The 72,089-nt window shown below is 42.0% G+C and overlaps 1 protein-coding gene and 1 long non-coding RNA gene across 5 annotated transcripts; one reads left to right on the top strand and one right to left on the bottom strand.

Annotated features, from left to right (window-relative positions):
* Positions 1–45,307: 45,307 nt before the first annotated feature.
* LOC139063497 (uncharacterized) lies at positions 45,308–47,821 on the bottom strand. Of its 2 annotated transcripts, XR_011516867.1 has the most exons (3): positions 47,635–47,821; positions 47,339–47,413; positions 45,308–46,475 (listed from the first exon to the last, which is right to left on the bottom strand). It is a non-coding gene; the product is annotated as an uncharacterized lncRNA (long non-coding RNA). The 2 variants fall into 2 exon arrangements; XR_011516866.1 differs by lacking the exon at positions 47,635–47,821 and having other exon boundaries at positions 47,339–47,628.
* Positions 47,822–47,942: 121 nt separating this feature from the next.
* Positions 47,943–50,985, top strand: barhl2 (BarH-like homeobox 2). Of its 3 annotated transcripts, none has more exons than XM_015962336.3 (3): positions 47,943–48,825; positions 49,325–49,541; positions 50,393–50,985. In XM_015962336.3, the coding sequence occupies exons 1-3, from the start codon at positions 48,258–48,260 to the stop codon at positions 50,691–50,693; spliced, it is 1,086 nt and encodes a 361-aa protein (XP_015817822.3). In that variant the 5' UTR covers positions 47,943–48,257; the 3' UTR covers positions 50,694–50,985. The 3 variants fall into 3 exon arrangements, with proteins under 3 accessions (XP_015817822.3, XP_015817821.3, XP_015817823.3); XM_015962335.3 differs by having other exon boundaries at positions 47,944–48,825; positions 49,316–49,541; XM_015962337.3 differs by having other exon boundaries at positions 47,945–48,825; positions 49,328–49,541.
* Positions 50,986–72,089: the final 21,104 nt, after the last annotated feature.

Consider the following 72,089-nt stretch of genomic DNA (forward strand, 5'->3'; position numbering starts at 1 on the left):
AAGTATTGTATCGGGGTCAGAATCCAGGCATTTTCCATTGTTCGGCACTTAATCTCAGTTGTTGGTCTGCTGTCAGCAGCTGGTGACGTTACCTGACACCAAGTCTTTTTCTGGGTTTGAAGAAAGAACCATTTTCATCAGTTTAGTGGGGCTTTAGCTGGGCCCCAGTGGCAAAGGACTGCTTCGTGTCACACTGTGAGGACTCCAGAGGGGTGGAACACGGTATGGTCCAAGATCTCAGTGAGCCAAACTGCACAAATTAACAACACAAGTACAGTCGCTGAAAAGAACTCATCACTGCAAACAGATACCTAAGACATCAGCCACTAAAAGAGAAAAAACCTCCACCGGTAACACTTTTTTAATTTAGACTCCAAACTGAACTTCAAAGAGGTTCATATTTTTTTGCAAGTAGTCTCCCATGTTGCTGATATTGTCAATGGTACTCTCACATTGTCACAAGTTTATCGTGTCACTCTATGGGTGTATTTTCATTGGTCGATTGCACACCGGAGTCATGGGTTTTCTGACACTGATGGATGTTTTTGTCATGTTCATGTTCAAGACGAGAGATTAAAAAAACAACAGTGTGGCCTTCAAAGAGGTCAGCAGCCGAGAAAACAGCACCTGTCCATTAAAATCCTTGTGCTAGTATCAGCTTTACTCTGCTGAGTTCAGTATATAAAGTTTAAAAATGAATTGGAAGCCAAATTAGTAGAAATCTGAGAAGCTCCCCTCTTCCTGCTGTATTTCATTGGTCACCAGTCATGTGGGTAAAGGTGGTCTGAACACAGCTTAGGCCTAGTCCACACGTAGCCGGGTTTTTAAAAAAACGAATATCCTCCCCTCCAAAAACGTGCATCCACCCCACCTCGTTTTAAAAAAACCTCTGTCCACACGTACCCGGATAAATACGTTGTTAAGGACATGCCAGACCTGTAGGCGGCAGTACTTCCCCCGTTCTTAATCTCGTCCTTCGTCTGTGGTCTTCCGCAAGGAGCAGTAATTCCGCTTGCAAAAACAAACAAGCAGAAAGCGTTTGGACAATTGATAAAGCGAGAGCAGCTCTGAGGGCATCCATGCTGTCGGCTAGTGTAAACACAGGCCGCACACGTGATGTCAGCATTTTTTTGTCGCGGAAAGTGACGTTGAGGACCTTAAAACTCCGGTTTTGTCCGTCCACACGCAGACACCCAAAACGGAGAAAACGCAGATCTTCTCTTTGGCCGGAGTTTTTAAAAAGATCCGTTTTCGTGTGAAAAAACTCCGTTTTCGTGTGGACGACAGGCCAAAACGTAGAAAAATATCTACGTTTTGGCAGATCCCCGGCTACGTGTGGACAGGGCCTGAGAAGCTCCCCTCTTCCTGCTGTATTTCATTGGTCACCAGTCATGTGGGTAAAGGTGGTCTGAACACAGCTTAGAGGTGCTTGTTTTAACAAGTGAAGGACTTTTAATATTTTTTTTGCGTGGCATAGGTCCTCAGCATGTATGAATCTGGTTTGCAATAGTGTTTATTCATAACATTGCTTTAGGAAAAAAACCTACTGTTGCACAAAATAATTATAAAACAGATGGATGCTCTCAAGACACCTGTTCACATGAATAATAAGACAAATAGTGATTAGTGGAGACAAGTTTTCTGTGATCCTCAACATGCAATGATTTAAATTTAATTTATTCATTTAGTTTGCAAGTCTGAACGGAGGAGTAAATGGAAACTAATGCATCAGCATGAGAATCAGTACTGTTGTCAAATACTTCATCGTGATGTGAATTGGCAATAGAGATCAAAGAGTCATCAGTGTAACGATCCTAAATACATAATTTTACACAATTCTGCCTCATAGATGAGCAAAAAAGAAACCTAAATTATCTTTATTTACATTGTTTAGTTCAGATATCTTTACAAAATCACAACCAGATGTAAGAACTCTCAACATTTAGCCTGTAGCTAAGGCTTTAACTCAGATGGATGGAAACGGGAAGAAAATGTATGACCAAGCTGGATTTGAAGTGTTGATTTAGCAGCTTCCATTGTCTTCTGTGTGAGCACATTTACTTCAAACTAACCAACCTGACTGGTGATACATTCAGAGATTGTCATGGGACCACGTTCAATTATCGTGAAGATAAATTCCAGCTGTCTTTTGTCTGTAGAAAAATGTGTTTAAAAAATAAACTTCGGCTCATCTGTGCTGTTCCTTTTGTCATCAACGCATGGGGGTCCTATGGTGACCACGTTCCAGGCAGACAGACGGTTTGTCAGGAATTTTAATCTGTAACGGGAGATCTCCAGGGCGCAGCAGTACTGGAGGAGGAGGTATGTGTGTTGTCTCAAAATTTATGCACGCATGGTAATATGCATGAAAACTGCTGTTTGCTGATTGTGAACAATACAAGATTTCAGGAGTTTAGCACATCCCACGCACACAAAGGATATTACCCCCCCCCCCCCACACACACACACACACACACACACGGTATTTGCTGCCTGCTCAAAGACAGGAGCCGGCAGCAGTGACACACACGCTTGCATTATTATTATTTCTGATGCATTTAATATCCCGGGTTTAAGCTTTGAAGACAATCTTTGGGGAATATTGAATCTAACCGTTCTCTTTTGCCCTGGATTCCTCTCTGAGACAAAACTTCGTTAATTAGCCCCATACCTATAGGCAGAGTTTTCATTTTCTGACTTTCCCCTGATATTAATAAAGACGCCACTAAATCTTCCCACCCTGCGTCTTCCTCGGCGTCTTCTGTTGTCTTGTTATCTAAACTTGCCAATGGCATTTTCTTTCTTTTTTTTTAAAAATGTAAATTTGAGCCAAGCATTTTTCCAGCATCCTCCCATCCTATTAGCGGTTGTTGCCCAGGGTTGGCCCTCTGTGTTGACTGAACCAGACTCTTCAGCTGTTTCTGGTTGTCTCCTTAAGGCCCTCTTAGCCCGGTCCACATCACTGCCATGTTGTTAGGAGTTATCGTAGCAGCCTTGTTCTGGAGTAATTCAAAGTCTTCACAAATCCAGCTGTCAAACTGAAGTTAGGCATGAGACGTCCTGAGCTTCCTGAGCTTTCTCTTCTTTTTGTATAAGCAGGTCACCTCAATTTGTATTCAATGTCTTTTTGTACGTTTTACATGCGTGCAGAAAGTATTAGAACATATAATCAAATGAAGATCCTTCTGAATGCTACCTGAACCATCTTTGGTGTGTTCGTGCTGTGTTTGACTTCTAATTCCATTTTTGGTTCTTTTTTAAAACACAGAAAAGGTTTCTCTTTACCTTGCTGACAGTTTCGTTTGCGGCTTCAAACGTCCTCAGAGCTGACGCTGATGGTGGCGTCACTTCCTACTCCGTTTATCCGCGGGCAGCAGAGGACGTTGTCGCCCTCTGCTGCCCGCTCTCCCCTCTCTGATGATGCAGTCCCATGCGCGATCCAATGTGTAGACCCCATCGTCCCTGTTCATGGTCCCACATCCACGTCTCCATATCTTTATAGCTTCCTTTATCCATCTTTGGTATTTCTGTTGTTCGGTGTTTATGATCCTTGTGTTGTCCCAGTCCATTATGTGCTTTTCTCTTGTGCAGTGATCTGTTACGGCTGACTTCTTTATTGTGCTTTCTGCTTCTTCTTTTGCTGCTCTTGTGTGTCTTCGACTTGTTTCTTTCTCACACTCCTTTCTATGTTCTATTGTTCGTGTGTTGAGTTGGCGTCCGGTTTCTCCTACGTATGTTTTATTGCAGAGTTTGCATGAGATTTCGTAAACAACTCCACATTTATGTCCTGCTGGTATCTTGTCTTTCGGGTGCACTAGTCTGTTTCTAACTGTTGTGTATGGTTTTGTTGGTGTGTTTATGTTGTTGTTTTTTCATTGTTGCTTTTATTTTTTTCTGTTATGCCTTTGATGTATGGTGAGGTTGTCACTGGTTTTGGTTCTTGTCTTTCTGGGTTTCTGGTTCTTTGCTTTGGTTGTTCTTTTCTTTCTGTTGTTGTTTGTTGTTTTCCTTTGTTTATTGCCCATGTCAGGTATGTGCAGACCTTTAAAGCGTGTTGTATGTGTTTGTCCTCTTGTTTGCGGTCTCTTTCTCCAGTTATCGTGTTTGCTCGTTGTTATAATGTTCTGATTACTGACATTTTTTTGTATATTAGGGTGTTCTGATGTCCATAATAAGTATTGGTCTGTGTGTGTTGGTTTCCTATATGTGTTTATGTTTAGGGTCCCGTCGGTCTGCCTGGTTATTTTCGTGTCCATAAATGCTATACTGCCTTCTGTTTCTGACTCATAAGTGAACTTTATGTTGCCCGTGTCATCAATGTCATTCAAGTGTTGTGTTAGTGTTTCTGTTTGTCTTTTTGGTATGATTTCCAGCTCTCCCAACACGCTGGGGCACCCTAACTGTCATATTTTGACGCTTGGTCACACGCGTCATTATTTGACGTTTTGGGTGTGAGAATGTGTTGGCACAACCAGTAAGCTTTGGTTTGGTTATGCATTTTAGAGACTTACGGAGGAAATGAAATCTCTCCAACTGAAGAATCATTTACTACTTACAGTTGAGCACTCTTTTTCAAACTTCTCTGGCACCTGACATGGTTTCCCCTGAGCTGGATGAAGTGGGGAAAGTGCTTCATGGTGGACATTCATCTAATCTTATTTCAAAAGTCTATTCTCTATTGATAGGCAATGCTGCAAAACTAGTGTTGCAAAGTTCTTAAGATCCAAAAGTGACTGTAAGTTAAAAGCGTCCTTAATGTGCATGTGCTGTGAGTATAAGTACACAAACGTATGGCATGTATTTTGTCTTTTGATAATAATACTTGGTTCTTTGTTAATTAGCAAGTATTTTTATGGTTTAATCTGGTGAGTCGGAACATGGCTAATGGTTTTTGTAACTAACTAACTGTATTTTCTTACTTTTGATTATGTGAATTCTAAAACCCATGAACCAGCCAACAGGCCACGTGTCAGAAAAAAGAAAACGTTTCAATAAATGCAAGAGCTGTCCTGGTGAAAGAAGACCTTTGCACATCATTTTTTAAAATGTGCGTTTCTGCCTAAGCTGCAATCCCAGACTTTCACCACGAGTCAAACTGTTCAAAGCGTTGCTGCTGATGAATTTACAGCTACACAGACGAGCACCTACACTTACAAGATTGTTGACTGTATTCTGAATAATTGCGTTTTCAGATCTTTGATTTGCCTGAGACTATACGAATATGAAGTGATAACCCCCAGCAATGTGATTCACACTAAAGGACTGCTTTACATTGCCACGGGGGTAGTGCTGCATTCTCCCCATCACACAAACGGATGTTATTCACAACAATATGCAAAGTGCTATCACCTGGGACTCCCAAAAGGAAATAGACCTCAGCATTAAATCAATGAAAAGTCATTGTTCAAGGAAGTTCTGTATGTTTGTTTTCATGGCATATTAAAATGTGATTTATGTATATCGCATAGGTAATGTGGTATCACATGTATTTCTGGACTGGTTGTATTTCACTATGAAGCGTTTTATCACTCGTGAGTAGTGTTGTATGTTCTGTCTGCAAAGGGAATATTTTATGTCCTCGTCTGTTGTGTCTGTCTAATGAAGAATGAAAAGGTCAGTCTATGTTCCTTATTAATGTGGATCTTTTAAACCCAGGGGCACTTTGGAACCCTTTGCAAGAAGTTGGTCAACTATATCTCAAGGCAGAGTGTGCAGTATCAGACGGGTAACCCTTGGTTCAGTCGTATGCTGGGACAAGCTGAGGCTCATTGGAATGAGCCATCTCTTCTGGTGCCGCACCCAGACATGCTTTAACAGTGCTGTAAAGCATAATGACAGTCCCTGAGATCAGCACCATGATCACAGGCTGTAAAACTATGCAGATGGTGGCAGATGATCAACACCGTCTGAACAGAATACAAATGACTGCAGTCCATAAGAGTGAACTGTGGATCCTGATAGGACAATAGCATGCAGTAATGGCCGCCTCTGGGATAATACAATGCCGGCTGCTGTTGGTGCTTTTATGGCAACAAACTTTTCATTTGTGCAAAGTTACAGAAGTTATTTGCAGAAGTTATTTGCAGAAAGCTGCAAAACTGACAGTATGCTCAAGTTGCCTATTAAAGTGGGTATGAGTCTTGGCTCTGTATGTCCTGTGTCTGTTAGTACAGCTGGATATTTACTGAGGCAATTCAGGTTAAGTACCTTAGATACACAGTAGTGTCCCAGCTGGGATTCCAACCTCCTGGTCACAAGTCTGGTCTCTTAAACATCTGTGCTAATTGGGCTGTGGGTAGATTTAAGAAATTCTTAAAGAGACTAGCTTCCAGTGCCACATATAACCTTTGATTAAGCTGTTCAATTTGAAGCATACTCTGTTATAATTAGAGCAATTACAGTAAAATAATAAGAATCAAGCATTTTTTCATTCATTACATTAATTTGGTTTCATTTATTTAAAATATTCATTACTGTTACTCTGTTGTTCCGTGTGCAGTGGATAATATGTTTTACTGCATAAAGTTAGCATTGGTAATACTCAGGGTTTCTATTCATTCATCCTTTTTTCCCACCTATCCAGGATGAGGTACAGTGATCCCTCGTTTATCGCGGTAGATGCGTTCCAGACCTGGCCGCGATAGGTGAAAATCCGCGAAGTAGGGACACCATATTTACAGTATTTATTTAACAGGAGAGGGAGCGCAGCTGATCCTCATCAGCCTGATCAGCGGGACGGCTTTAAAAGGAGGATGGTTATCCAGATACGACGCCAGATGATTAACTACTGCCTGACTCGCTTCTCCTCCGGATTCGCTCCCGTCTTGGAGACTTCTGGATACTCACCGGTTCGCTGCCTGGATACCAACTCCGCTCTGCCGTTCCGCTCTCCCCCGTGCTCACGCTCCCTCTCCGTTACCTCGTCCTCCTCATCCGTCTACCCTGCCACCTGGAAATCTACAATTCGCCTCTGGATATCACCCCGGCTCAACTCCCCTCCACATTCACCCTGAACTTCCGCATTTTGCCGATATGGTTTACCCTCCGCTGGATCACCAGTGTGTCCTCAGTTCTCCTCATCATTAAAGAAATAAAATTATTGTTTATCTTTTACCTCGACTCGAGTCTGATTCTGTATGTCTTGGGTTAGACACTTACCCCAAAACATGACAGAAAAATACCGAAAATCGGTGAAAAATACCGCGAATCAGCGAATTTCCCTTGAATAAGGCTCCAAAGAAAAAATCTGCGAAGTCGTGAATCCGCGATAAACGAACCGCGAAGTAGCGAGGAATCACTGTAATGGCGGTAACTGGGTCCAGGAATGGAACTGAGACATTCCTTTCCCCAACAAAACTCCATCTCCTCATGTAAGATCCAAAGGTTTACCCAAGTCGGAGAGTATAAATAATTGTTCGAGTGAGTTCTGGGTGTACTCCAAATTTTCTGTCGAGTGGGACACACCCTGGCAACCAAGAGGAAGGTGGCCTGGCTGGATGCATCCCAATCAGATGCAAGAACCACTTCTCTAGTTCTATGGTCTCTACCAAACATGTTTATGAAGTTTTTTTACACAAACTCCCTCTCACATAAAGGAATCTCAGCAGTTTTATCAACTGAAAATTTCAGTACCTTCCAGAATGAGCCGTACTGAAAGAATAAAAGCAGAAACTGTCCACGCTTGCCATCCCCCACTCAAGCTGCTGAGAAGCCTCAATGGGAGGGAGGGACTCGGAGTAGAGCTGCTTTTCCTCCAGTGTCGACAGGTGAGAGGTAGTTCTATATACAAATTTCTCTGACTGTGACATCACAAATGGGGACTTTCTGAAATCACTTTTTTTACACTTATAATTCCTAAAACCAAACATGGCAGAACATTGATGGATGGGTTTTTTCCACATTTGGACTGTTTATAGAGGCAGTAGAGACCCACATGACTGCACAAAAGGATGCAAAACATGAGATCCAATTTATATATCACCTTTAAATATTTGTAAATAAAAATTGCATTGCCTATTATTTCTATATTATACCTTATGAAATAATGAATTCAGAGTTCCTCTGTCTGAGTATTATTTGCTGTGACATCACTATTGACCACTTTAGGTTATTTCAAAGATTTCTCTGTAAAAAAATAAACGAACTATGGGGACATTTTAAACTTTAAACAAAACAAACTGATCTGCGATGTATGTACCTTTTACCTCTATAGTGATTGTGTTTTAATTAGAATTGTGTTGGTGATAGGGAGGCACTTTGGTCAGCTCCCATGCTGTTTTTAAATGTGCCTTATAAACAAAGTGTTGTGCTGTTTGGACCAATTCCAAGAAAATTAACTGGGAAACTTCCTTTCAAGCACAAAGCATCGGATAGCTGCAGAACAAGTAAACAGTCCAAGGCACACAAGAGGCACATGGCTCACGACACTTTCTCAAGGTGGGTCTACATTGTTGTTTGGACATTTATAAAAGCACCTATAGAACGAAAGCAAAGACAGTTAAACAATTAAACATTTACAAAACTTTAAAACAGGAAAGAAATGCAAAGATAAAAAAATACAGGAAAACAAAATGAGATTTCTTTTGTTTGCCTTAGTTCAACTGGTAAATGGTAAAATGGTAAATGGCCTGTATTTGATATAGCGCCTTCTAGAGTCCTGGAACCCCCCAAGGCGCTTTACAACACAATCAGTCATTCACCCATTCACACACACATTCACACACTGGTGGGGATGAGCTACGGTGTAGCCACAGCTGCCCTGGGGCGCACTGACAGAGGCGAGGCTGCCGAGCACTGGCGCCACCGGTCCCTCCGACCACCACCAGCAGGCAACGTGGGTTAAGTGTCTTGCCTAAGGACACAACGACAGCGACAGACTGAGCGGGTCTCGAACCTGCAACCTTCCGATTACGGGGCGAGCACTTAACTCCTGTGTCACCGTCGCCCCAAGTTCAAAGACAATTTAGTAATTACTTGTAATGTTAGTTGTTCTAAATCCCTCCAATGTAGTTTATTTACCAAAGTCCTAAACCTGTCAGAAAGATTTATTTGTGTTTTTGACTTTTAATATCAACAGGAAATAATTTAAATGCCCGCACCAGTTAATGAAGCTGCTATGCAGTTTGTCACTGACAACTTCATAATAAAGGAAGTCAGTGCCATGATTGCATTTCACGTAGACGATGTTTTGTTTGGATGTGTATTAGTGTATTTGTGTTTACTGTGAATGAGACTATAACTAATCTGGATTGCAACAATCACAGTGCCGCTTAAAGAATTTGGAAAGCCTGTCTTCTGCCAGGAGCGTGCTGCTGGCAGCGCAGCTTTAGTGGTGTAATTTATGTAGCAAACAACTGCTGCTCTTCAGCATAAACACAACATGTCGTTGTGGTTTTGCGTGATGTGATTGCAAAGGTTTAGAGCTAATATTTGTCATGCTTGCCTTCTCAGAGCTGATCAACAAATTGAAGAGCTGAAAATGGAAATGGCCAGAACCATCAATGTGCTTATTTATGTAATGTAGGAACAGGACATGGAGGTTAAAGCAACAATTAAATGAGCTGCCCCCTAGTGGCTGGCTGCAGACTGGCTGCAGTTTTAAGTCCCACCCCCTCTAGGTTCACAGTGGGGAAACTTTATGTAAAATATTAAAATATAATTAGAACATTTTGTTTCCAGATTTTGACTTATTTTATTGCACACAAATCTTACCATAACCTTAAATAGTTATTAGTTATTATTTGACATGACTGCATGCAGGAGGGTAGACAGGACTTTCAGTCACACATCCAAAAATACAACATCGCAACACTTATAAACATGATATCAATGGTTAGTTTAGGTTTAGGATGTAAAAAAAATGACAAAACAAAACCGTTTTCAAGTCAATTCAGTTCAGTTCAATTCTTATGCTTATGTCACATTTTTGGTGAGCGCATTTTAGGCTAACTATAGGCTTATCTCTTTCTCATTAGCAAAACCCTCAGTAAATGTAGTTATGGCTTTTTTAGTTTTTGAATGTGGACAAGGGCATGGTGTGTTGCTTTTTGATATTTTTTACCTTCCTTTATGTAGTCAAACAGGTAATTTAATTTTACATAACTGTGGCTAGTGACACTGAACTCAGTTTTCTGAATGATGTAATTAATCACAGTTAAATCATTATTGGTTAAGGAGGTTATTACTTTTTAACAGAGGGGAGCTTGGTTTGGATAGTTGTTTTCTTGATAAATTAAATACAATCATAATGGCAAGTTTGAAAATAATGCATAAACTAATTTTAGCAATGTGTTTTTTGTATTTTTATAAACCGTTGACACTATGGTTGTATGACTGTATTTTATTCTGGGATTTGAGAGTTTAAAAATAATTTCTACCCTAGAGGACAGCAAAGCGCCTCATGATTTTCATCTTGAGAGGTGCTATATAAAAGGTTGTTTTCTTTCTAAGGTTGATTCCTCTCCTGATACTTTTCCACAGCACAATTTACACAACTCTGGCAGTTGTACGTCATGTGGTGAATTGTTTCATGTAGCAACAGACTACCCTTTAACCTCTGGATCTTGACTGAACTGTGCATAATCGGTTGGTCAGCTCTTTTCCTAATTAATGTAACATTAATGTGCACAGCCTTTAGCTAGCATGGTGCCAGAGCTGCTGGGGGAGCACGGGGCTGGCATGACTCTGTACAGCAGCCACCATTAACACTGGCCTCCAGGTCGCCTGCAGGGAGCTGAGAGCACTCTAGGCTCAGTCTTGCCCCATCTTGGGGTGGAGGTTTGGAGCTGCCTCCGATCCACATCTTCAACGAGACTCAGTGCAGTTATGGTAAAATGATTCCTCTGTGGTCCCCCACCCTCAGACTCATGACAGGCACGCACCCCACGCCACTCAGCAGGCTGCCGACAGGCGAGAGCAAAGCTGTGACTGATGTTGGCAAGAGAGGTGCTGCCAAGTAGCCCTAGCCTGTGTGTCCAAACATGGATGTTGATTTCAATTAGTCCAATCCATGTTTGAATGCTGACCTCTCTCTTTCAAGGGCTTTTTTTGTTGGTTAATTTTACCCAACATGCATGTTCTCTCAACTGAAAGTGGGGTCAAACATCGCTGTGTTTGTGTGGCCCCTGATAATGGTGGGTTCTTGGTCATGTTGGCCAAGACATTTCAGCTGCAGCCTGCCAAGCCCTGTTAGTCATCAGGAGGTGGGGTAAAGGGGCAGGGGAGTTGGGCTAATGATGTAAAAGCTACCCTGATAATCAGTCCTAACAGTTGTTGGTCCTGATCGGTGGTGGCTGCCTGGTGCTGCTTGATTGATGCTGGCCAGTGCCTCCATACAGAGCCCAGCCATGTGGATCCCACTGTGTAAATACTGTCACTGTGGTGAATCTCTTAATGCCTAGATCAGTTGCAAGCTCTGTAATCTGCACTGGTGACCAAATGGAGGGATGTAGGGGATCACAGGCTTGTAATCACTTACAAAACATGACAGGGTTTCTGGATTTTCATCAACTTTAAATGTAAATTTTGAGGGAAAATATCTATTTACATTTCAGATTTAGTTTTGAAATGTTTTGTTGTTGTCATTGAATATTTCTGTCTTTGGGGAAAAAAACATGTCCTTTCTAAGCTTTTTATCTCAATAATTTTATCATGCATTGACTCTCCCTTCTACCAGAAGTTACGGTGCAAAGCCCAATGGGGGAAGGCCATTTCTTTAAATACCCTCAATGTCACTGTGCCGGCCTCGCTGAGCACTGCTGCAGTTCAGTGGCATCACCAGGGGGGCGCTAGGGGGCACTATAGCTACCCCTGGATTAGTCATTGCACCCACAAGTAAATATTAGATTATTTTTTTACAATTTCATTTTAATTTAACGTGTGGATGTGATAATATTTAACATACAAAACAAAAATAATCAGTAAATTATCACATAGATAGTAAAAACTTAAACCAAAACAGGAAATTGATGTTAACCTTTGACCTCATTTCCCACCTGCGAACGAGTGAAAGGTAGAGCTAGTGGTAAAACGGTTTTTGTTGCCCAAATTTCCACGGGTTCAGTCAGAAACTAATGAATCTTTGGAAGTGATCTCAGACCCACAAAAACCTACAGATCTGGATGAAGGGAGTCAACCCTCAACCGCTGCAGCAGTCGAGGGTTTTGCCGCTGGAAATGCTAACGCTAACGTTAGCTAACCTTGCAACACTAGAAGGTTTTCTGTGTGGCTGTATGCGTTTATGATTTCATGGAAAAATCAGCGATTGTTCATATGTTTATGATGTGTATTAATGATTGTTTCAATGTTGTTGAGGTTTTGTGCACGCATGTGTATCTGCTAGTGTTGAAGGTGTTTTAGAGAGCAATAGGTAAGCATGACCACTTCTTTCATAGCACTCTCATTAAAAAGACTAGCTCCTTCATAGCACCTGCGGAAAAGCATTTCTGGAGCCGCCACTGCTTCAGTTGACAATAACTCAGCTATACGGGTAGCTAACTAGGGATGAGCCGGATACTCGTTTCAGATGAGTATCCGGTACGGATAAAGCATTTTTGACGAGTACGAGCATGGAACGAGTAAAACTGGTAAATATATGTAATCATGCTGAAGGAAAATCCTCATTGGGTAACTGACTGTCTTCACGCTCGGTGATTGGCCAGTAAAATAGAGAGCCCTCCCCTCCCTACACACAAAACTGCAGCCGGGAGCTCTGCTCAGTCCGTGTCCGGTTCATCCACGCACACACACAGACAGTAACGGATCTCTCTGTGCTTGCTTCACTGTTCATGTTTCTTCAGTACTCCCTATGTTTTCTTCAGTTTGCTTCTTTTTAAAGTTACTTTAAAGTTACTTTTTTCGTAACGTACGTGGTGCATTTGACAAGACAGAGCTGAAAACGGCTTGTGCTGCGTCGGCCACTGCCTCCGCTCCAGTCGGGGTTCTTTCCCCTCCTCTCTCTCTCCTCTTCCTGAGGAGGATCCACTCCCTCTTTCCTATTCACTCTCTCTCTTTCTTTACATTTTTAATCACAATTGTCTATTTTTTGCTCATTTTAAATATATTTTAATTATTTTCTAAATTCTTTTTTCTGTTTTACATGTTTTGTTTTTGTGAAGCGCCCCGTGATTTTTATCTTGAGAGGCGCTATTGAAATGATCTTTTCTTCTTCTCTCTCTCTTAATTCATGCACTTAAATATTAAAGTTCTGATTTTATTGAAAACTTGTTCTGTAACAGTTCCTTTACTATTGTGATCAAAAACATTTAATCTCAACTCTGAGGCTGCTCTGTAAATAGTTTTCAAATAAACAATACACATGGCAACTTCTGATCAGACTTAAAATAACGTATTGATGTAAACCACACCCACGTCCGGTTAAACCACACCCATTTCCGGGATAGGCCACGCCCACTCCGAGTACAGATACAGATAATTTAGATGGTTGAACAGATACAGATACAGATAGTGGTGTACTAGCTCATGCCTACTAAACACTCCCTCATTCGTCTGCAAGAAGCACTCCAAAGTTTCTTTAAGCAGGGTTTAATGAGGTACGTGTAAAACTGAAAAACATAAAATACAGAAACACATCACTTTACATGAAGTTAAAAGATTACAAATTCAACACAAAATATAGAATGCAGTCTTAAACTAACATAATTAAACAGAAGAAACGCATACTACTTACAGATTATGCCGTTTTAGGCTTAACTGAAAAGAAAGGCAGCGTAGCGTGGCTTTGACAGAGCACGTTTGACTAACTTCCTGGTTTGCCTTACAATACCTAGTGTCCCCACTAGATGACCTCGTTTCACTCTCTTTCTCAACCAAAATTAAACCGATAACACAGTCACTGCAAAGCAGCACATAGGTCGGCTCTGGGGCCTTCAGACCGGAGCAGTGCTCCCCTCTCTCATCCTGTTCTGAATGCTGAGTTCACAGTTGGAGATAAGTGCTTCTCCAGAGATAGCCCCTTGCTCTTAAATTGCCTTCCGCATAAGTGTAAGAATGTCCACAATGTGCATGTTTAACATGTGACCATTAATCACAGCAAGACAGTCAACTAAGACATGAGAGCCACAGGAGCTCAGTGCAGATACAGTCACCAACACCCCACCCCCTCACACACACGCACACACACACACAATTAACTTTTTCTGAAATCTTGCTGCTCGACGAGGAGGTTGATGTCCAGAGGACCAGTCTTGGTATGAACACTCACCAGAGACACATCAGTCATTACAGTCATAAAAAGTTTCATACCAAAAGTTATGTAATATTTTATTAACATGTGAGCTTTAAACTGAAACTCTCATACTTTGTGTCCAATTGGTAATTTCATTTCCGATTTGTAACAGTTTTAACCAACTGGTTGGTCACTTGGTAGTTTCTTTTAGTCCTGGTAAAACTTCAAAAATTGGATGCATTTTTAATTCTGAACCATCAATTAATATTAATATACAGTGGTGTGAAAAACTATTTGCTCCCCTTCCTGATTTCTTATTCTTTTGCATGTTAGTCACACAAAATGTTTCTGATCATCAAACACATTTAACCATTAGTCAAAGATAACAAGTAAACACAAAATGCAGTTTTGAAATGATGGTTTTTATTATTTAGGGAGAGAACAAAATCCAAACCTACATTACCCTGTGTGAAAAAGTAATTGCCCCCCCTTGTTAAAAATATTTATGCAGATGATTGCCAGATCTACCTGGCTTTGAAAAAACCAGACTCCATCTCTCTTCTGGACCAATGTTTGGCTGAAGTGAGGGTTTGGCTCGCCAATAATTTCCTTAAGCTAAATGATTCTAAGTCTGAGGCACTCCTGATGACCCCTAACCAAACAACACAAGTATCTCCTGATTTGGCCACTCTCCCTTTTGACCTCAAGCAGTGTGTTACCAACCTTGGGGTGAAATTTGATACACAGTTTTCCATGGGCCCTCAGATTAACGCGGTGGTCAGATCGTGTTTTTATCAGCTGCACAGACTAGTCCGCTTAAAACCGATCCTGAAACGAGCACACCTGGAATCCGTAATCCATGCTTTTATCATCTCTCGACTGGATTATGCAAATTCCATTTTAATTGGTTTACCTGCCTCCGCTCTTAACAGGCTTCAAGTCGTACAGAACGCGGCAGCCAGGTTTTTAACAAACACTCCTAGGAGAGAACATATCACACCTGTACTGGCGCAGCTCCACTGGCTACCCGTAAACTTTAGGGTCAAGTTTAAGATCCTGATTTTTGTTTTTAAGGCCCTGAACGGTCTGGCACCGGATTACCTGTCGGATCTTGTCACTAGATATGTGCCAAACCGGGCATTGAGGTCTGCTGATTGCCTGCTTCTTCGTGTTCCATTAATGAAATACAAAACGCGGGGGCAGCGTGCTTTTGTCTATACTGCTCCGACACTATGGAATGCACTTCCTCTTTCGGTGAGGCTGGCACCATCCCTCCTCAGGTTCAAATCGCTGCTGAAGGCTCACTTTTACGACCAGGCATTTTTAAATCCCTGACTTTTATTATGTTATGTGTCTTTTTATTGACTGTAATTATCTGCCTTGTTGTGCATTTTATTGTTGACTGCGTATTGTTTTATATTGTGTTTTTACTTTTTATTCTGTACAGCACTTTGGTCGGCTGCCATGCCATTTTTAAATGTGCTTTATAAATAAAGATGGTATGGTATGGTAAAAATAACCAAACTGTGGTGTTTCACACCTGAGTTCAATTTCTGTAGCCACCCTCAAGCCTGATTACTGCCACACCTGTTTCAATCAAGAAAGCACTTAAATATGAGCTGCCTGACACAGAGAAGTAGACACAAAGCACCTCAAAAGCTAGACATCATGCCAAGATCCAAATACATTCAAGAACAAATGAGAACAAATGTAATTGAGATCTATCAGTCTGGTAAAGGTTATAAAGCCATTTCTAAAGCCTTGGGACTCCAGCGAACCACAGTGAGCACGATTATCCACAAATGGCAACAACATGGAACAGTGGTGAACCTTCCCAGGAGTGGGTGGCCGACCAAAATTACCCCAAGAGCGCAGAGACAACTCATCCGAGAGGTCACAAAAGACCCCAGGACACATTCTAAAGAACTGCAGGCCTCGCTTGCCTCAATTAAGGTCAGTGTTCACGACTCCACCATAGGAAAGAGACTGGGCAAAAATGGCCTGCATGGCAGATTTTCAAGACTCAAACCACTGTTGAGCAAAAAGAACATTAGGGCTCGTCTCAGTTTTGCTAAGAAACATCTCAATGATTGTCAAGAATTTTGGGAAAATACCTCGTGGACTGATTAGACAAAAGTTGAACTTTTTGGAAGGCAAATGTCCCGTTACATCTGGCGTAGAAGTAACAGCATTTCAGACAAAGAGCATCATACCAACAGTAAAATATGGTGGTGGTAGTGTGATGGTCTGGGGTTGTTTTGCTGCTTCAGGAACTGGAAGGCTTGCTGTGATAAATGGAACCATGAATTCTACTGTCTACCAAAACATCCTGAAGGAGAATGTCCGGCCATCTGTTGGTCAACTAAAGCTGAAGCGATCTTGGGTGCTGCAGCAGGACAATGACCCAAAACACACCAGCAAATCCACCTCTGAATGGCTGAAGAACAACAAAATGAAGACTTTGGAGTGGCCTAGTCAAAGTCCTGACCTGAATCCTACTGAGATGCTATGGCATGACCTTAAATAGTTCATGCTAGAAAACCTCAAATAAAGCTGAATTACAACAATTCTGCAAAGATGAGTGGGCCCAAATTCCTCCAGAGCGCTGTAAAAGACTCGTAGCAAGTTATCGCAAATGCTTGATTGCAGTCATTGCTACTAAGGGAGGCCCAACCAGTTATTAGGTTCAGGGGGCAATTACTTTTTCACACAGGGCAATGTAGGTTTGGATTTTGTTCTCTCCCTAAATAATAAAAACCATCATTTCAAAACTGCATTTTGTGTTTACTTGTGTTATCTTTGACTAATGGTTAAATGTGTTTGATGATCAGAAACATTTTGTGTGACAAACATGCAAAAGAATAAGAAATCAAGAAGGGGGCAAATAGTTTTTCACACCACTGTAGATTGAATGATATTAATATTATGTTACAACCCTTTTACTAAATAAATTAAAATCAAAATATCTACAAAATTCTTAGCGATGGGAACTCCGACTCTTTTAAGAGAACCGGTTCTTACGACTCTCAAACAGCTCCTCACAGTTTTTCTCTCTCAACTGAATTTATCATCGGAAATTATTCAAAACTGTGTAAACTGAGTTACTAAACTAAAAATGTACATTATATCAAATGTTTATTATCTAAATAACCTATTTGGTCTTGATTCGGAAAAGGGTAGAATGTCTTCTGTCAGGGATGAGGTCCTGCCTCACGTGGACGAGTTTAAGTATCTCATGGTCTTGTTTACAAGTGAGGGAAAGATGGAACGTGAGATTGATTGGCGGCTTGGTACTGCGTCTGCCGTGATGCGGGCGTTGTACTGGTCTGTCGTGGTGAAGAGAGAGCAGAACCGGAAGGCAAAGCTCTTGATTTACTGGTCAATCTTTGTCCCTACCCTCACCTATGGTCATGAGCTTTGGGTAGTGACCGAAAGAACGAGATCGCGAATACAAGCGGCCAAAATGAGTTTTCTCCACAGAGTGTCTGGGCTCTCCCTTAGAGATAGGGTGAGAAGCTCAGTCATCTGGGAGGGGTTTGGAGTAGATTCGCTACTCCTCCACATTGAAAGGAACCAGTTGAGGTGGCTTGGGCATCTGGTCAGGAGGCCTCCTGGATGCCTCCTTGGTGAGGTTGTCCAACCAGGAGGAGGTCTAAAGGTAGACCCAGGACACGTAGGAGGGACTATGTCTCTCACCTGGCCATTTTTACAAAACAATGCAATCAATTTTACACAATGCCGTAGCGGCTTCAGGGAGCCTCAGGTTGTTTATAAGTGGTCAGACCGTGGTGGTAATGTGGAGCTGCCGCAGACTTCCGTTTGTCTTAGACATAACTTGCTTTTTATTGTGATGGAAACTGCGATTGTTACGTTTTTTTAACAAGCCGCTCCTTAAGGTGTCTGTCCTCCACAGCTTCCACACAATCTCTGGTGATCTGACCTCCAGCTCTAACAGAGAGATGCTCTTGGAGCGCTGCAGTTTGCTTCGGTTTGATTTTGTTCAAAAAGCAAAACTTACTGCCTGTGTTTACTTGCATTTTCAATGAAGTTGCCGGCCAAAGGTCGGCATTAACTCATGACACCTACCTCTGTTGCGCCAAGGTGTAATCACTGTTTATAAGACAGACAATTACCACAAAATTACTACCAAGCGAGACAGAACAAACAACAGCTATTGGCTAGACGCTCCCTGGCGGTAAGGCGTTTCCTGTTTCCTGTATTCAGTGTTGCACTACGTGTAGCTGTTTGGTGTTTGTGCTCATCTGTGTTTGAACCGTTTTGATCCAGTTGAGCTTTCAGAGTTATCAAAAATATTAGGTTAATCTAAACCTTCAGCTTGCATTTTCGATCCAATCCCAACCAAATTATTTAAAGATGCATTTCCTTTGGTTACTGCCCCATTCTAGATATAATCAATCTATCCTTAGTAAATGGGTATGTACCACAAGATTTTAAGGTTGCTGTAATCAAACCTTCACTTATGAAGCCTTCTCTGGATCCAGATGACCCAATGAATTATAGACCAATATCGAACCTTCCATTTTTATCCAAAGTCCTGGAGAAAATAGTGGCCATCCAAGTATGTGAGATTTGACGCTATATAAATAAACTTTATTATTTATATAGCGCCAAATCTCACATAATTGAATTGAATTGAACAAATGCCGCAAAAGACACACCGCTCAAGAGTTGTCTCAAGGCACTTTACAAAGTAATCATTCCAACTGAACCTACCTATCAGTGCACTGAGTTTAGTTCATTATTCCAATTTTAAACCTACAAGTTGTCTATAAAGAAACCCAGCAGACAGCATCGAGTCACTGACTTGTAGCATCAATGACCCGATGCAGCCATCCACATACTAAACAAGCATGTAGCGACAGTGGTCTAGAGACTTGCTGGCTGGTCAAAATGTAAGACTGGCTGGCTGACCAATATGTAGCGTTATGGTTTATGCTCTTTTATGAAAGAGGAACCATTCTACATCTTAATTTGTGATATTAATTTTATTAAATTAATAACCAAATTGTATAGTTTTAAGAAGACTCAAAGGTTGTTTTCATCGATAAACTGTCGATAATATCCGTGGGTCTGTGTTTCAGTTCAATGAAGAAACAAGTTTAAAGTTAAAAAATTTAATTCTTCAAATTAAACTAGTGATTTTGAAATGACAAGCATATGAAACAACAATCAACATTGGCAACTTTGTTGAACAATCTTTAACAGTTGATATTGTAAACTTGCTCAAATAGACCTTGTGGTGAATGTGTGAAGATTGAACATGAGGTGAAATGAAGGCATGTGTGTGTGCGTTTGATTTTGCTTCAGGAAGAAACAGGTGTCCGAGTGAAGTGATGGTTTGGATAAACTTAGGTCTTATCAGAAAAACTGCATCGACCGCTATCTGTCGTGGAATGCCTCACCGTATTCGGACCCTCTGTTGGACCCGGGACGTCACCTTAGGATGATGTTTCATCCAGGGCACCTTGGCTGGCAAAGAAGACAAAGATGCGCCACGAACCGGTCCAGAGTTGTCCTCGGTACACGTTGATGGTAAAGCGTTTGCAGATGCGCTTTCTTAAGTTTAGTTTACTCAGAAATCAAAAGACTCGAGGCGAGTCCGCGTTAGTTGTTGCAGTTCAGCTGTCCCGTCTGGCTGACAGGAATAACGAGGGGGGGGGGGGGGGGGGGGATGAGCCGATAGGCTCCGTCCCCCCTTTAGCGTTTATTCAGGTCTTCTCTCTTTCGTTGTTGAGCACGAACTGAATCATAAACTGAAAAACTTACCAAAACCTTTCTCTTCTCAAAGCAAACGTGTACGTCAGCAAATGTGTTTTGGAGTTTACTGTGAGAGCAGATGTGTGTGGGTGTGTTTGAGTGTGCGTGTGCTTGAGTGTGTGTGTGAAGGTCGTTAACAAACATCCTCAAACATTATTTAATTAAGTATGGATTCATTCTAGTTATGATTACCCAAAGCATAATAATCATTCATTTGATTAAAACACATTTATAATGAGCAAAATGAGAATGATTAATCTTTATCATTAAAATAAAGAAAAGGAAGTTTAAGACTTGTTATGACTACATTTCCTGGGAACACATCTTCTGGCAGACTGCAGGTGTTCAGATGTTATGGTTCCTCCCAGACTCGCCGGCGCTCAGGTCCTAATCTGTGGGTGAAAGTTCTCAGCGACCCAGCTCTTGACCCAGCTGAGTCAAACACAACCTTTGTGACAGAAAACCCATATTTCCTCACGTTACAGTGGCGAGTCCTGAATGATAAAAGCTGTTTTTCTGAACAGAGGCTGCTCAAGAATCCATCTACAACCACATTGGAATGCTGAAAACAATCAGAACATGTCTTAACTAAGGACAAAAGTAACTACATACATTTTTAATTTAAATTCTTACTCTGTAAAAAAAAGCCTAATGGTAACTCATGACTTTCAATTTATTTTCATTTTCTTTTTGCTCATTTGTTCGCTCGCATGTATTCAAAACTAGGACTGAAAGATTTAAGTCAAGGGCTGTGGCGCAGTGGTTAAAGCTGTTGCCTTCCAGCAAGAAGGTCCTGAGTTCGCTTTCCGGCCTGGGATCTTTCTGCATGGAGTTTACGTGTTCTCCCTGTGCATGCGTGGGTTCTTTCCGGGTACTCCGGCTTCCTCCCTTAATCCAAAAACTTGACTGTTAGGTTGATTGGTCTGTCTAAATTGTCCTTAAGTGTGAGTGTGTCTGTGTGTGCATGATTGTTTGTCCTGTGTGTCTCTGTGTTGCCCTGCGATGGACTGGCTCTCTGTCCAGGATGTACCCCGCCTGATTGCCCATTGACCGCTGGAGATAGGCACCAGCCCCCTCCACGACCCTACATGGACAAGCGGGTTCAGAAAATGGATGGATGGATGGATTTAAGTCAACAACTTTGAAACACCAGGTTGGATACTCAGCCTTTCTGCACAGGGATTTCTGCTGTATTTACACTTCACCAACACAAGAGACCCATTAACATGAAGCCTCAAACATCATAAACACACAGAATCAGCCACAGAAGTGACATTTAACCATGCAATTATCCTCCTCCAACAGAAACCTCTCAGGTCATCTTCAGTGCCGCCTGCTCTTTTATTTTCTCTTTCTATCTGTCAGCTGTGCCGTTGTCATGGGCGTGAGCTATAGATAGAGTTGTCAAGTTGGACCTGTGGGTCACAGGGTCGTGGAACCTCTTCACTTGTGTTGACCTTCAGACAGACAGATTTATTCACCGTCGAGCCTTTCGCTCCCACCACAGCCGTGCCTTCTGCGATCGCAGAAGACGGTAATAAAGACGTCAGGCTCTGACCCTGTCTGTCTTCATTTCACCGGTAATTGTCCTGATTGCTGAATAACTGCCGTGTTTCAAACAAATGTTTTAGCCAAATGAGCTGGGGGTGAATTTGTTGATGGGTAGCCTTTCTGTTCTCTTGTTAGAGACAGGCGGGTGGCTAAGAAAAAAATAAAAAATGACTTGTAGCTCATTTGCAGATTGTTGTCAGTGAGATAGAGTGCAGTTTATCCTTTTGACAGCTTAGTTAGCAGTCCAAGGATTTGTGAAATATCACACTTATGTTTTTGAAGTCACAAGGAATGTGAGACTGAAAATTGTGAGAAAAAGCTGCAAAACACTAGACAGACATCAGTTGTTTCACAATAATAAAAAACTTGTGATATACTGTGCTCAGTTTCTGGTCACAAAAGTTTTTTTCTTTTTTCTTTAAAGGTCCAAAAAACACAATATAAGCAAAAGCACTGAGCTACAGATCTAACCTGAAGTGTAAACACGGAGTCCTGCATCTTTACGAAGATCGATGTCACGTCAGTAGGCTGTAACTCCGTATCAGCACAGGCATGACTCTGGCACGGGGAAACATGTTGCTTTTATCAGAAGCAGGAGACAGACGTATTATTAGCATGATTGTAATATCTCAGAGTTTGGTTCACCTTTGCTCTGATTAATTGTAAGCCCACATTTACTTTAACAGAACTTATAACAAAGTGTTTTACTTTTTACATTTGAACCTGTTATAGCAAATTTACAGAGCAAGCAAGGTTTTTAATGCAAACACGATCTGAGAACATGCACTCGTCCCCCTCGGGTATCTTTCCAGAGAAGCTACTGCCGGAACTGGAAACCCGCATTGCCGAAGGAAACTAGATAGTGCTAAACACCAGTCGCCATTTTCTAGGTATAAATTTCTTTAGTTGTTCGTGACTTCAAATGATGTTTTTCTTTATGGGACTCTGGTAGTTTAGTCTAAAGTTTAAGTGGTAGCAGCCGGCTGTTTCTCCTTTTCTGATATTAGTGAGTGGAGAACCTCACAGTGGACTCAGTGGACTCCTTTAAAAAGCAGATGAAAACTCACTTGTTCAGGCTGGCTTTTGTATGACCTTCAACCCCTCGCTCTTTATTCTGCTCTCCCCACCTTCCTCAGATCCACTGATTTCCCTCTTCTCTAATCATTCTCTCTTTCCTAACATGTTTTAATCTCAATAGTCTATTTTTGCTCATTTAAAATATATTTTTAACCATTTTCTAAATTCTTTTTTATATTTTTCCATTTTTTGTTTTTGTGAAGCGCCTCGTGATTTTTATTTTGTGAGGCGCTATAGAAAAGGTATTTTCTTCTTCTTCTTCTTCTTTCTTCCTTCTTCTTCTTTCTTCCTTCTTCTTCCTTCTTCTTCTTCTTCCTCTTTTTTCTTCCTTCTTCTTATTCCTCTTTTTTCTTCCTTCTTCTTCCTCTTTTTTCTTCCTCTTCCTCTTCCTTCTTCCTCTTCCTTCTTCTTCTTCATCTTCCTCTTCCTTCTTCCTCTTCTTCTTCCTTCTTCTTCTTCCTTCTCCTTCTTCTTCTTCCTTCTCCTTCTTCCTTCTTCCTCTTCTTCTTCTTCCTCTTCCTTCTTCTTCTTCCTCTTTTTCTTCCTCTTTTTTCTTCCTTCTTCCTTTTCCTTCTGCCTTCTTCTTCCTCTTTTTTCTTCCTTCTTCTTCTCCCTCTTTTCTTCCTCTTTATTCTTCCTCTTCCTTCTTCTTCTCCCTCTTTCTTCTTCCTCTTCCTTCTTCTTCTTTCTTCTTCCTTCTTTCTTCTTCCTTCTCCTTCTTCCTCTTCCTTCTTCCTCTTCTTCTTCCTCTTCCTTCTTCCTCTTCCTTCTTCCTCTTCTTCTTCCTCTTTTTTCTTCCTTCTTCCTCTTCCTTCTTCTTCTTCCTCTTTTTTCTTCCTTCTTCCTCTTCTTCTTCCTCTTTTTTCTTCCTTCTTCCTCTTCCTTCTTCTTCTTCCTCTTTTTTCTTCCTTCTTCCTCTTCCTTCTTCTTCTTCCTCTTTTTTCTTCCTTCTTCTTCTTCCTCCTTTTCTTCCTCTTTTTTCTTCCTTCTTCTTCTTCCTCTTTTTTCTTCCTCTTCCTTCTTCTTCTCCCTCTTCCTTCTTCTTCTTCCTCTTCCTTCTTCTTCCTCTTCCTTCTTCTTCTTCCTCTTCCTTCTTCTTCTTCCTCTTCCTTCTTCTTCTTCCTTCTTCCTTAGTTCTTCTTCCTTCTTCCTTCGTTCTTTGTTCTTCGTTCTTCTTCCTTCTTCTTCTTCTTCCTTCTTCTTCTTCTTCATCTTCACACCAGTGGTGATTTTTTTCTAAATATGCAACTGTGTGATGAATGGGGGACCCAGGAAAGTGCAGCAACTTCAAGTTAGCCAGATCAGAATTGAGCTTCAGATGGCAGGATTTGGATTCTTATTTCCTGATGTTCAGACACCTTGGCTCTGATTGGCTAACAGCAACATGACTCTACAACTGACTCCGCTTACTTTTCAATGTTCCTGTTTTACCTCCTCAAATAAAGTGTAGTTTATGCTTCTGTGTCGGCGTCGGTGCGGAGACACGCAACACCATTGTCCATCCTTGCGGGGGCTCTCCAGCAGGCTTGCAAGGAGTCGAGCCCACTTTTCAGAATGCGAGTTTGTGATTAGTCAGGATGCCGCTTTTGTCAGCAGCACCGCCATTTCACCCTCAAAAACAGAGAGCCACAGATATACAATCTGCTGCCAAGACCTTCTCAAGATATTCAGTGACAGACACGGAGCAGCTTGAAGAACACTTCATGGAAAAACTCTAAAAATATTAATATTTTATTCACTCATGACTTGAAGGGTAAAAAGATATGCAACAAGTGTTTATTTCGTGGATGGAATGACGGGAAACGTGGGTTTAGAGGTGGTGAGCGCATGAAGAGGTGGAGGAGAATGAGGGACAACTTTCTCAGTGTTAAAGAGTCTCTGAAATACTGTCGAAAAAACACAATATAAACATAATAGTAAATGCACAAACTTGGACCGGATACATGACAGGATACCACAGAACAGCGCTACGCCCTCTGTTGTCCTGGAAGGAAATTGCTTTGCAACACTCCCCAGGGGACGGAGACATGCTGTCAATGCATGTGCGTCTGTCTCTTGTGAAGCTAACGCAGAAGCATAAACTAGGCTTAACTGAACCCTGAAGGAGTTCTGCCATGTGGTGAAGTTACTGATGGTTAACTTCTACAAGCTGAGAAATGCTCTGCTGTCACCTGGACACTAAACCATCAACAGCCTTGCCTGTCGTGAGCCAAGTTGGATGAGTCCATGAATGCTGATTTGAGATGATGACGTGCATTTGTCTGGCTTTTCTAATGCGAGCGCTTCATCGTCTATTTTCTATTGTCATGAGCCGGGGTGAGTACTCGTCACATCATTCACCACCTTTGAGCTCTGACTGCAGGAGAGGGAGCAACAGCTGTTTCTCATCAGCGGGCCGGCTTTATAAGGAGGAGGAAGACCAGAGTACGACGCCGGATGATTGCCCTTAACCGGTAGCCACTTGCCCCCTGAGTTTTTGCTCTGTTTGCTCTTAGATTTTTGAATTTTTGACTTCTTGGATTATTCGCTCATGTGATGTTTGATACTTACCTCAGGTTCCTGGATTCTTGGATAACTCGCTCTGCCCCAGGAAGGAAATCTCTGGCTCGTTCCTGTTTTGTCTCCGCCTGCCGACCCGCTCTCCACCTCGCTCACGCTCCCTCTCCGGATCGATATCCTCGCTCACTCTCCGACTCACCTTCATCTTGGACCGTTTCCCCATCTTGGATGTCACCCCGGCTCACTCCCCCTCCAAACAACAACTCTTCTTCCGCATAGTAAGTCCGCCTACAAATAAAGTCTCCCGGAACTACAAAACCCATACTCACCTCTGTTTCCCTGTAGACGCCGCTTCCTGATTCGGATACCCGCTGGACTTCAGTGCGCCCTTAGTTTCCTGTTAAATAAATATCATTTTTACCTTTTACTATCAAACCTGTCTCCGGTCTCTGATTCTGCATATCTTGGGTCTAGCACATACCTCAGAACATGACATCTATCAGAAGCTAATGCGAGAAATAGGGTAGAAGATAATGTTCATTTGAAAGCATGGAAAACTCAGAGTGACCGATAATTTTTTCTAAAAGAACAAGTAAAAAAAAATACTGTTTCTCAGTGAACTTGGTCTTTAACATTTCATTTAATAGAGTGTAGCTACAGCAGGTCAGAACACCTTAAAAGTACCTTCAAAATTCACAAACACAGTTTGAAACACCATTTATAAACATTGCTGAGGCTTTTAATCACAAGCTGAAGGTTTTGGATCCTGGTCATGTGACTTCTGTTTATGGCCGTGCTTGTCGTATACCATCAGATCTATAAAGCACATGCACAGGCAACATCTGATATTTTAAACAGAGCTTATAAAACTGACTGGAATTGTTAAACTGTTTTCAGTAAAAAAAAAAAAAGACACATTTTGTGGTTTATATAGAAAACAACCTGTGTCCCTGTACTCTGTTACTCTGCAGAAACAGATATGGATTGGTTTTAGTACCTTTACTGCACTTATGGTCTGTAGTCTGCATATCTGAGCTGTGAAAATAAACAAGAAGTATCCAATTGGTATTGTCACATACTTAATCCTAAACCATACAAGAACAAAAGCCCTGACAGGGACAACCCTACTAACAACACATCAAGTACTATTGTTTTTATAGTACTTCCACATGTAGATAAACAAGTGGCCAACACGAGTAAATGATTAATTAAACATGAAGCAGCGCTGAGCAAAGCTCGGAGCAATCCCTAAAGAAGCCTCTAAACAAACGGGGCGTGGAGCAGGTACCAGTGTGACCCCTGCTCCCACGAGTGTTGTCTGCAGTGAGACTGCCGACTCACTAATGAGCTGCTTGCAGAAGTGGGTACACAGCGACAATGACCTCTGACCTTTACCCGCACCGTCTGGGGAGCAGAGAGGGTAGGAGAGGAGGAAGCTGGCCTGTCTGTGCAGTCGAGTCTCCTCCAGATGTTCCACCTCTCTGTGAATCACTGTTGCAGAGGAGCGACATTTCTTCTTCCTTTCTCAGTGTGTGAAATTGACCTCGGGTATTTTATAATGTCAGTGTGTTGGGAACTTGTTAACACTGGCTGAGCTGCACAATCACTTACATAATTACCATTGTAAGAAAATCATAATGAGCAGATAGAGAGACAAGACCTTCAGGCACTCCATCCGCTCTTAATTACCCTGATCGTACGGGATTTTTTTCACATTTTGCAGCGGTAGAATATGTGATACTAATGATCAGAGTGACAGTTTGGTGGTGGTGGTGGTGGGAGGAGAGGCTGTGTGCTTTAGAGTACCAGCGACTCGAGCACAGTGACTGTAAAAACCCATCTAATTAACCCTCCTGGTTTGACATCATTTGATTAAATTAAAGTGTACAGTATCCCTCTGGGTTTGCCTGGAAAAAAAATCTCAACAATTCATTTGCTAAGCTTTCATTTGAAACGTGTTTCAACGACCTGATGCAAAAGATAATTACCAACTTCATCTCGGTGGGTTTTTGTTCCGTCTGCTGGTTCATTAATAACAACAAGGGGTTGGAGGTTAAAAACTCATTACATTTTTTTTATATTAACGACATTATGAATAACAGGGACTGTGGAGTCTAATTTTGTCCAGTAGTTAGTCTACACGCAAAGTCCCCCACAGGGACGTTCATTTTGCCAGAATTACACCATGATAAAAAAAGAAAACTGGAATTAATGTGCAGCACATTTTAACAGCAATGACAAATGTGCTCTCCAGCAAGGAATTGAGAAATGGCTGCGGAGCCCGTTTCTATCTTCTCGCTACACAAACATCTCACAAGTTAAACCACAAATCCCCATTTTTTTCAACTCAATTTTAGGTATTTGTTTGCTTTTCAAGGCCTGATTTTTCATCAGCATCGTTTTACCATAGAGTCCATTGGAGGTGAAATCCTTCCCACCTCTGGAATTAAACTCCAGCTTATAATAATAATAATAATACATTTTATTTAAAAGCGCCTTTCAGGACACCCAAGGTCACTTGACAGAAAACACGTGATAAAATACAATAAAACAATAATAAAACCCAAACAAGAAAAAACAAAGAGAGAAACAGTTCAATAAAATCAGAGGTTGTAGGCAGATTTAAACATGTGTGTTTTGAGTTTCGATTTGAAAAAGGTAAAACTGTCAATGTTCCTGATTTCTGGGGGAAGTGAATTCCAGAGTCGAGGAGCAGAGCTTTCAGCCGCTCTGCTCCCCATGGTAGCGAGACGGGCAGAAGGAACCGCAAGATGGATGGAAGAAGAAGATCTGAGTGAACGGGACGGGGTGTGAATATGTATAAGGTCTGAGACATATGGAGGAGAGAGGTTGTGGATAGCTTTGAAGTTATGGAGGAGAATTTTGAAGATGGACCTGAATTTAACTGGGAGCCAGTGAAGCTGCTGGAGAACCGGGGTGATGTGGTGAAAGGAAGGGGTTCTGGTGATAATACGGGCTGCTGAATTCTGGACCATTTGCTGAATTCTGGACCATTTGCAGCTTAGTCAGGCACTGATGACTAAATTGTACCAACTTAGGAGCGATGATAATGAAAACGCCTTTCAGCCAAGCCATTTCGCCCATGAATATTGCAAAAAGGTAATTTGAACTTTGGCGTTTAAACTCATTTAAATACTTGTCATGTCTTCATGTTTGGGGGGCTAGTTTTGTGGGCATTCGAGCAGATTTGGTTGTGTATGCATTACGGTCACAAGAGTCCAACAGTAGATCTGCATATTAATTAAACATTTGTACAATCAGCAAAAATAGGAGTTCAAAGAAAACCATGTGGTTCTCTAAAGAGTATCCTTTTATTTTAAACAGACTGCGCCCATGGACGTAATTTTTGGGAGGGACGGGGGAAACATGTCCTGCCCACTTTTTCCAAAGTCAAGTTTTTACCATCCAAAAACAATATTACGCTACATTAAAGAGCAGGTCACCCCCTACAAGAAGCTTACTTCACTCCCTCTTCATGTTTGAAAAATGCAACAAATGCTGTTGCCTGGCAGACCGAGAGGGCGGAGCCACTAACAAATACACACACACAGGCTCACAACGGCATTGTGACATCATAATGTACCAGTTTACATCATAGCATATCTCTTAGCCAATAGCGGTGGCAGATTTAAATTCAAATGCAGTGCAGAGTGTTTACCTGACAACGGCACAACACTGCCAGTTTTAGGCAGAATATTTAAATTTTATCTAAGATGCACTGAAGTACCAAATTATTGACGACACGTGTCTGCAGCACAATTAGACACACATTTATATAGTTTATCAGCAAAAAAAAGTTGATTTGGGGGTGACTTGCTCTTTAAATAGACATTGGTTGAGCTCTAGGACCAAGCGGAAAACAATTGTTTGCGTTGAAGCCCGTTTCCCGTTAGAACATACTGTAAAGATTACAACCCCCCACACACACACCTCTGGTCCTCATACTGGTCCCCCCCCCAAAGTTAAAATTACGTCCACGTCTGTGCCACAATCACATCCGGTATTTGTCCTCCTGTATCTCCTCGTCCCTGACTGGCTGTAGGAATAAAGCAACAACAACTGAATTTGTGGCATAATGATCTGAACTAAATAGCACAAGGAACTTATTAGTTTACAAGTATCACCAGGCAGAAATGAGGCCAAGGGGGATGATGAATGAGTATATTTCCCCGAGCAAAAGGCTGACCTGGATACCGCGTTCTTCCTCCCCATTCCCTGTGCCAAGTGGGCCACTATTTTTCACTGGCCTCACACTTAGCCACGGACAGGCTTATGCTAACAGTAGCCTTGACCTGCGGTTCATGACTGCTACCGGCATCCCTCTGCACTCATCAGAAAATTCGAATCCCTTCACCAGTGCCCCTGTAATTTGATCAAATAGCGCGCACCCTTCCCCACCACTTATTGGCCAATTAAGTCAAGTTCTCACGTAGGGGGTCCAGCTGGCTTGGTGTTATCTTGGGATGAATTGATTGAAGCCATTCCACATCTATGAACCCTACTTTAATGATGTTGGTGATAATACTTGTAATTCTTCTCAGTCAGGGGACTTATGGGCGCAGCTGTTATCGCAGTAATCCCTGTCCTGATACACTGAAGTAGCAGCACGGCATTAATCTGTCTCCCCGTCTCTTCTCTGCCAGGTTTTTCCTCCCTCGTTCCTGCCTCTGCTTACGTCTCGTAGCTAATACTACATCTGTGAAATGTGACATTGAAGGTTTGGGTTTAAAAAAACAGAAAAAGGGGGATGAGGAGTAAAACACGATGGAGAGAGATTCGTTGTTAATGATTGTGCTACGCTTGCATTACTCCATTTGGGTCCTGACTATTTTGTTAAAGAAAAAAAAATACTGCTCCCACCATCTCTCCAACAAAACCGTGACAACTTAAGAAGGATAGATTTAGGAGCCAAAAATCAATAAATACATGTATTAGTTTCAAAGGCACACATTAACATTCTAAAACAGATTTCTCTTATAATCCCACCTCTAGCAATTCAGTCAAAATATCAAATTATCATAATGAGCCCTAACTGCATATAAATGCCTGGTATTAAAAACCACAGAAGGTAGACACTCATGATAAAACATGTTCTTTGTTATAAATGACAAAGCATTATCCAAACGTATGTCTCACTTTATATCGTTTTTTTTAAGACAGTACATTTTATGGCTGTTAGAAGAAAAAAGAAACAACCTCCGTGACTATTTGATCAGGTCTAATCACCCCACATGTGCGTCAGGCCTTTTATTTGACCTCCTAAAGGTGGAACTCACCATCAAAAATTAAAAATACAACACATGACCTGGATTTTAGGGATATTATGCACAAAAGAGTCGAGGCTGCACTTAGGAGTGTCGATGCCGTCTTTTAACTTGAGATCAGAGACTGAAGAGTTGCATAAAAATGAGTCTGAAACCAGATCCTCCTCCTCAGCTCTCGTCCTCAGCTGGAGATGGGGAGAGGTTATCCTGTTGGCCACTGGGACCTTGACTGGCTCCGTTTTACCCCCAGAAAAGTGCTGCAGTTTTCAAGCTCTTCACACACACACACACACACACACACACACACACACACACACACACACACACACACACACACACACACACACACACACACACACACACACACACACACACACACACACACCAGCCAGTACCAGCATCCAACCCTCCACTGCGTCATGATTAGGAATCTCTGGAGTGATCCGGTCAGGGGGGTCGCCACGTCCAGGAGGACTTTGGGACAAATTTATCATGGGATGGAGACCATGTGGGCTACTCTTAAAGGCAGCAAACACATGTAGGCCAGCTAATATGGTGGCACACTCACCTGCCAAGGAGAAAATGAAGACGTTTCCACTGCAAGTCATTACCCAGCCCTGCTTTGTGTGTCTCCCTTCAAACGCTTTGCCGGGCATTTACAGCCTCCACTTATTTAAATAATTTCCATATATTAATGTTACCGAGGCAGCGTGTTCACTTATCTGTGCCATTAAATTTACATTGCCAACTTCTTCAAAATGTATTTCCCTTAAAGCGATTGTAGGGAAACATAAAATCGTACATTTTGTATTATGTGTGTAAACTTAAGTATACTGATAGAAATTGCAAATCATTCTGAAAATGCATTGAATACTAATGAATAATGCATAACCGCTGAACAAATTAGCCTGGTGTGGGCTGCAGCGTGTTGGCGTTAGCTAGATGCCATGAAAGATATTTGATATTCGGGATGGAAATTGGGTGAGTAAGCAGCCCCAGATAGCTGGATCCATCTTACGGTAAACAATTTAGCAAATTGTGTGTGTGTGTGTGGGGGGGGGGGGGGGGGGGGGGTCTGTTGTGCAGTAATTACTGCTTTCAGTCTCATTTAAAGAGCCTGTTGGCACTCGGGAGCACCACGTCGCTGCGATGCTGGGTGCTTTTCTGGATTTGTGATGTGCAGATTCAAACAGCGATTTAAGTGACGGGACATTTGAGCCGTCATGCAAGCTCTGAGCACTGTGTAGCCCCTTCAGCCCCCACTCTGTTTTCCCCCTCCACTCCTAGACAATGTCACGCATACATTTGTCTGAACACATATTGCTCAGTTTAACTGCTACTTTTTTGGCTCACAAATGTTGATTGTGTATGCGAGAGGGGGAGATAGTAATCTTGATATGTTGTGTTTCACTGAGACGTGGCATCAGTGAGAAATCTGATCGTTGCTTACATCCATCTAATGTACATGCCTAACTAGAGGGCTAAGTTGTGCAGGTTGGCGTGTTTGCATGTGTGCAGCTGCAGGATAAAATAACCAACAAGCATTTTGGGTGTGTAAACACAACCGTTCAGCAGCGTGTGTTGGTTTGTGTCGTTGTTATTTTTGGCAGGGTTGCATATGCTCCCCGCGCAGAGCCGAGCCTGATTACCATTCCAATCAGCAGAGGTGAAGAGAGTCACATTAATTTGTTGTAATTAATAGCACTGCGGCATCTGACAGCGCTCGCTAACGAGACCCTTTGATTGTTTGGATCTCTTAAGTGTGCCTCTCCTTGTTTGCATCACCTCAGAGGAGTTTGCAGTATCAAAGCTTAGCGCTAGCCAATACTTGTCAAAATGCAATTTATAAAAGATTAATTCTATTATTGATTTAGTGTAGGTTTGACGCCTGAAGTATCAGGCTCCCTGGGTAGAACTTAGTGGATTCAAATGCTTGTCACCAGCTCGGCCTCCTTTTTACTGAGAACAAATCGCCAAAGGCCAGCCCAACAGGCACGGTTTAATTGCCATTAATTAAAGCATAAATCTTTTTCTTCACTTGCTCTGCTCTTAAACAGGGCTTTGCGAATCTGCTTTATTCCCCTCAGCTTATCAGGATCCCTCTTGGCTACTCACGCCCCCCCCCCCCCCCCCCCCCCCCAATCATCCCCTCCCTTCCCTGTTTCTCTCTCTCTCTCTCTCTCTCTCTCTCTCTCTCTCTCTCTCTCTCTCTCTCTCTCTCTCTCTCTCTCTCTCTCTCTCTCTCTCTCTCTCTCTCTCTCTCTCTCTCTCTCTCTCTCTCTCTCTCTCTCTCTCTCTCTCTCTCTCTCTCTCTCTCTCTCTCTCTCTCTCTCTCTCTCTCCTCTCTCTCTCTCTCTCTCTCTCTCTCTGTGAGATGTTTTTGGACTCATCTTTTAGCACACTACTGCTGATATGAATAAGTACGGGCAGCATGGTGATATTTAGTAAACCGGCTTCCTCCTTTATTGATGTATAATGAGGTCAAATGAATCTTCATATGCATGCTTAGATGGCTCCTTGCCTCAAATCCTTCCTGACAGCAAGTAAAACAGCCGGCACTCACAACGCTGGCTCCCAGAGAAGCGGTGGCGAAACGAAGAAGAGACGGGGAAAAAATGCGTCTTTATACCTTGTCAATTTCCCTCATGTCTGGTTCCTAATTAGACGCTTATTAGCCTCTAAACAGTGTTGATTGTACGCTGTGAACTCCTAATACTGGAGATACTGATAGCAGGTTTGTTATCAGATGACAAAACTGGGCTAGGTTGTTTGGGGAAAAAGCATTACTTTATCTTTTGGTGTCAACAACAAAATATTTTTGGAAAGGGTCTGCTTGAACTATACTTACTGTTCGGATCATGGGAAGTCCTGAGCATCAAGCTGGAAGCCATGAGGAGAACATCCACCAGAAACAAGTGAAACCAGTTTCACCTGATAGAACATGAGTGACCAGAATAAATACAAAATGCAGTTTATATTAACAGATTAAGGCCATCAAGTCCAATATGGCCTTTAGTGAAAAATTACAGTCAGTACCTCCACCCTTTTGTTGAGTATTGAATTAGTTGTGAGGGTTTAACCACATTAGTTCAGCCATGGTTCAACCTCAAAAGCCTCACCCAGGCCAGATTACTGCCAGACTTGTGGAAATTTAGTTAGTTTAGTTTATTTCAAACAAAGAAAACATATATATTATTTTTAAATACCACAAACAGAAAAAATACATATCATCATCCCTTTTTTTTCTTCTCTGTCTGAAAAGGAGTAGGCTGAAGTCGAAACTTATATGTCCCTACCCCTTTATACAAGTAATTTTTACTTGTTTACTAAATGTAACACAAAACCTACATTAAAACAAACAAAATGGTACAAGTCACCAAAACCCACCAAACCATATGGAAAAAAACAAAAAAAGAAAAAAAAACACGTCTTTTTACAATTGATGCTCGTATTTACTTTTCCTTAGAATAAAGGACAACCACATAAATCATCTATTTTCCACTATATACTTGTTCAGAATATGTTTTTTATAATTCGTTTTAAACACATTTATATTTGTACTTTGATTTCTTCTTCTAAATTGTTCCATAATTTAACCCCTATTATTGTGATACACATCTGTTTTAATGTTGTTCTAAACTTATGTATCTTTAAGTTTAGTGTCCCTCTCAGGTTATATCCTCCTTCTCTCTCTATGAACAGTTTCTGTATTTTATCAGGCATTAATTTATTTCTTACTTTATACATTACTTGTGCTGTTTTGTATTTAACCAAGTCCTGGAACTTCATTGTCCGCGTTTTAATAAAAAGTTCATTTGTGTGATCCACATATCCTGCATTTGTTACTAATCTGAAAGCCCTTTTCTGCATTGTCGTTATTGTTTGTAAATTACTTTTGTACGTGTTTCCCCAGACCTCTACACAATAGCTCAAATATGGCAGTAGCATTGTATTGTATAACATATAAAGTGCTTTCTGATTAAAAATATACTTAGCTTTCCCCAATATAGCAATGCCCCGTGCAAGCTTCCCCCTAACATATTTGATGTGTGGCTTCCAACAGATTCTGCTGTCTATGACCACCCCAAGAAATTTTATTTCTTATACTCTCTCAATTTTTACATTATTAATTACTATGTCTAATTCATTGTATCTACTTTCATTACCAAACAACATAAATTTTGTTTTCTCTAAATTTAGTGACAGTTTATTTACATCAAACCATTTTTTTTATTTATTTATTTCCTGTGTGACCACATCCAGGACCTGTTGCAATTCCACACCTGAGCAAAAAACATTTGTGTCATCTGCAAACAATACAAACTTCAATGCTTGTGAAACCCTACAAATGTCATTGATGTACATTACGAATAGTTTAGGTCCTAAGACTGATCCTTGAGGTACCCCACATTGTATCTCTCTTAGTCCCGATTTATGTTGATTTATTTGCACATATTGTTGTCTATTTGATAAATAACTTTTTATCCAGTCCCTGAAACCATATTTTTCCATTTTTCTCATCAATACGTCATGGTTTACTGTATCGAAAGCTTTCTTCAGATCTAAAAACAACCCTATTGCATGCTTCTTTTTGTCAATGCATTCTGTTATTTCCTCAATAAGATCAATCAGTGCCTGGACTGTTGACCTATTATTCCTGAAGCCATACTGGCATTCTGTCAGCAACTCATATTGATCAACGAAATTACTGAATCTTTTAACAAACAGCTTTTCTAATATTTTGGAAAATTGTGACAGTATTGACAGAGGTCTATAATTTGTAAATTGATGCTTATCTCCTGTCTTGTAAATAGAAATTACACTTGCCACTTTCATGTTGTTCGGAAATAAAAACAATCATTAAATTTTTTTTAAACTTACTGACAATATAAAATAGGCTAAAAGCTACACAACATGCCCTGATCCATGACATTTCTGGAATAAAAAACAAAACAGCATCCAAAGTAATGCAAAAGAAAGACAAGGTGGACAAATGTTCATGTTTATGTATTTAGCAGACACTTTTGTCCAAAGCGACTTACAGGTGATAATTAAGTCAGCAGGTTGTCCTTGAGGCTAACGACAAACACTATTCAGTCAATCCTAGGTGGCAGTGAGGCAGCACAATCAATCATAGAGGGAAGTGAACATGGAGTGAGCAGTAGAGTCGGGGTCGGGTGCAGGGAGGGTGCTAGTTTAGAAGATGCTCTCTGAAGAGCTGGGTCTTCAGGAATTTTTTGAAAATTGACAAGGAAGCTCCTGTTCTGTTAGTGCTTAGGTCATTCCACATCTGTGGAACGATACATGAAAAGAGTATTGTCCTGAGCGTGGTGCTAGACTGCTAGCTGACGATCCTTCGATGAGTGGAGCGGTCGGGCCTTGACGTAAGCCTTCGCAAGAGGATTCAGGTAGATGGGAGCCATACCGTCCAGGACTTTGTATGCTAGTGTTAGCAATTTGAATTTGATGCACACAGCTAGCAGTAGCCAATGGAGTTTAATGAACAGAGGGGTGACATGTGGAACGCCCTGATCAAAACTTCTGATGACTAAAGGCTAGGCTAACTTTTGGGACAACTGTTTGCTGACTGACAAGATAAAGTTTGGATTTTCTTGAAGGTGCACATCCCTCTACACCTGGAGTAAAACTACTGTTGCAGTTTAGAAAAAAATAGCATCATACGTCTAACTGATGGAAACATGAATTATTTTCTCTATCAGAATATCCTAAAAGAGAATGTCTGACCGTTGACCAAGACTGTTCATCCTGAACCCTCTTTTGGGGCTGAGTTAAAATCATTTTCTCATAAGAGAGGGACAACATTTCTTCATTTCATACTAAGACTCATTGACAGTTATCACTTTTCCTCAAAGGTGCAATATGTAAGAATGGTGGCCTGTGGTCAAATGTGGTTGCTGCAGTCCAATTTTTAAGTAAAATTCCATTATTTTTGTGGCTGTTGCCAGTTACGGATCAGCGTCAGAAGATTCTAGATAACAAGCAAAGATGAGTCATACAGAGCTAGTTGATAAATAGATAAATACATTGTCATATCTGGTGTTTTATCGTAGTACTACACTTTCTACGGTAGAGGGCCTCTGGCATTAGAGGAAGTGCTGTTTACTGTCTTGCTGTTAGCTTGCTGTTCCGAAAGACTCATGAAGATGAGTCATACATAGTAGATAAATGCATTCCACTGTAACACTGAGCCGTTTGTAATTGAAAAAGTAGCTTAAGATATTTTTATAGTTGACTATTTGATTCTAATTCACCATTAGGATTGTTAGCTCAACGTTAGCCTCAGCCTCTTCACCCGATATTAGAGTGAAACAAAAGGATACTGTGACTTCTTAGGGGTACAAGAAACAACTTCTGGGTCACTAATATTTACTGGCTTTGGTTATTTTAAACAGCTCTAAGATTTTTGCCTGCTGGTGTTGAATTACATATGACAGCACTGCAGCATTAGCTCGGTGAACATTCGGCAACAGTAATTACGTCCTTTTGTTTTTTCAAAAGCGCAAAAAATAAAAAATAAAATTAACTGACAACCCCCAGCTGGCTGAGACTGAAATTTCTTTCAGTATAACCTTCCTTCCCAAAAATTCAGACGTTAGTCTGTTTTGGGATTATTTCATTGTAGAATTATTACAAATTACACCTTTAATTACAATTTTTGGGAAATGAAGGTTTAGGAGGTAAGCACTTATCACATAGGTTCAAATTGATTTGGACAGCTTTGTTGCCCTTAAAGGGACACTAGACAGTTTTGGCTTTCTTTTAGCACCCCCTAGTGTCCGTTTGTAGAACCAAAATCAAAATGTATCTCCTCGCTGTGCGTTTGTCTTTTTAACACGTCAAGCCTGATTCGTGCTTCTCCATCTGCGTCAGTGCGGAGACACGCAACGTCCTTGCGTGCCTGCCGGAGAGCTCCGCAAGGACAGACGGAGTCGAGCTCTCTTTTCTAAACATCCGTCAGTCGAGACGGACAACGCAAGCTTGTGATTGGTCAGGACGCCGCTGTTGTTTACAACGTCGCCATTGCGCCCTCAGAAACCTAAAGAGAGCAGAGGATAACAAGCGGCAGACACGGTGAAGCTTGAAGAATACCTCGCGAAAAAACTCTAAAAATATGAACATGAGGAATGCCCAGACCTCTACATCAGAAAAACCAAACAGCCACTTCACAAGCGCATGGCACAACATAGAAGAGCCACCTCCACGGGACAGGACTCAGCAGTTCATTTGCATCTAAAGGACAAAGGTCACTCTTTCGAGGATGCCAACGTTCACATTTTGGACGGAGAGGACAGATGGTTTGAAAGAGGAGTAAAGGAAGCCATTTATGTCCACTGTGAGCAACCATCTCTGAACAGAGGCGGTGGTTTACGACACCAACTGTCTGCCATCTATAATCCAGTTTTGAGATCTCTTCCCAGATGCCTCAACGCCCACGCATATCCTGGGCCATCTGACCTCAGGAATTCACATGATAGGGTGGGGCCAGGCTTCACAATGAGCTCACCCAAAACTCTGGCTGAATAGGACCCACACCCACCCTCACACCTTGGCTCATGTGTTTATGTAGAAGATCATCAGGGGGTCTTTTGTTCCGGGGGGGGGGGGGGGACTCCCACTGGGTTTGAATCTGGGACTCTCCACCATTTGACCATTCCACCATTTGACCTTAGAACTGAAGAAGCCTCTCGGATGAGAGGTGAAACGTCTTCAAGCAACTCAAAGATGTCCAGATGCTTTTCTTTCAAAGCTCCTTAGACTATCCCTTTAAAATGAAATCTTTATTTAAATAATAATCTTCTATTTACTTAGAATCTGTTTGAAATATTTTTTGCTAATCTGATCCTTTTAAGAGAAAAAAATAAAAACAACGTGCGAGGAGCAAATACTATTTTCACCCTTCTGTGCCTCCAAGTGTCAGTAATTTAACCCTTTGATGCATAATGGTCACTACAGTAGACAGGTACTCAAAATTGTTATTTATTTGTTTTTGCTATTATGCACAGCTGTTGAAGACTTTATTGCATTTGAGCCCCTCCATTTGGACTTCAGTAAGCCAAGCCAACATATTTCATGCTCAGAATGCACGTTGTCCACTGAGGTGGACATGTAATAAATTATTTGTAAATTATAAAATTTTACAAAAAATATTTGTTGAAATTTGTTTCATTCACACCTAAAGACAAATGAAAAAAATTGTTTAAAAAATCATGGTTGAAGATTTCATAATTCATGCATCAAAGGGTTAATGGACCTTATAATATGAATATAAGTGCAACAACACTTAGCTAATTATCACATCTAAAGATAAGATTTGTTTATTTTCAAACATGTTTCATTTGTTACTCCTGTTTAAAACAATCATTTCAAACTACATGGTTTGCAGATATAACATTCAAAATGTTCTGATGTAGCCTACCTATATATATATATATATATATATATATATATATATATATATATATATATAATATATATATATATATATATATATAGTATGATTATTTGAACTTTAGAAGAAAATTCTCCTTCAGGTCTGCAGCTATAGACCCCTCACATGCCAACCCTGCATCCCGCTGACACACATCAGCTTTCTGTTCAAGCTTTTGAACTCATTTCTAATCAGAGCCGAGCTTTTCCAGGCCTTATTAAAGCCAAGACAGTGTTTCAGTTCAGGGTCACTGATTGAATGTGGCACATAAATATGTTAGGGCAGCGCTATCAGCCAGTCAGTTTACCGGGGGTGATCGATGGTGGTCCCAACACGCTCGCCTAACAAACATCTTAAGCGGATAGCATTTTTTTTGCTTAATTGGGAGCTTTGAAGCTCAGATTCAAACGCAATTGATGTTGATGATGCTCTCCCAAGAAGGCTATGGGTGCCGTGTAAAACTAAATGTGCATTACATGCCGTCTTTATTCATACACCGGTCAGAACTTTTACCTGTTGATGGCTTCTCTCATTCCGGAGGAGCACGCTCACACACATTCACGCGTGCCCCGGGCTCATTTTTAATCCTCACAGCTCACCGTGGAGGCAGGAGGAAGTTCCAATTAAAATTAAAATAAGCTCTTTTAACGGTCTCTTAAATTGACAACTGAACAATGATTTTCGAATTGGTATCTGTCAAAGGTCTCGGAAAATCCTCAGTTGATAAGGCCCAACGCATCCAATTAGCAGCAGGGTAAGGCCTCAGCCAGTAATGATTCCCGGGTCCCTTAAGATGTTGCGCAGACACTTATTGCAAATTACTGACAAAAAGCCCCGCTGTATTGATGAGGTGGAGAACAGCCGGGTCTCCGTGTTCCCATCAGGTGGACGAGCACCAAGAGGGGTCTGTACGAGAGCCCAGGTGTCTCTCTCCTCCTCTCCGCTGCAGTAATGTGGCCCGGCTCTGCGGCGGCTCGTATACGACCCCCTCCCTGCTGACACGGACTCTCAGAGACCAGCCTCTCCTGACAGTGAGCCCCCTGCTCAAGGAAAATGCTAATGCTAACACGAGGGAGGTGTCAGGAGCGGATCATCAATAATGTCTGCAAGTTTACTACCCTCTTCTAATTATAGCTCCCATCTCTCAGGGCCGCGGGGGGCTGCGGGGCAGCTCCTTAATTGAACCGAGGTGGATTTACTTCCCTGTCATATTTGCGGCCCCATTGTTTACAGTCCTTGAAGCTGATTGAAGGGAATCCAAAGATATGTGGAAATAAGATTCAGAGCTTTATGCAGAAGGAATGAATAAAGGAGGAGGGTTCTTGCCGGTCCGGTAGGGGCTTTAGATTTGAAGGCCACAGTATAGCCAGAGGTAATAGTATTTATTCCCAGGATTGATGCCTCTGGAATGCCGGATGGGATGCTTCTTTACTTCTAGATGATACACAGAAGAGCGAGACACAACTTTGACAATATGTTTGACTCAATCACGGGAGCAATTGAGGAGGTTGTTGCCGTTTGTATTTAGATTTCCTGCCTGTTGTGAGTGCATCTTCTCTCTGAGGTCTCAGGGGAGCGCTGCTGCTGTTGGTCCACAGACCTCTCAGCCATGTTAAGTCCCCTGACGCCTGCCTGAGTCTGAGGCTTCCATCCTGCTGTAGGCTTAGTAAAGAAGGTATTGACCCTGCCAACCTGAGCTTGCTTCCGTTGGGCGAGGAACCGCAGCTTTACACTCGGTGCTGCAGGGTCAAATGTTGGTAGTTTGTAGTTTCCGCTAGTTAGATGTTTGTTGCAAATCGCTGCTGAGATCGGGGCAGGTTGGAGCCGATATCTGAGCAGACAGGAAGGTCTTTATATTCTGGACTTGTCCTATAATCGCCCACTTCTGCTTCCAGTTCCAGCAGAAGTCATCAACTATTCAATAGAGGAATAATTCTCTTCATGTCAGGGTTGATGTTCATTTAGTAAAAGGTTACATCACCGCTGCTTGATCTGCATCTGTTCATCCTCCATGTGGCGTTGTAATCCCCACTAAACTTGTAGCCCTGTGCACATCTGTGCTCCTCGAAGATGAGAGAGGCTTTGATTCCTTCCATCTTTGTGTCACTCTGACTGGCATGCTGTTTGACAGGTGGAGTTAAAATAGAGAAAATTGTGGATGAAAATTTGTCAGTCTCCATCTCTTGCCCTGGGCTGTAGGCAGCAGAGACAGAAGCCCACTGCTTTGTGTCAAATGTTTATCAAAGGGCCTGATTAAATTGCTGTGTTCAGGGTAACAGCCTGGCAGAGGAAAAAAGTGAAATCCTCATACCTTTTGCAAGCAGTCCTGGTGTGTTTGTGAGCAGACTAGAGCAGGAGGCAGAGAGATGTAGGAGAAACTTCTGACCAGCCAGCTGTAAAGAAGAGGTGGAATATCCTATGCCCTTTGTTGTTGTGCAAAAAGAGACGCCGTCTCAGAGATCTGTTGTTGTTCTCACTTTCCTCTGCCTTCTCAATCATTCTTTTTTCTCTTTATTGCTGGAGGAAATAAACCTGCCCCCTTTCGCGGAGGCCGAGCAGCTTCCCCTGGCCATTCCTTTCTGTTTTGTTTCAAAAGGGCAAGGCTGTGCAGCCTGAGCAGTTTGCCCTGCAGTCCCACGCCAGGGGCGATGCTTGCCTCAGCTGCTTCGTCACCGGGGGACTGGGCTAACGTCTCCTGACTGCACTTAGCTGTGTTTCTCTGATACGGTCATGTCACATCAGCCTGGGCGCGTGTGACATTGCGTCTCTGTCTAACTTTAAGCAGTCTGTTGCCGCGCTCACTCTCTCTGCTTTTATTTTCCCAGTTTTCTGTTTGATTTGTTGTATTTTTTTGAGTGACGTTATGATTTGCCACAACATCTCCTGGCACACGTTTGTGTCAGATAACACCGTCTGTTATAGGCTCTCTCGATCTGGCCAATTTAGCCCTACAGGAGACAAGGAGAGCCGCCCCCACCCTCGTCCTTTTCTTCATCCTCACCCCTGCATTAGAATTTCTGGATAATAGGCTTTGACTTCTGGCTGCACGTTTATGGGTCTTTTCATGTTATCAGCTTAGCTCATAGCGTGGAGCTGAAGAACACAGACTCCTAGTGACAGGCCAGCCAGTCAGCAAGGCGAGCCTGTCAGGATCTCTCATACGCTAATGATTTCCCTTTAGTCTATTTTCTGTCTCATTGGCCGTTTCCTTCAAAAACAAAATTGCTCATTTAAATTCTCATGCCCGGGGCATTTTGGTCTTCAAATATTGTTGGAAAGTGAAAGGATTAGGCAAAATATGCTTTTTTAAAATGTTAATATATTTTCTGGTTCACTTTCTCCTCTGAGGCCAATTAGAGAATTTCTGCTGGCTGCATTAATGTCAAACTGACATCCCCGGCTATAATTACGCTGCGCTTGAAACCTAACTTTCACTCGTGGGTAGATGAGTGTGCCTCGCAGTGACACAGAGACTCACTCTGCCAGCTTTTGATCATTTAATCATCGCTTGCTTTCTTCCACTCTGCTCGCTGATGATCTCACCTTTTATTCTCTCTGTTGCAAAATGCAGCGTTGTGTTTCATTATTCACCGCCGCGTTTTGCGGGGTTCATTAGTGACATCACGCCTCCACTTTGCCCGCGCAGAGCAGGATGCTCAAGGTGCAGATATCGCGCGTACGTCGTTTACTTGCCTGATTCCCTCTTTTACACGGTGTTGTTTGCGTTCTCTTTGTGTTTTTTCATTTGTTTGTTTGTTTGTTTATGACACCGGGAGTGAATGCTGTCAGAAAGTGAAGGACGGGTAATGCTTTGCACAAAAAGCAGCAGCAGCTCTCCTTGCTGCGCCTCTGTGTAGACCAGAGAGATGTTTAACAAAGGTTAGCGCTTTCCCCGTGAATATGAACGCCTTTGGAAACGGGATTCTGCTTGTGACTTTAGGCTTCTTTTGCCTGTCAGCAGCCATAAAGCCTTTAATGTGTCATTCTAACCTGAAAATGAAATGCTGGGCTGTGATATTTGCAATGGATGATCTGCAGTAATACTCTACGTAATTAGGAGGGACTCCGGCATTAAAGAATCAATCTCAAAGACCGTGTTGTGTACCATGACGCGGAATAGTAACGAGACTTTAGGTTCTCGTTTATGTGTTTATATAGATCCAGTCATCTTAGGGGACCCCAGTCCTTCTGTTTTAGTCCACTTTTAATATGTTCTGGTAAATTCACTTTAATTATCACATTTGAAAAGAAAAGAAAAGTTCTAGTTGAGGAAACCAGCTAATTTACTGGATTTTTCATTCAACCAGAGTGGGTGACACGTTCAAAAGAGCAAGAAATGAAAAATTGTGAATCTTTTCTCATCTTATGATACCAGTTTTTACTTTAATTTCCATACATTGAGTCGATCCATGGACGTAATTTTGGGGGGGGGGGGGGGGGGACAGGGGGGACATGCCCCCCCCCCCACTTATTTCAAAGTCAAGTTTTGACCCCTGCACTTTTTACCATCCAAAAACAATATTACGCTATATTAAATTGACACTGATTGAGCTCTAAGACCAAGCGGAAAACAACTGTTTGTGTTGAAGCCTGTTTCCCATTAGAGCATACTGTAAAGATACCCCCCCCCACCCCCCCCCCATGTCCCCCCCCACTTCTAAAGTGAAAATTACGTCCATGAGTTGATCAAACTTTATTTTGGGTGGTGTTTTAATGTTATTGTTCCAGAATGTGCAGTTTTGTGTTTTTATTGCACCTGTCTCTGCTGCGCGTCTAACCGTTTGGCCTCTTTCTGTTTAACAGATGCGATGCCAATCATTTAGATGAGCCCGAGCCGGTTCTGAGTCCACGCTGGACACCATCAGTCTGTTACAGGATGTGCTGCTTCTGGCTCCGGGAGCTTTTGGGGGGGGGGGGGGAGGAATCAAGCAGAGCATTTTGACAAAGTGCACGTGAGCATCTTCAGCTATTTCTAACATCAAGCCCCCCCCCCTCCCCTGTCCTCACTCTGTTTGCGTTGTTTTACCCTTTTTGCTTGGACTTCAGGTAATAGGAAATGGCACTGACCCCTCCTGATCCCCCCGATTACCTTCGTGAAGCGTGAATGTGGTGCAGAATCACACATCAGGAGACGTCTTGTAATTATTTCTGCGATGCCATCAGCATGGATCAATCACTCAGGGAGGCTGCTAGTGGAACGCCGCTCGCAGCCATGGACGGAGCCAGCAGCGGCCCTGTGTGACTGACAGCTTTGGTAATTAAGTGATTGTATAGACCCCACCGACTGTTATAACAACCTTGCCGGGGCCAGCCTGTGTTTGGAACACACTCATATCAGCGTGTTCCTCGCTTCTCGAGCATCTCTGATGGGGGCCCTCTGACAGGAGGAGGAGAGAAAGTCCACATTTAGATTTCCAGTGAATGTAAGCTGGAGCAGCAAAAAGGTTAAAAACACATGAAAACTGAGAAGTAAAGTTAAAGTGATTGTTTTAGCATTTTCATGTTTATTAGGGGAATATTAAAGCAAACCATCTCTTCATTAATAATATTACTATTGTTTATTATTGTTATTATTGTTGTTGTTATTGTTATGTATTATTATTTATTATTATCATCATCAACATTATTATTATTATTATTATTATTATCATCATCATCAACATTATTATTATTATTATTGCATCTCTTGGGAGGCCTAAACATTGTGAACAGAAATCCCAACATTTACATAAATAGCAGTCAAAATGTCCACATTTTTTTAGGTTTTGAAAGCTGTGGTCAAATGTTGCCACAGCACCAGGTTCAGCCCTCTAGTGCACAGGTGTCCCAGTCCAGTCCTCGAGGGCTGCTATCCAACATGTTTTACTGTTTTCAGCAGGTGATTAACAAACTTCTGCAGAGCTTGATGGGCTGCTGCACAGGTGAGTCAACTGTGTTGGAAACAACTAAATGACACAGGATACAGGACTGGAGTTTGACACCCCTGCTCTAGTGTTTCTTTTCTTTTTTTTAAGTTTTCATTGAATCTGTGTGGTTATCGGTGGTGTACTGGAACATAAAACACATCACTGGACTCCAGTCCTTACACTGCCACCCACTAGCTGTGTATAGACTGGTACTATGTTTAGCCAAAGACATATTTCAGACAGAATGCAGGTTGCTTAGTTGATTTGTGAAAAACAGACAGAAAATTACATGTGAATAAAATCAAATTCGGATGAAGTTTCAAAATGTGCAATCATACTGATGAACAAACTGATCTAAAGGTTATTGTAATGTGTGGATGACGGGGATGAAAATGCATTCGCTCAGATCTGTAACATCTACATTTCTGGAATTTGGTGACACGTCCAGCGTGGCAGAGGTCTACAACAGTTTATTGACTTGTGTGATGAGCTAACTGGGATGTCAGAGTTCTGGTTAACATCGTCCAGGCCAGCTTAAAACAAACAATCTGCCAATTAGGTCATTTGGATTATAAAGGTGTGTGTGTGTGTGTGTGTGTGTGTGTGTAGGTGTGTGTGTGTGTGTGTGTGTGTGTGTGTGTGTGTGTGTGTGTGTGTGTGTGTGTGTGTGTGTGTGTGTGTGCGCACCATGTGTCAGGGATAGCCTTAGGAAAATTACATCTGCTGAAACGTCCTGCACTTAAAAGTGTTGTTGCACATTTTCACAAAACATTTTGGTGTACACATGTTTCGTTTCAAGCAGCTGATAGATCAAGGGGGTTCTTTTCAAACAAAAATAACTCAAATTATGTTTATATTTGATAACCAGAGCTTTGATTAAGCTAAGCGAGTTGCAAAAAAAGAATAATTACAATAAATGGTAAACGGCCTGTTTTTGATATAGCGCCTTCTAGAGTCCTGGAACCCCCCAAGGTGCTTTACAACACAACAAACACACAATAAAAACACAATAAAGTTAAATAAATAAGATTGGATCATTACTCTATAAAAAATAAATAATGATAATTTAAAAAATGAGATTTTAAAAATGAAACTAAAAACCAAAAAAACTCCATATTTACAGAAACGCGGGTGTTTCCTTGTGAAAACTTAAAAAACCTTAAACTCAACCCCCACCCCTCTCCAAGCCTTCGACGCTGTGTGTGTGTGTGTGTGTGTGTGTGTGTGTGTGTGTGTGTGTGTGTGTGTGTGTGTGTGTGTCGGTGACAGCTTCCAGACCCGACGCGGACCCCGTTCTCCGTCCCATCACCGACCATCGGCTGGAGCCAATACCTCTACTGGTCCCAGTCCGCTCCTGCGGAGCCCCAGACCTAATGTAATAAGGACATCGATTGCGCCAGTTTGCTGTGGATGCGCAACCCGCGCGCCTCTCCGCACACTGACACGTTTAAACATCGCATTGATCTGATGTTAATGTTTTGCGCTTTAGAAAGGAGGGTCTGGTTTATTACAGACTGGAGCTTGATTCTAATTGGCTGCGCGGATAAAACGCGCAGGGGCTGGTTGGCTCATAAGATCTGGTTTCTGACTGTCGCCAGGCTTCATCACATGTCGATAAGTGTTTAGGAGTGAGCTGGGTTGGTGAAACGTCTGATCGTAGATAAAAAAAGGCCTCAGCTTGACTTAAATTACTCTCAGAGTTTGGCTCGCTTTGTCGCCGCCTCGTGGTCAGATTATGTCATCGCCTGCGGAGAGAAGAGAAAATATTCAGGTCTGGTCAAAAGATTAATAACAAACACTTAATTAAAATTAGGTGATAAATGTGTTACATATAGAAATTAAAACAAATGTGTTTTAATTTAATTGTTTAGGAATGAAGAAGGACCACAACTGTAAATAATTATATTCATCAGTAATACATTAAAAATAAACATATAACACGGTCGATAAACGCATCACGTCAGTTGTATTTAAAATTGGTTTAAACGTTTTGTTGTTTAAATAATATTGTTTAATCATAATAACCTACATGGTTGTAAAAGCGCAAGGAATTGCCTGAAATTGTTGACCTAATGTTGGAAAACTGTAGGAATAATAAATATTTTTTTTACATACAACAAAATAAAATGAAGTAAAACGGAGAAGTAACAACACAGAACAAACCAAATCGTGATTTTTCATCCAGAATCTTACCTTCAACCTACTCGAGGAAAAAAAAATGGAGACACGAACGATGCTCGGGGATTTATTTTCTACAAATTCAAGTAAAAAATTAAACACGAGCGGGAAGCGAGAATGAAGAATCAGCGGCTCCTGAAAAGTCTCATCCCATCAGCCGGAGAGCAGCTTCCCAACTGCAGCAGCTGCGCAATTTTATTTTTCCTCTAAATTATCTTTATTCATTTTTTCCCCTTCAACATCATTCAAAACACAATCGGGAGCGGAGAAAGTGCTGAATTTCCTACTACCTTTGAACGCTCATTAGCGCCTCGTAATTACTTTACTAATTAGGGTGACATGGTTATTAACAACATGTGCTGTCATGACAGTCACCGCTACCTCCCCCCTCCCTCACCCCCTCACCCACTCTTTAATAGGCCGACCTTACCTGGATCTCCCGCGTGCTGGATCTTCTTGGAGCAGGTGTGGGTTTTCAGGATGCCAGGTCCGAGCCCGAACGGAGCTGGAGCCATCAAGCAACCATTTAAACTCTTAATTACAAATTCAACCCGTCTTTTCAAAATATTCAGGATTTATTAAAACTAAATATTCTAATTTAATTAAATCAATTTTAATTTTCTTGAAAGGGAAGAAAAGTCGAGCTCCGTGCTGTTCGGATGATTAAAAATCTCAAATAAATAAATAACTACATTTTTATATTAAAACTAAATAAAACGTCCCTACCTTGGCCTTAGCGCGTGTGTGCATTTTCCCTCTTTTTTATTTTAAGAACGGAGCAGGAGATCCTAAACTCGGTGCGTGTGAATCAAGAACAAGCTCTCCTATTGGCTGGTTCCCGGAACCGGTCCGGATGCAAGCCAATGGCGGCAGGGTAGGGGAAAGGTGGATGGGTGGAGGGCGAGAGAGAGAAAAGGGCGTCGAGTGTTTATTATAAAGGAGAAAATATTAATTCCCCCCCCCTCGCCGTGGGCCGTGACGTCAGTACAGGAAGTCATTGTGGAGCAACACTGGAGCGATTAGCGGCAAAAAGGGGGAGCCTGATGTCGAGGAGTCAGCCTGAGTATATCTCTCAATGCGCCTCAACTTTTAACGCAAAGTTCAATATCCAAACAGAAAAAAGGGACGAGGAGGACGCAGGCGCACCTGGCTCAGGCTGGCTGAATGTAGCGCACCGGACTGAGGATTTTCTGGCTTTATTCATCACAACTTACCCTTTTCCTCCTAAAACAGGGGTTTTATTTAACTGAGCAGTTTTCTTGAGTTTCGTTTGATCGGTTGATTCGTTTGCGCGCCGCGGGAGAAGTGTCTGACTGATGTTATGAAGACCTCACTCATCCTCTCTTAACATGGAAGGATCCAGCGGGTCGAGTTTTGGGATAGACACTATTTTATCCAGCGCCTCGAACTCTGGCAACCCCGCGCCGATGAACGGAGACTTCCGGCTCAGTGACGGTAGGACACCGGATTTCAGGAGCCAGGCAACCCCGTCGCCATGCTCGGAGATCGATACCGTGGGAACGGACCCCTCGTCTCCCATCTCGGTCTGCATGGAGCACGGCGCCGACGCGCATCTGGTCCAGGACAGCCTTCAGCATCTCCACCACCACCACAGCCAGGCGCAGGGATTGGCGCTGTCACCTCAGCAGCAGCAGCAGCAGCAGCAGCATCTCGCCGGGGCCGGCTGCGCCCCGAGGACTGCCACCTCCTCGTTTTTAATCAAAGACATTCTGGGCGACGGGAACAAACCGCTGGCCGCCTGCGCACCTTACAGCACCAGCGTGTCCTCGCCCCACCACACACCAAAACCAGAAAGTGCCACGGCTCCGGACGTTTTCAGGCCCAAGTTGGAACAGGAGGAGAGCAGGAGCAAGTTGGACAAAAGGGACGAGATTCAGAGCGAAATGAAATGCAACGGTAAGAGTGGGCCATCACTTACTTATAGAATTATTGTTTTGCAGAAAACTCACTTTAGCTGCGTAAAAACAAAATAAAATGCTGCCAGAATTTTTAATAATAATAATTATTATTACAATAATTATTATTATTATATGCGTGTATTAGTGTAATAGATGTGAAAACAGATGTAAGCTGGTGATCCTCCCAGGCCTCCCTTGTGGGTCAATTAGAGAGATTATGGTTCTTCCTGGAGGGGGATCATGGCGCGCTGAAGCCCGGCTACAAATAGAGACGGATTGATATATTGATGTCTCGTTTTCTGAAAGAAAAGGAGGGAAATTCTCCAGGTGACGAATCACCAAAAGTTGTAAAGAGAGGGAAGTGTGTGAGCTGATTAAAGTTAGCGCGTGCACGTTCTCAGATAAACGAAGAAAGATGAACAAGCGCTTATTTAAATGGGAGGACGGTTGTTTTTTTTTTGGAGTTGATTGCTTCACTTTGCTCTTAGGCACTAAAGAAGAAGGTGACCGAGAAATCTCCAGCAGCAGAGACAGTCCACCTGTGCGCACGAAAAAGCCCCGCAAAGCAAGGACAGCCTTCACGGACCATCAGCTCAACCAGCTGGAGAGGAGCTTCGAGAGACAAAAATACCTCAGCGTGCAGGACCGCATGGACCTGGCGGCGGCTCTCAACCTGACAGACACTCAAGTCAAGACCTGGTACCAAAACAGACGGTAGGCACCCACCACCCCTATTATTATTATTATTATTATTATTATTATTATTATTATTATTATTATTATTGTTATTGTTATTATTATTATTAATGTATTTTTTATCTAAAGTTAAAAACAAAAAAATCCCATTTCCTCTTCCTGTAATTGTCCAGAACTACTTTGGGACAAGCTGGTTAGAAAAAAATGAAAAAAAAAAAATTAAATAAAGAAATAAAACTCTTTTAAATTTTTCAAAAATAAATAAAACAATTTCCTTCAAATTGTTACATTAATATTCTCTCTAATCGTTGTTATAGTTCCCTAACTGTCGCGCCCAAAAACAAGGAAGTGATAAAAATAAACAACAGACTTACATCCGAAATCAAGTTGTTTCTAAAAATATTTGATATTTAATTTTTTTGAAAACATATAAATAAATATGTGAAAATGGAATAAATTGAGCTTCGTGTCTAAAATGCATCTTAATTTTTTTTAATTTAGGGATTTTATAAACCTTAAATGATCCATAATTTGGGTTTGTTTCGCAAATTTAATTGAGATTAAATCGCGTTCTTTTTAACCACGTGTCTATACTTCTTGTTTTCCATCTGAATCTAAAGTAATTCAGAAATAATGACTCAAAATTTCAATATTAACAAAACTTCAGGAAAGCCAGTTAAATTTGAAGTTTATCCTAGAGCAGCTCAAAGACATTAAAGCAAGCACATTTTCCTTCTGCCTAACTGAACCCTGCCGTTTATTCATGGCTGTAATAATTAGGCCTCTGTATCCCAATTAAAGATGCGTTCAGGGACTCGGAATCCAGAGAGACTGAATAATTCATGCGCTGTATTTTGATCTGGTTCCAGGACGAAGTGGAAGAGGCAAACGGCGGTCGGTTTGGAGCTTTTGGCGGAAGCAGGAAACTACTCGGCCTTACAGAGAATGTTCCCCTCGCCCTATTTCTACCACCCGAGCCTGCTCGGTACCGTGGACAGCACGACGGCGGCTGCTGCGGCCGCAGCCATGTACAGCAGCATGTACCGGACTCCCTCCGCGCCACACCCCGGCCTCCAGAGACCTCTAGTCCCGAGGGTGCTCATTCACGGCCTTGGGCCAGGGGGACAACCGGCGCTAAACCCCCTCCCCGGCACGCCGCACCCGCGGTAGAGCACATAAACTCAGACGCAAATGGATGGTGTGCGTAACGGGACGCGCTGCAGGTCTCCACTCCAAAACACGTTCAAAGACATTCTGCAAAAAGAATCTAAAGGAGGTATTTAATACAGGCCCGGTTCTCTTGAAGACTCCGAGTTTGGGTCCAGACAGACGGGACTGCTCATGTCTGATTGTTTGTTTGTTTGTCTTTTGTACAAATACACTTACATTAGTAAATAAACTTATAAAGTTTATTAGATGGAGAAGAAGTTGAATGAATAAAGACGTAACGATACTAAAGGAACTGTAGACGCTTCTATTAAATCTTGAACCCAAATTCAAACAGTCGGAGCCAACTGGGCCAGCATCAATTATTTAAATCCTGATTTATCATTAGCACAATTTTACATGTTAAGATGATCATTTATAGGCAAAAAGATGCACATTCAGAATTTTTAATTTTTTTTTCAATTTACAATTAAATAAAATTGTAGCTTCCTAAATGTATCCGATTTTAAACAGAGCCGAACCCAGATAGCTGAAGGCATCTGATTAGTTCCCGCAGCATATGGTCTTTAAATCGGGCGATCCGGACCCGGTGATCAGGGACTGGAGGTCACCTTGCAGCCTTTCTGTCGCTGTTTACCAGCACGCATGCATATGGATGCGCAGCAGCTGATTGGTGGCGGCCTGAATGGTCCCGACGAGTCCGGCTGCACTGGGAATGTGGCCTTGGCTCCACAGCTGTTCCCTGGGAGCGCAGCAGACAATAAGCCTGAAAGTCTCCTCAGCCCACGAGGATCAAGACAAGACGCTATCAAGAAAGTGTCGGTGGTGGGGGGGTGCGGGGGTGTGGGTGTAGGGGGTGCATGGTGATAATCTGCTGCGTTCAATAGCCGTTAGTGAACTTGTTTTAGACTTTTTTTAGGGACGGGTGGGGTTGTGTGTGTGTGTGTGTGGGGGGGGGTGGGGGGGTGGGGGGGTGGGGGGGGTGTTACCTGACCTTCATTGCGCTGAAAATTTTAGTTCTAAGTCCTGCGCCAGTTGTGCTCGTTTTCCAGGTCATATTTTCTGTAGCCTAATTAAAAACACGAGTTTCCAAGAACCCAAATAAACGCCCGACGTGAGATCTTATTAAAAATCTTTGATTTTATTTGGCCTCCTGAAGCGCGCAGCCCTGGAGAATAAAACGCAAGCGGATGGGGAGGGGGGGGGGGGGGGGGTGAATTATCGCCTCAGGCTGCGTTTGTTTACGTTACTTCTTTTTATTTCTACAGAGAGACAAAATGACCTTTGGTGGAGCGCGGCGCCGAGAACCTCCGCATCTCGGGTTGTGTTTTATTCTAAACGAGCTGAAATCGTGTTCGCTGCCACTGGTGACGATCTGGCGCAGGGAGGAACGAGTCAAGACGCAGTTTTGCGGGGCCTTTTATTTGCGGGTCTTCTTCTGTGTGCAGAATCCTGCCAACAGCCCGGAACATATGACAGCAGCAGTGTGACTTTGCCAGAGGAAGCAGCAGCTCTGCGGGCTCAAGAGCTCTGCTTTAAAGCTCTGAACACGTGTTAGTGTTGCCTGTTTAAGCCACCCGCGTTTGGGCAAAACTCAGCGAGCAGTCTGGTCTTTGAGACGCACTTCAATTACAAAAAATAACACATTATTATTATTATTATTATTATTATTATTATTATTATTATTATTATTATTACGCCTTACGCACGACAACATCCGGGCCTCTCTCTGAAAACCAGAGGCTGTCCCACCACCCCGACCCCGCAGCTTCCACCCATTACCGCTTCTCCGTGCCTGTTGTTCATATGCATGACTTCTGCAGCATTATTTATTTATTGCACTCCGAGGGTGGGAGGGGTGGGGGTGAGGATGGGGATGGGGGGGCTTGTTTCCAATTCATTAATAATAATCTGAGCTTTACAGAAGCGTTGCATTAATAAGCTGCTGCCGTCTGGGTTTAAACAACCCAGTGTGGGTTATTTAGATGATCCTGACTGGTGTCAAATCCTGACCAAACACCCAGAATGCTGACAAAATATCAGAAAAATTAGCCCAAAGTATTTGTGTTATTTTGAATGTATTTATTTTAATAACATTTTGCACTAAAATACATAAAAATGTGTTTAAAACCACTTAATTTTACTTCTGACCCACTAAACTATTATTTGTCAGAAATCAAAAAATAGAAAATGAAAAGTAAAATAAATGAGACACAAACAGTTTTCACTTCCTTTATATTCATCAGTTTTAAAGCACAATTATATTATAATTTTTTAAATCTATGAAATCAACAAAACAGCGACCTACAAAGAGGCCCCAGCCCCAACACTGAGACCCAGTAGTTATTAAAATAGAAAAAGCTAATTTTACATGTAGATAAAATTATAAAATCATTCACAACTACATAAATAATTCTTAGTTTTTCCATTAAATACAGGTTAATGGCATTTTCATCTTAATGAATTAAAGATGTGGGCGTGACTTTGGTATTATGTTTACTTTTGTTTGATGAGTTATTTATTTAACATGATTAATTTCTGGAACCTTTTATTGTTGAATTGGATCAGTTTAAATGACCCAGATTTGGGTTTTTCTTTCCAACTCTCATTTGGGTAGCTTAACGGTACATTTAGGTAATTTTAACCCAATTTAAGGGTAGAAAACACAACCCAACCCACTGGGTCAAACCCATCAACCAACCCTGCTGGGTTAAAATAGCCCAAGGCTGACTCGGTCCTTTTCTCATCACGATCTTGGAATACAAAGCAACTCAAATTGGATTTATTGTAACCCAGCAGGTTTTAGTGTGAGCACATTAGTAAAACTTTACATTTATGACCAACTTACTCAAAAAAAAATGCATCCATTTTAACTAAAGCAACCCAGAAGTTCAATGTACCTCCTAGTTTTTCAATAATCCCTTTATTAGTTTAATAAAATATGCAAATTTATGCACTTGTGCACTTGCACAACTTTAAATGTACAAAACAAATGACTGGAGAAAAAACATCAATAATGTCATTAAATCCATTCATTACTATGAATTAGAAAAAATGGAAGAATTCTGTCTTAAAGTCGGATTTTTGCAGTTTGGGAAGCAGAGTATGAAAAAGTATACTCAGTATGAGAAATTCTTGGTAAAACACGATCATTGGTGGAGAAAAAGAAAAAAAAGGTAGCAGACCTGAAAGAAGAGGATTAGGCCTTTCTTTAACATGGTGCATATTATCCAGAACAGATGGGCTTTAGAGAGCCGTTCTCTTCCTCCTCTTGCCTCGAGGAACCTTATTGGGGACTTTAATTGCCACTTTTTCCAACTGATGTAATGGTGGGATATCTTTTTCATTACAATAATGAGGTAACACTTGCTCTCCTTGGCCTCTCGTTATCACATCTCCTACATCAGTCACTAAACACCAAATTTAACCCCCCACCGTCCCGCCTCCAAAGGAAAAACAATCGTTGCTCTGAAGTCGTGCGTGCATCTGTTTATCAAGAGTCTGCACATCGCCAGGTCCGTTCATCAGCAAGGCTGCAGGAACAGGTAGTTGTAGACGGTGAGAGTGCAATCCGAGCAGGAAGTCGGTGGGAATTTTTGAATCTAAAACAAGTAAATTAAATGTCAGAAAGATGCGATCCTTGAAGAATTTTCACCAACTTTGCCCTAAATCAGCATTTAGCTCCAATGGGTTTGTTGTTCCTAAAAACTCAACTAGATGAAAACAATTCTTCATAAAAAGCAAACGTCTTATAAAATTAATCTCACACAACATAAACGTAAAACACTAACTATATAATCAATCAATCAATCAATCAATCAAAGCTTTATTTATAAAGCGCCTTCCGCAACCCTGTCAGGAAGCCCAAGGCGCTGAACATGGTACAGTACAAAGTCAAATAAAGTGAATAAATCAGAAAATAAAAGCAATTCAAATTACAAATTACAAAAAAGGTGAAACATTCTAGTAGAAGACAAATGTGTAAAACAAGGGAAAAATTTAACTAATGAAAACTGTGAGATAAAATCAACATAAATGACGGCCTAACTCAAATACATTCAGGGAACGCCAAGTGGAGGAGGTGGGTTTTTAGGCGACTCTTAAAGACTGGCAGAGATGGGGACAGCCTAACTGAGGGTGGCAACTGGTTCCAGAGTGACGGTGCTAGGACTGAGAAAGCCCGGTCCCCGCGAGTACGACACCTAGAACGAGGGACAGCGAGCAGGCCTTGGTCAGAGGAGCGCAGAGCGCGTGATGGGGAATGTCTGTCCAGGAGAGTAGCCAGATAGGGGGGAGCACCACCCTGGAAGAAATTAAAAACAAAGACGAGGAGTCTGAAGTGTGAACGATAGCGAACCGGAAGCCAGTGCAGGGAGGCCAGAACCGGACTGATGTGGTCCCGTTTCCTGGTTAAAACAAACAACAGAGATTACTCTGTTGCACCGTCACTCTGGAACCAGTTGCCACCTTCAGTTAGGCTGTCCCCTTCTCTGACAGTCTTTAAGAATCACCTAAAAACACACCTCCTCCGCTTGGCGTTTCCAGAACATGTTTGATTTTGCCCCTCTATTATGTTGAATCCATTCCACAGTTTTCATTGGTACACTCAATCCATCCACTCAATCCAAATGTGTCTCACACATTTGGATTTTACCAGAATGTTTCACCTATCTTGTAATTTCCATTTTGTATTTTGTAATTTGAATTTCTTTTATTGTTGATTTATTCAATAGAATTACTTACAACTGTTCCATGTTCAGCGCTTTGGGCTTCCTGACAGGGTTGCGGAAGGCGCTTTATAAATAAAGCTTTGATTGATTGATTGATTGAGATTTTTCTTTTATCTTTATTCTGACTAAATTGATCCAGATGAGGCTCACGGGCTTTTATTGCAACACGAACGGTATTTTTGCTCACGATTCAACCACTTCCCACGATACCTGAAGAGAGGAACCACCACAGCGTCACACGTCCTCTGATCCATCAGTGATGGAAAGTGTTTGTGACAAATAGTCCTTCATGCTTTTCTTTAACTAATAATACTGCAACAGTTTAGATGGTAAGAGCTCAGAGTGAATCAATTTGGAGATTGTAAGCCACCTTCTCCTCACCCCTACAAACACCGCGGCTCAGCTCGCAGCTGAGCCTCGACTAGCGTGGACATCTGCTGCAATCCTGGCTGAATGATGCCATACAGCAGCGACATATCATAGTTTAAATGGCCTCATCATTTCAGCAAATCCAGCCAGTTTCCCTCTTCTTTTTCGTCAAGTGACAGGACAGCTGATGGCAGAGAAGCTCCGCTACCTTTCAAGTTTCAACCAGGCGCCGTCACATGCGACCGCACAAGCAAGAAGAAAAAAGTCTGTCAGCAGCGATGTCAAAAGCTTCAATTTTTACAGAGCAATTAGGGGTTTCATCACAGCGGAGCGATGTCAGGATTCATTACAGCTCAGCAACAGCTAATTGCTTCAAGGTTAAAGTAACAGATCTGACGGCATTGTGCTTTAAGTGACAGACTCAGATTCTGGTGCTGTTTGGCAGAGCACCGCTCTGACATCGGAAGAGTGAGCTCAGGAGGATGCAGAAGGAGAAATTATCGCACATTAGAATGGTTTCTGGTTAGAGTGAAGCTGCAGCTCTCCGAGGAACACACCGGCGATGGTGTTTGTGGGGAGAAACAAAGGCCAACAACACATCAGCTCTTTTCTTAGCAGTGGCTGTCCACACAGACCCTGTTCCATTATCTCCATAGGATCCACCTTCCAGTTATGATGCATCGTACTTTTGTTTGTTCTATGACTTAAATTATATCGATTTCGAGAAAAAAAATCATAATCTCAAGTGAATAAATCAAGAATAGAAGTTTGCAATTGAAGCTGTTGAGTTTGGACACGTTTGTAAATGGCGTAAATGGTAAATTGTCTGTATTTGTACAACACCTTCTTGGGTTTTACAACCCTCCAAGGCGCATCACAACAAGCAGTCGTCCACCCATTCACACACTGGTGGTGATGAGCTACACTGTAGCCCCAGCTGCCCTGGGGCTCACTGACAGAGGAGAGGCCACCGGTCCCTCCGACCACCACCAGCGTCAAGGTGGGTTAAGTGTCTTGCCCAAGGACACAACAGCAACAATATCTGGTGGGAGCCGGGATCTAACCGGAAACCTTCTCATTACTGGACAACTTGCTCTACCGCCTTAGCTACTGCTGTCTTTGTATTTCAGCTCAAAACAGTTCAGCTGCTGTCTCCAAGAAGCTGCAGCTAGCATCCATGGTGTTCAAACCTGCACCGTTTCCAATTTCTGATTATTTGACAGCTTTGATCTGCCAATCTCATGTTTGTCCAACCAAGAACAGTGATGAACAAAATCCATACATCCACTGGGAAACAATGGCACGTGTTGTGAGGATATGCTGGATCATTAAAGCTTCTAATCAAGGATGACGGTGAGCTTACAAACCACAAAAGTAAAAGAATAATTATTCAAATTTCAGATTTGCTAATTCTGACCATCGTCTGATCTTTTGGTGCACCTCCAGTTGTGTTTCTTGACTTCTTTACTTGAAATTAGCACTAAAAGTAACATTAGAGTAATTTAATGAAATTTGGTAAACTGTTGGATTTAACACACAACAAATGATGCTTCGTTTGTAAATTGATCCCAAACCCTAAAAAAAGAAAAGGAAAAAAAAAGGTCCTGTTTGCTAAAAAAACACGGCGATGCTAAAAGCTCCAGTTTGATCAAAATGACACCACTTTACGAGTTAAATCTTGTGTATTTCTGTGAAATAAATTAGAGTCCGGGGCAACCGAAGAGCCAAATGAACAGTTATTTACCCTCGGCTTTTTTCTCCTCCTCCTGAAGTAGAATACCTGATCCTTTGAACTGATTGTTTGTTTAACCGCTGCTGGGAATCAGGGATCCCTGAGGTCTGAATAAGTGTTGATCTAAGGTTGGATTTGAAATAGCCTAATGAGGAACTCTTTGGATAATTAGCGAAAGCTTTAATGCTTGTGGATAATCTGAGTTCTACCCAACCCTGTACGAGTTAGATGGCAGGGAAGAGAGGGGATGATGAAAGAATAGAACGAGCAGGGTTAATAGAAATTAGCACATCAAGTTGGTTCTTCGCTTAGTTTTTTATTGCTGCTTTTTCCCCGTTTGAGCGTATTTTATGTTTGATGCAATAGAACAATTAGCTTTGATTCGTCGCAGGGAAAGGTTGGTCTCTGCTGCTGGAAGAGCTGCAGCTAACGCCGGTAATTAGAGACCAGAGCAGTCCAGCAGGAAACGAAGAGGTGTTGGTGGGTCTGTGGGGAGAAGTAGACCTCCCTCCCTTTTGTACTCACCCAGTAGTCAGTGGGAGACCACAACCAGGAGCTGTGACCAGTTCAGACAATCATACATGTTTGGACTGGTCTGGATCAGACACCAGTTAATTTTTTCTTTTGATGGTTTTCATGAGCATTCAGACCTCCTCTGACACAAAGCTGGTGCCAAGCACACCACCAGAGTCTTTAAGAATAAATAAACCATTTATCTGGCTTGGCTTTAATCTTTTAAAACCAAATATTTGAGACAGTGAAACCAACACAATGAGATGATTGAGATGTCACAGACACGACGTGACGCACCCTGTTCAGACTGTTCACTAGAAGGGATCTTGTCGTAACGTATCCAGAGCCGGATATGATTTCACAACACGGTAAAGTGAGTGCAACGCTGTTAACCTCATTTCCATCACGTTGTTTGTTTTTGTTTGGAATCACAGGAATTAGTGAAGAGTGCTTGCTCGAGGTTGTGTTATAGCACAGTTAATTGCATTTTAAATTAGGGCTCTTTCCTAGCTAGCTCAGTAAAGACTGGCATTGAGAGCATTGTCAGGTGCAGAGAGGAGTACTTTCAGGAGTACCTGAGACACGCAAGCATTAGCCTGCCCAAGGGCCAAGATGTGATTAGGAGCTTGGCACCTTCTCGTCCTCTCAGTGATCTAGGCCCTGTCCAAACGTAGCCGGGGATCTGCCGAAACGTAGATATTTTTCTACGTTTTGGCCTGTCATCCACACGAAAACGGAGTTTTTTCACACGAAAACGGATCTTTTTAAAAACTCCGGCCAAAGTGAAGATCTGCGTTTTCTCCGTTTTGGGTGTCTGCGTGTGGACGGACAAAACCGGAGTTTTAAGGTCCGCAACGTCACTTTCCACGACAAAAAAATGCTGACATCACGTGTGCGACCTGTGTTTACACTAGCCGGCATCATGGATGCCCTCAGAGCTGCGCTCGCTTTATCAACTGTCCAAGCGCTTTTTGCTTGTTTGTTTTTGCAAGCGGAATTACTGCTCCTTGCGGAAGACCACAGACGAAGGACGAGGTTAAGAACGGGGGAAGTACTGCCCTCTACAGGTCTGGCATGTCCTTAACAACGTATTTATCCAGGTACGTGTGGACAGAGTTTTTTTTTAAATGAGGTGGTGTGGATGCAAGTTTTTGGAGGGGCGGATATTCGTTTAAAAAAAAAACCCGGCTACGTGTGGACTAGGCCTTAAACCGGCAACATTCAGGGCTGTGAATTTTGGCAACTTCTTAGAGACTCAAAATTACCAGAAAATATTCAAATTTCCAATTGAATCTCACTGCATGTGTTCATTTAACACTGTTCTGACCAATTTTATGAATGTCGTGGTCACATATTTCATTTTGCTTGCATTTTCCCTTAATTCAGCCACAGTTTGGCAACCAACTCCTCTCCAAGTTGGCGTCATATTTCTCAATTTTGTTTGACTAAACAAAATTTAAAGGGTAAGTGAGACAGGTTCCAGACAAATGCAATGGCTTTGCAACTATAAAAAAGCAAAACACGTTTAAATTTGAACAGACTGCTGGTGGACGGCAGTGGCTCAAGAGGTAGAGGAGGTTGTCCATCAATCAGAAGGTTGTAGGTTCAATCCTGGCTCCTGCTAGGGAATGCTTCTTTTGTGTAGTTGGGCAAAATGCTTAACCCACCTTGCCTGCTGGTGGTGGTCGGAGGGACAGGTGCACGGTGCCGGTGTATGGAAGGTCTCACCTCTGTCAGTGCACCCCAGGGCAGCTGCGGCTATATTGTAGCTCATCACCATCAGTGTGTGAATGACTGACTGTGATGTGAAGCACCTTGGGGGATTGTTGAACCCTAAGAAGGTGCTACACAAATACAGACCATTTACCATTTAAAGCAGCATGTGAGCTAATCCTAGCCTGGCAACGACAGAGCAAACTCTTGCTATTGAGATGACTGGTCTCGATTTCTAGGCTAAGCAAATCCATGCGATTCATGCAAATCCATTAAAGGAGTCACTTGGCGAGAGGTGGGAGCCACCTTAAGCCGGGCGTACACTGTGCGACTTTTTCACTTTTTTGAGCCGATTTTCCAGTCGTGCGAGAATCCACGAGATCGGGGCGAGTTTTGCGCCGAGCGGTCGTGTAGTGTACAGGGGGTTACGAGAGGCGATTAACACCACGTGACCAGCTGCCGATCAGCAATCGTGAGCTCGCACAAACTTCTGGCGTGTTTAATATTTCGCTCGTCCCTCGTGAGGGTATCGCACTGTTGAAGCGGCGTTGTGAGCAGCTGCGACCCAAAAAGCATCAGAACCGCTCACGGCGCATGCACAATCCTGCATCAACGCCGCTCGCCCGCTATTTCTACACATTTTTTTACTCACAAAGATTGTCAAGAAAGCGTGTTTGTCGTGTTCATGTCGAATTAAACTGATCACAAAACACAGATTTACTTTTTTTATTTCGTTTTCCTCATCCAACCCCCATAAATCCCTGTGTGTCCCACTGCAGCTCTCTCGAAGGACAACAGGCAAGACAAGACAAAAAAGTCTGACATGTTGTGTAAAAACTGCTACTTTTAGCATATTTTTAGGGCCGACGTGTTGCTACCAGACGTACAGTGTGAGCAGTCAGGTCGCATCCGAGAACTGGGTCGTGCAGTGTGAGCACATGACTCGTGAGATCTGCCCTGCGAGGAAGTCGTACAGTTTGAGCTAAAACTGAGTGCTACGAGTGAAAAAGTCGCACAGTGTACGCCCGGCTTTAGACAGGCAACCAGTCCATCACAGAGACCAACAACCAATCAAACACTTACTCAGACTTGGGTCAATTAAGGGTTGCCAGTTAACTAGGCATGGTTGTTTTTGGCCTGTGGGAGGAAACTGGATTTTTTTGAAGAAATCCATGTAGGAGGTCCATGAGCAGAACACGTGGGTCTCACAGAAAGGCCTCAGGAATGAAACCTGCAACCTTTGTGTTGAGCTTTTTTTTTTTTATTTATTTTTGTAAGTTGAGTAGTAAAAGTGCTACCAACTGTTCCACCATGCATACCCTATTCTAATCCTCAATTATAATGACACTGAAATGGTACATATGCCATATTATGACAAGTGTGATATGTGCACAGTTAAACAAATCGAGCAGGATTTCATTTAGAAATGAAGTCACTAAGAACCTAACTATGTGTCATTTTGTCAGCACCACAGTGTAGGCCAAACGTTTGGACACACCTGTCTCGTTCCATGTGTATCTTTATTTTCACGACCATGCACATTTACATCAGCAGACTCCCACTGAAGGCATCAAAACTATGAACACGTGTGGAGTTATGTACGTAACCAAAAAAGGTGAAATAACTGAAAACATGTTTTATATTCTGTGTTCTTCAAAAAAGCCACCCTTTGCTCCGATTACTGCTTTGTACACCCTTGGCATTATCTTGATGAGCTTCAAGAGATAGTCACCTGAAATGGTTTTCCAACAGTCTTGAAGGAGTTCCCAGAGGGGGTTTGCCACTTTTTGGCCTCTTTGTAAATGTTCATGGTCATGAAAATGAAGAAAACACACTGAATGAGAAGGTGTGTCCAAACCTTTGGACTGCACTGTACGTTCTCGCTTTACTCTGTTCACCAATCCCTCCCAGAAGGTCTCACTTTGTCACGTGTTGACATATGGAAACAAAGTTAAGATCAGTTCCAGATGGGTTCTAGACCAATGATCTCCAGCCATGGTCCTCCAGATCTTTTATCCAACATATTTTAGTTGTTTTATTTTCGATTTCTAATTTTCAGTTGCTTAAATGCAAAACCCAAGCCTTGTGAAGAAAGTGAGAACCCTCATTAAAATGTAAGGTACTCTGGAAATTCTTTTCAGAATATCTCTTCCAGCTTACCATTGCAGCCCTTCTGGATTACCTTGTGCGTTAGAGCTGAGTTTGTTTAGATTCCCCAACAATCATCTCTTTAAGGAATTACAGAAAGTCTTTAGGTGGCAAGAATCTGCATAAAATTGTTAAAAGTGTTGCTAAATGTTTTAGTTAGGATTAGATCACCAAGGATATCAGAACGGTTTTCTGAAACAATATCTGTGTTTTCCACTGGTAGTTGGATTTAAACAGAGCTTTTCTAGGAACAAAACTAGGCTTTCTCTGCATTAACTACGGACACGGGCTCTTTATAAGGTTATTTTCTCCATAGCCACACAAAGCAGCTACCCCCCTAGTTGAAGCGATTTACTGGTCACAATGCCTCAGCTTAACCAGCTAGGTCAGGTCAAGTTGACTTAAACAATGGAGACTTTAGTGTCTCACCCAAAGCACAAAGTGTCGCAGTAACAAAGCAACTCGCTGCAAGTGGAGCAAACATTTCATAAAGTCATGGCCCCAGTCTATAAATGTCTAGTCTAATCGGTTAGTTCTCATCAAGCAGAACCTTTATTTTTGGAAAAAGTAATGATTGTTTGGGAAAATATTGCAGCAGAATTCTTAATGATACTGAATCTCCTGTTACTGCTCATCACAGAGAATTTATCTGCAGATTTGTTCATTTAAGGGTGTTTTTAAGCTTAATGCTGGTATTATTTCAACTAGTAGCTAAACTGCACTTGTTAAGTATTTGTAAAAATCTAAAAGAAAAATAAATTAATATTCCTTGACATACTATTATTATTTCTTCATGTGGGATTAGATTCATCAACCCAAAAAACTCCCATCCATCCATCCATTCTTGCATCATCCATCCATCCATTCTTGCATCATCCATCCATCCATCCATCCACCCATCCATCCATCCATCCATCCATCCATCCATTCTTGCATCATCCATCCATCCATCCATCCATTCTTGCATCATCCATCCATCCATCCATTCTTGCATCATCCATCCATCCATCCTTGCATCATCCATCCATCCATCCATCCATCCATCCATCCACCCACCCATCCATCCATCCATCCATCCATCCATCCATCCATCCATCCATCCACCCATCCATCCATCCATCCATCCTTCTGAAAAAGTGCAGGTTGAATTACTGCTGACTCATCTCACCCTGGTCACCACCCTCACGGAAAAAGTTCGGGTCCTTACAGACTAGAACCGTATGCCACAAAAACAGCTTCTTCCCTTCTGCTCAAATGGGCCATTCCCATCTGTACCGGGTCGGCCCGGGCCGGGTAGCCCCAGTCGGCCCCAGCCTGGCCCGGTTGATTCCACACATCCTTGCCTTAAGCCCATGTGGGCTGATTCTACCCACCAATCAGAGGCTTGCTCTAATGGAAGGTGTGAATTTGCTGTCAGCAGTGGGTGTGTTGGCCCTGGTCGGCCTGAAGCAGACCCCCTCGAGAAGAGAGCTGAGAATGAGCCTTGGTTGGCCCGGAAAAATACCAGGCCACCCAGATATGTAAACAACCTACGCTACCCGGCCCGGGCCGACCCGGTACAGATGGGAATGGCCCATAAGACTCCTGGACACGTAATAACCGTATCAGCCACATAGATCTGCACCAGTTGCCTATATTCTTATGCTTATAATTATTTTTTTCTTGTTATGTTTCTTATGTTGATTGTTTCTGATGTCTTCTAATTTTATATATTACCCGATTTGACAAATTCCTAGTAAGCCAGACACACTCGCAGGGCAATAAACCTGAATCTGATCCATCTATCAAACAAACAAACAGATGAATGATTATTGTTTCCTTAACAGTGTTTTATTTTTTTTTTTAATCTGGCAGTTTTTAATCGTTTCACCTTCAGGCTCTTCATCATGCATAGATGATGTAATATTAGAGCTGCTGATCACCGTCAGTGATCTGCTTCCCGTAATGACTGCGGAGAAGCCCAATTAGAACAGAATATATGCATGAAAATAAGGAGATAATTGCACCACGTTTGCAGTTCCCTTTCCAAGAGCCACCAGCTAGATTTCCACTCTTTCCAGCTTGCTTATTCTAGCGGGATGCAGCACAGCCAGCCTGTAGGAACGGCTTACAGGATGGTGGATGATATCAGGTGTACTGTATGTGAAATATTAACTAAAAACAGTTGGGTGTTCCTGCCATGTTGCTGAATTCAAAGAGAATTCCTTGAATACATCAGCTGGAGTCTGTACACGCCCTTCAGACTTTATGAAGCTGCACATCAACACCTTGGGGAAAACATATACAAAGGTCTTCCAGCAGCATTCACAATGGCTGCACGTAGCAGAAGACGAACATCTGATTTGTCACATTTGAAACACTAATGTTTAAACCAAAAGGACGAGCACACGGTAATGTGTTCATTTATCTGCATAAACACCACCTGTCCCAGCACAGACAACTCCTCAAGCAGTGAAAGTTTAGCAGCAGCCTGCGTGCAAGCCAATCAGCGGAGACCCAGCTGTGGTTTCACAAACCCGTAGCGTTTTCAAGTGTCAGAAAGCGCTCCGAGTACCGTTGGTGGTGCTAGAGAGAGAACGCTTTCATTTCGTGTCAACAGCCAGCGAGACGAATAGGCGACACGATAACAAAAAGAAAAACAGGGCGCGCTATCACGATTGACTTCCAAAGGTAATTTATGCTGGCCCTTTATTTACTCGTGCAGCTTCCATATACACTCTGAGAGTTGTTCTTGAAGGCTAATTTGGAGCACATTTGGCATATCGCAGGCCTCTTCTTCTTAAGAATTCCCATCATTTGTCTCAGGCATGAGCAACGTGTTATCAAAATCCAGAGCAGCATTGATCACCTTGCCTTTCTTTTTTTTTTTATCATCTGTGGAACAGCTCCTTAGCACCAAAGCTTTTGTTTGTTTTTCCTCTTGTTGTTTTTTTTCTCCCAACACACACACACACACACACACACACACACACACACATATATATATATATATTAGAAAAATACTGACAGTTTCTGTCTCCACTTATCTCTAAAGGTGGAATGCGGCGTTTCTCAGAAGGTATCTGTAATAAAAGGAAAGCTTGCTTCACGACACTACGGCTTGTTGGGAGGGACACATAGTTAGATTTAATGGTGGAAGAGAGGATGACATCTGGCTACATAATTACTTTAAGAAATTGCAGAGTAGCCGTAATAAATGAGACCCATCATGTTGGAGGTTTTTTTCTCCAGATTCACTCGCTTTTTAACTCGAAGTCATTTGCTCTTTTTGTCTGAAATATTTTCCCTTATTCAATAAATGCAACTCAATTATCTGTTGCTTTTGAAAGATGTAATTCAGCACTGAAAATCTACTTTTGGTTGTTTTTTCCCTCACAATTGTAGTTTAGGTAATGGTCACTTCTTTCAAGTAGTCCGCTTTCAGGGGAAGCTTTTAAAGGTAGAATTGTGGGTAAGTCTACTGTCACCGCTAAAATCATACGACTGATCCACAAGGAAGAAAGGGCCAATTAGAGATCATTTGGCAAAGAAGCTTTCGATTGCTTCCACTCTCACATTATTTGGTCTTTTGTTGACCTCTGCTGAGAGCAAAGGCGTATTCTCTGACAACCAGGAGAGGGGCTTGCAGCCATGCTGCTCTTTCATCTAGCATTGTGAGAGCACAAGTGCTTGTGTCTGCCAACCACTTTAATCAACTTAATGCAACTGATACTGCCTGTTGTTATGAGCCTCTGGTCCAATTCAAAGGGGCCCACAGATGGGCAATGCTGCAGAGGCTTTTCCCCAGACCTCCGCTGCCAACAAGTGCTATGGGGGTTAGAGCAAGAGGAAGATGGGGGTCATGGGACATGTAGACATCACTCAGACATGCTGTCTGCTCATGCCATGCTGGTTCCACTCTACCAACCGTCCACGTCTTTACAAGGGCTACACAGCACATCTGATGTGAAATGTGGGTGATGGACCTTTGTTTAGTTCAAAGGTTTATACCTCTTTATTCTTAAGTCCCTTTGTAAATCCTCAGTCTCTGAAATATGTATAACTGTCCTTTTCATTCCAGTCCTCTGAGGAGGAAATCAAAGCCAGAAGTTTCTGTGAGAATCAGTTTGAAACGGAGTGTCCATGTGGTGTCATCATTTCTTAACCTGCTACCTACGCAGAACCTTCACGACCTTCTAAGTCTGGGCGGAGAGAGCTGCTTTGGCCACAGTGCCACTCATCTCAAACACCGAATGAAACGACTGAATCAGAAGTCTCAAGTTAGAGCTGGTTTCATCTTTTCTCATTGATATTAAGGTTTTTGGCTGAAACTGGTAAGGGCAACAAAAACTCTCACTTCTCACTACGCTTTTAAGATTTAAAAAGGAGAGAATGAAGTATTCTGGTAAAGATAAACGTGGCAAGTTGAGAAAAACAACTTAACAAAGTGAGACAAAACAAGTTGATTTACTTTTCTAATTTATCTCCACAGGGTGGCTGGGCTCGCCCTCAGAGATAGGGTGGGAAGCTCAGTCATCTGGGAGGGGCTCAGAATAGACCCACTGCTCCTCCACGTTGAAAGGAGCCAGTTGAAGTGGCTCGGGCATCAGATCAGGATTCTTCCTGGACGCCTCCCTTGTGAGGTTTTCCAGGAGCGTCCAACCGGGATGATGCCTAAAGGAAGACCCAGGACACGCTGGAGGGACTATGTTTCTCACCTGGCCAGGGAACGCCTTGGGATTCCCTCAGTAGAGCTGGCCCAAGTGGCTGGGGAGAGGGAAGTCTGGGTGTCTCAAATTAGGCATCTACCCCCGCGAGCCAACACAGAATAAGCGGAAAAAAAAAATGGATGGATGGATGGATCGACAAAGTAGACATTTTTTAATTTAATTTGTTGAACTATGGTTGCAGATGTTTTTAAAAACACTTTATTTGATGGACTTTTATGCTGCAGCAAAATAATCACTGGTAAGAAGAAGAAGAAGAAAATATCATTTCTATAGCGCCTCTCAAGATAAAAATCACGAGGTGCTTCACAAAAACAAAAAAAAATGTTAAAATATAAAAAAGCATTTAGAAAATGTTTAAAAATATATTTAAAACGAGCAAAAATAGGCAATTGTGATTTAAAAGAAAAAAATGTTAAGAAAGAGAGAGAGTGAAAGAGGGAAATCAGTGGATCCTGAGGAAGGTGGAATAGGTGGGGAGAGCAGAATAAAGAGAGAGTGGTGAAGAAGGTCATACAAAAGCCAGCTTGAACAAGTGAGTCTTCAGCTGCTTTTTAAAGGAGACCACTGAGTCCACTGATCTCAGGCTCAGGGGGAGAGAGGTCCAGAGTCTGGGGGCCACTGCAGCAGATTATCTGTCACCTTTGGTCTTTAGCCTGGTGTTGCACAACCAGTAGGCTTTGGTCACTGGACCTCAGGGACCTGCTGGGGGTGTAGGGACTAAGAAGATCACCAATGTAAGATGGTGGCAGAGGTTATATCCACCCAAAACCAGTCAGTTGTCTGACCGGTGTTTAGATATAGTCAAACTCATTGCGACTCAAAAATCACATTTTAACTAATAACTCACTGGATCATTTACAAACAAAATACTTGTTCGCACCGAATGTGGAACGAATGTGGTCCAGACTCCGTATGACTTCCTCATAGATCAAAAATGATTGAGTCCAATCAGAGCATTCACACGGACTGTGGTGTTTTGTGAATTTAGATTCAAAGCTCTAAAGAGTTTCTGCATGGAGTCTATATATATATATATATATATATATATATATATATATATATATATATATATATATATATATATATTTTTTTTTTTTTTATTCAGTTCATCTTGCTTAACAAGATGAAATCAAATATGGACACCAAATGCGGATTGTCACGTAGTAAAATGGACATTTCACCCCTAAGAAATGTAGTCCGTACCATATTCCCTAGAGATAGATTAGTGGAGAAAAAGCAGTGATTCTCTTGATCTGGCAGCATTCTGTTAACTTTAGCTTAGCATAAACACTAAAAATGAATGGTAACAGCTAGCATTTCATGTGAACAAGTCATGAAATGAACTCGATACTGAATATCTGGCCATGGACTAAATTTCCCTTAAGGGTGGACAATTCCTTCAACAAATCACATGATTCAGACAGGAAGTGAGACGTGGAACAGCAATATGTGTCCTGTATATTTCAAAATAAAAACATGTCACACTATTTTTGCAGGTTTTTGTTTCATTAATGATTACAGCAATATCCCTTCAGTGTATAGTTCACATTATTTTTACAGGTACATCGTTAAATAATAACGGTGTATCTCTAATTTCTTTAGGGAGATTTCCAGAGACGTTCAGCACTCTACCGAGTCAGTGTGAATGGCAGTTCGTCTGGAAGCTGTACAGACCTTCAGACCGTGTACACGTGTGTTTTGCGCTTGGCGTGAAAGAGGGCTAAGCCATTTTCTTAGAATGAATTTGACTGTTCTAGAACTAAAACTAAATTTTCTTCTCAGCAGAAACTCTAAAAGCTTTCCAACCCTATTTAACCATATAACTGAGAAAATGTATCATTTTGTAAAAGGGACATTATGGAAGTCTAACAGCCAAAACATGTATAGAAATAATAAATGTCTTCTTCATACATTCTCCTGCAATGCCCTGGTCCTGTAGAATGAGCCCTGGCATTTTTACTGTGATTGCCTATTTTTCTGTAAAATCACAGAAAAAGAGAGATGCTCGGGTCGAGCAGGCTGCTTCATGCGCGTTCACGCTCAGGCATCGCCCGTAGCATTTGCTATCCGTAGCTTTAGCAGCAGAGCGTGAGGTAGTGGCAACTCAGCGACTTTGTCGCTGTTCCTAACGCCTAGTGATGAACCTAGCTACATTTCTGAGGACCCTTAGCTACTTTCTTCTAGATATTTCCTGCAAATCAGCAACAAAATAGCCATTTTCGCTCCGAACCGTTCTTTGAACATTGTTTCAGCCGTCATCAAGGATATAAATATTACAGATACAAAAGACATCACTGTTGCTATAGCTCACTAAGTAAGATGACGGACTCCCGTACGGAAGGCCCAGGTTTGATTCTGGATGTGAGGATAATTTATTTAGAGTTTATTTTTTTACATTAATGGTATATTTTTTTACAGTAAGATGCCCAAATTTTTATTTGAGACTCGCCGAACGGCATTGAATTCACAGATAAAAAAAGATGTGGGTTCAACTTTCATTTTGGAACACATTTTCAAGCAAGGGAAGGGAATGATCTGAGCATGCAGGACGACTGACCCATCATAAACCTTTGTCGGCTGTGCTGAAGAGAAAGGTACAGAACCAAATTATTTAATTAATTAGCTGCGCGTTCTCCTGTCCTCTGTCCTCCGGGCCACACACACGCACACGCACACGCGCACGCGCACACGCACACGCACACGCACACACACACACACACACACAGGACTGTCTCAGCTGTTATTTTCATTAAGGAGTGTGCACGTACAGCATGCGCGCCTAGTGCACGAGCCTACTATTGAAGCTGCCGTTACGCTTTTGGCCTGAGGGGGCAGTCGCGAGCATAAAAATTCAACACTCCGTAAAGTCCCTTTAATGTATAATTTTCTTTTTTTTTACGACTCTTTTATTTATTTATTTTTAGTTTGGAAAAGAAATACAACAATTATTTATACGAGACAATAGGACAGTAACAGAAACACGATGCGCATTCATTGTATTAGACTGTAAAAATAAAATGTATTGCTATACATTTTATTTTTTTCATTTTGCTGTGCACAAGACATTTATTGTTCTATAGATTTGGTGGTCCATCTATATTCCTGCTATTACATACACAACTGGTCCATTATGCAAAATTAAATAAATAAATAAAAGAAATAAAAGAAATAAAAGAAAGAGCTGTCTCTGCATTTTTTGTCACAAAATCAACTTGCCACACTTCCATGGCTGCCCCCTTTCTCCAATTCTAATTGGGATGTTCATGGACAGGATAGATGTGGAGAAGAAGGTATGTATTTTGGTGCCTTCAGGGTCTCATCTCAACTTTACGGAGATTATGTGATTCTGTTTTAAAGCCATGAGCCTGTGTTAAGACGGTTCAGCTTCATGACTACACTGGTTTGTTTTGTATTGTGGGAGCAAAATATGTCATATTCTTATTTGAACCTATAAAATCAGAGGTAAGGTATTTTAGAGGGCCATAAAATACCCTAAAATAACTTCATTATTTTAGGGAGACAGCAATAAACCGGGGTTTGGTATGGGGGAGGCTTAGTCGTATCTAGACATGGATTCTGCTCAAGCCTGCTATAAATGTACGCGTACACCTGAAGTTTCCTCAGTTGGCTTGTTTTCCACCAAGTTTATTAATGTATTTTTCAAGGAATGTTTGCTTCAGCCAATCAATACGTTTTCTCCTTAGCTGTAGACAGTGACTGGAGGTGGTAATTTGTAACCCAAAACAGTTTTACCTGAACTGCGCAATGTGACACCAATAGCAATTTTTATTTTAAAAATATTACCTTTCTTTCCTTTGGCTCCTCAGTTTACCTTTGTGAATTTTTGTGAAGCACCCAGGGACTTCAGGCAGTTGTTTGTTGTGTGAAAGCTTGTCAAGTGTTCATCTCTACTATTAGGGTAAGAAAAGACCTGATAATATCTGTATCTATTGTCTGTTGTATGTAGGAAATTTAATTGAGTGTTGCAGAAGCCCTACAAAAGGACAGAGAGAGACACACATCCCTCCAAGGCATGACATTGTTTTTGACTTGGCAAAGTGCTGAGCTCAACAGCAGACGCTAACAAGGAGACGATCGCCCCTGAAGGAAGGATGCATACAAAGGATGGCGGGAGGACCCTGTTTTAAAGTGAAAGTGGTAAACATGCTCAGTCGAACACTCCGGTGGTTACTTTCTTTAGACATAACAAAGGTCTGTGCTAAAGAGAGATTCCTTCTCACTGTTTTTCCTGCTTCGCTTTATATTTGTACTCTGGTTCGGCATCAACATACAGATTTCTCTTAGACATCAATATTTAGCTTTTGCTTGGAGTTGATTTTCAAAGGACTTGGTCAGAAGGAAAAAAAATAGACCAACTTACTTTTATCCAAAACTGAGAACAAACCAATATAAGTCATTGAAGTGATTTCTCTGCTTTGTTGTCTGAATTGAAGCAATGATCTCTAAGACAGAGCAGAGGTTTTGTTTTCATCTTTAGATTAAGAAAACGTGGGTCGGCTTTTTCCACAGGGGTATGCTCTCACTGGGGTCAAATAACAGATTAATAGGTCCAGTAATGAGCTCCCTGGAGTGTCCAAGTCTCTCCGACTTCCCCAACCTCCATTACGTCCTTTTATGATGGATGGCAGCAAACATCATTCACACATCTCAAAAGAAAAATGACGAGGATGGTGTTTGTGTGAAGGAGAAACATCAGCTCTTGTGATCTATACTTTTTCTGTGATGTTCTCTTTTGTATCATTGTCATCTGTGCTTAAACTGTCACTACTGCCTCCTTTTGTTTGGTTTCCTGACAGTAACAGCCACGTTAACATGCTGCTTTGGGTTTCTTAAAGGTGTTTAAAGAAGCTCCTGTCAGCTTTGATGCAATCATCATCTTGATGTTCAGAACACGCCGATGACACACTCCTGGATAGATGAGAAGTCCATTCTTTACAGGAAACAACTTAACGCTATCAGTGCAAATGTCAAAATGTAAAGGTAATCCACAATAGATTCACGGGTATTTTTAAGAAGCTAAATCTTTGATGCATGACTGCAGAGTTGGTGTACTGCATGAAATTTAAACATGTTTGAATATGATATGTAACGCACCAAAGGCCAAGTATTTCATCAAAATGAACAGAAATTAACTTTTAATTTGCAGACACAAACATCCCATCTGTCTGGCCTCCAAAACAAGAAAAGCACTGCCCAACGGCATGTAACCAGATTAAGGGTGCTGCCTCTGCAGTGATGCAGGCATTGAACTGATCTATCATGGTAAAGAGAGAGCTTGCTCCCTTATCTTGGCTGGAACAAGTCATACAGAAAACCTGACTTTTACTTTTGGAATAAAGTTGATCTTCCCTGGTTGACATAAATGACTCTATAACTCCATATGATCATATTCAATTCAATTCAAGTTTATTTATATAGCGTCAAATCACGACAAGAGTCGTCTCAAGGTACTTCACATAATAAA

The sequence above is a fragment of the Nothobranchius furzeri genome, chromosome 16 (assembly GCF_043380555.1).
Source record: "Nothobranchius furzeri strain GRZ-AD chromosome 16, NfurGRZ-RIMD1, whole genome shotgun sequence".
Classification (NCBI taxonomy): Eukaryota; Metazoa; Chordata; class Actinopteri; order Cyprinodontiformes; family Nothobranchiidae; genus Nothobranchius; species Nothobranchius furzeri.

What these genes read in the sequence shown, in the direction of transcription:
- barhl2 (XM_015962335.3), top strand. Translation starts at nt 48,258, where the DNA reads ATGGAAGGATCCAGCGGGTCGAGTTTTGGGATAGACACTATTTTATCC. An exon ending in GAGCGAAATGAAATGCAACG is followed by an intron (nt 48,826 to 49,315) that starts GTAAGAGTGGGC and finishes CTTTGCTCTTAG; the next exon opens with GCACTAAAGAAGAAGGTGAC. An exon ending in ACCTGGTACCAAAACAGACG is followed by an intron (nt 49,542 to 50,392) that starts GTAGGCACCCAC and finishes ATCTGGTTCCAG; the next exon opens with GACGAAGTGGAAGAGGCAAA.